Raw genomic sequence first — 72,089 nt, 5'->3', positions numbered from 1 at the left:
AGGCACATACTTAATAAGTGGTGAAGTCACAATTCAAATTAACAATCAAATAGGAAAATACATATTTTTAAGGGCATGAAATTTCTTTTAAACTATTAGGTGGTCACCAATTGCACATGAATCTCATCCCTTCAAGTATCCTCTTTCTATTAAACAGCCCTATACCCAAACTGGCGTAGGACTGGAATATGTAAAGGACTCACATTTTATTTAAGCATACTTTTAAAGAGGAAGGATGAAGATAAAATCATGAACATGAATAATGGGAGGAAATGACAGAACAGAGACACAGTGAAAGTGGTTTTGGTTTTCTGCATCTTCTTCTTCTTCTTTTTTTTTTTTTTTACTCTACTGCTTATTCAACACGCAGATTATTTGTCCACCATACTTTTGATAGTTATAATTTGAGCAAATATGTTAGTTCTCCAACACATTGGGTCCCTGCCTTTCTGCTATGAGCTGACTTTGAAATACACAGTGAGACACTGCCTATCCTGTGTGAGCAATAGCTCTATTTTAATATATTTTCTCACATTTTCTATTTGAGTGTCATTTATTTTAAAAGATAATTAAAGAATGATGAGACATTTCTTATTAACTCCCCCCTTTCACTAACCTTTTTGTGGAGCATTGTCTTGGAAAGCAATATCAGGCAGAAATCTGAGATTTCCACATGAGAGCACCGATTAAACTGACATTAATAGCAAACATGTGACTCGTGTTTTGACAGAGGACTCTAAATTAATTATTAATGATAGACCACTTCCGAACGTTTCTTGGTATAAGACAAGACTTTTGTCTTTCCTTTTTAAAACTACCTGTAGGTATTTAGAACCAGTGAATCAGTTCTTTTGGAAGATTCAATCAATTTAGATTCTTTTCATTGAAGTTTGACACCTTTAAAAATAAGACATTTTCTGTTAAGTAGAAACAAAATAAAAATCTCTATTTAGCACAAAAATATGCTATAATTTGAGTTTGCATTGTTCCTGCACTTTTTTATTTTCAATTCGTATTTTTCTCATATGCTGTGTATTTCCCAGAAGAATTGGTTGAGCTATAAACATCTATTAGATTCTAATAATCACCCATGAAATGTCATAAGAAATTACAGTTCTATTAAAAATTATTTTATTAGTCAATCTCTTATCAAATAAGTTATATAAGGTCATATCATAATTATTAAAATTTTTTTGACATTTATTCAAGAAGGTTAAAATGTAAAATAAGAAAATGAATATATGCCAAGACCGTTCCTAGTTGCCTGAGGACCTGGCGCTGTGATTTGTGATCCCTTTGAGGAAAGTGACTACCCAAGACAGTAAGCCTGATGCTTTGATGAAAGAGTTGCAAATCTCACTTTAGATTCTTTATCTATCATGAGAATACGCTTGTGTAAAATATTTATGTGCACCTTATGTGATTCAATAAAACAATCTTCCTATCTTTTCTTTCCCTTGGGTTATTCTTCAACACATCTTGTAATGATTTCCACGAAATCATTTTCATTCATGGTGACATCATCCAGATTTTGCTTTATTGAGCTGAAGATAAAGAGACGATATTTTTTCTCACTGCCTTCTGTGGAAAGGGACTAAAATCATAAGAGAGTGATGGCACTTTCCTAATCTCCCATCTATCTTACTGCATTATCTCACATTTTCTCTATGCTTTTAGGTACGGTGACAATTGTGCACGAGATCAAGACAGGCTTGTGGCATTTGTTCACTTTTCGCTTTCACCACCCTGTTTACAACATTGCTTTTCACGAAGCAGGTCGTCAAAGCTTGTGAATTTAATTACAAAACCTGCATGGACATGCAGGTTAAATAGTCATTTGAAACATTTTATTAAACATTTTATTAAATAGTCATTTGAAACATTTTCTTTACCCAATACAAAAGAGTGACTGTACAGATAGCTAATGGCCCCACTAAAGCATTACTAATGATTTTTTAAAAATCATAAAATTGAAATTGAAATAGATATCGTGAGCTTTAAATAATACTTTATTGATTGTCACAGGGTATTATTCATATTCAAAGGTGTAAGTTTATTTCAGAAATATATACACTAAAAAACAGCTTTTCCTGGTTCCCACTTCCCTCTGCGGAAATTGCTCTCACTCATCACTCTGCATTTAATCTCCAGAAAAAAGATGTGCAATACAGAGAATGAATCAGTTAATCTCAAGATTTTCTTTCACCAGTCAGTTTAATGATTTATGGTTATATAATTTTAGAACTATAGGAAAACAAATCCTGACTAGTGGAAATTATAAAGTCATAAGTTTTATATAGTGCTGTGTTAACCACAATCACCCACCACCGATTCAACATACCACTTTTCAATGCGGTGAGGATCTTAATATGTTGGATTGACCAATCATTCATTCATTCTTTGGGTAAATATTTGTTTTCCATCTAGCACAGGCCGGGGACTTAACTAGCCATGGGGGCATTGCAGTCACTGAAGTAAATAAAACGTGTTATGTCTCTGTCCTCAGTTTAGTTAATATTAACAAACAAATAAATATTAAATATGTCATTAATAATAATGTTATGAAGATAACCAAACTTAGGTGAGGGAATTGAAAATGACGAGGATCCAATTTTGTAGTTATGAAAGATCCTTTCCGGGGCTGACATTTGAGCTGAGACGTGAAGGAAGAGCCCATCCGGTGTTCAGAAAATTGCAAGAAAAGTGGTCCAGAAGAGGGAAGAGCAAACTGTGAGGTGGGAGGATGCTGGGCATGTTCCCAGAACATCAAGGTGTAGCTGGAACCCAGAAAGTGAGAGAGAGAGAGACAGACAGACAGACAGAAGTGATTAAGGGAGAAGGGTCCTGGGTTTATAGCAGTTAGGCACTCAGAGGTTGAGGTTTTATTTTAAGTGCAATGGAAGTCATTACAGGGCGTGGAACAGTGAGGTACCATTATCTGTTGTATTTTTTTCTTTTGAGATACGCTAGTTGTTTGTGAAGAGGGAACTGAAGAGCGCAGTGAAGATGCAGGGACTGTGTTTCAGGGATGCAGGTGTGAGATGCTCGCGGCTCGCGGCTAGTACCGAGTGTTGGCAGAGATGGATGAAACGCATGAATTTGCCGTATGCAGCATTGTGAATGCAGAGCAGACATGATCTTACCAATGCATTAAGTCGGTCTGAGACGTAAGAGGAAAGAGTCAGAGACACACATCATCTAAAGAACTACAGAGCTAAAGAAAAGTTGTGGGGTCCAGAAAAATCAGTAGTTTTATTTTAGACATAATACTTTTGAGATGGCCAGTGTACACTCAAGTGTAGATGTCAAGTAGCCAGGTAGATATTTACATCTAAATTTTCTGGGTAAGTTTGACTGTGATGAATTAAATTTTGCCATCATGCACTTGTAGCTGATATTTAAAATCATAAGCCTGAAAAGCCAGCTATGTTATTTCAAGGTCCTAAAAACAACTAAACACAGGAGCAGTGGGAACAATCCTAATTATACCAAACAGAGTTACAATGTATTTAAAAAATGACAGTAATTTTTTTAATGTAATTAAATGCTTTAAAAAGTTAATATTTTCTGTATGGTTCTACACATACTTTTCATCACACTGCTATTATTAAATTATTATTCAGTAATAGTAGAAAGTACTATTTGCATTGTGGCAGCCAGTTTCAGAAAATTAATATATATCTAATTTTTGTGCCTACACATATACATATATTTTGTCATACATACATATATTACATACATACATACATATACATACATATATTTTGTCTCTATACATCTATCCATATAGATACCACATATAAATATACATATACAAATTAATAATTCATATTACATATATACTTTTAAAATAGCAAGTACTAATTGTATTAAGTATTAACTAGGTATCAGGTCATTTTCTAACATATATATGTATTTAATATTTTGTATCTATTTATGTATAGCAAATGTCACTATTCAAGTATTTTCCATGCACCAGGCAATGTTGGAAGTTATACATACACAAGTATATATACTTGTATTTTGTGTTTTTTCTATATGTATATATTTTTGTGTCTAGATACACACAAAAATACATGTATATTTGTAACATTTTGCTGCCGTACATGTGTATGTACATAAAAATTTGTGCCTATAATTTTGTATCTATATTCAGATACATAAATATATATGTGCATGCAATATTACACATATAATGTATACACACATTCATATACTTTTAAAATCTTCACACAAATATAATTATTGTTATTACAGATTCTATTGTAGATAAGAAATATAAGCTTGGCAGAAGTAAATGAACTTGCTCAAATTAATACAGCAATTAAGTGACCAGATGGAATTTGAAGTCAAGGAGTTCAGCTGCAGAGATGATGTGCTGATTCACTAGTCTATACCGACATAATCCTCCTGAATGAGAAAAGGAGCCCTTGTGTTGAAGTCTACTTATGTGTTTAGTGGAATATGTAAAATCTTTAAAATATTATTCTAAAATTATTTATATGAATCTAAACTTATACATACTCAAAAATGAATTATGAAATAAATGTTTATGGGAATATAGTAGATCATTCATAAAAACAGCCAAGTAGATTTAGAATAGGCAGAAACAGAAAAATAATATTCATTTAACCTCATTAAACTTATATATTTATGTGATGAGCTAGCGTTATTATTTGGTACTGACCAGTGACTCCGTGTTAAGAAAATGAAGCCATTTTATCAATATTCCTACTGGCTACTAAAAATATGTTTGTCCCACATTTTCTTCCCCCTCACTGCCTTTGTCCCTGTTATGAATTCTCCCAGGCTCCTAGTACCTCCTCTCAGACGGAGGTTGGGGTACAACTTCCAGTTCATGTCAGGGCTACTCTCCAGGACAGACATGGCTTTTCCATGGACCACTTTTCAGAGACAGAGCAATAAGGAAATAAGAATTTTTCTTTATCTACTCTGAAGACAATTTCTGAAAGCATCCTTAAACCTACGACTAATGAAAGTTGTAGGTGTCTCAAACAAAAAGCCCCTGACTTTAGTAACAGGACATATTTTCTTATTCCATTGAGAGCAACTATTTCTCCTCAGGCACTGAAATATGCCCATTGAGGTCCGAGTCCACATTCCATGCCTGTTTATACTCTAGACACAATACTCAAAAGGACAAATATATATGAAGATACTCGACATACCTTCTAAATTTAATTCTACATAGAATTGGTTGTTCTATTCTCTTTCACTTATGTTTTTCTACTTTTAGTTATAATTGTAATAACAGATTATTACCAGCCCCTCTCTTTTGTCATGAAAATAACTAAATACTTGAATGATTTTATGATTTATAATTTACCTCATGAAGCCACCACTGTTAAAGGTAAAAGTCATCTCAACTATGACATCAAGTATAGTTGTCAACAACCCACATGATATTTCCCTGGTTGCCTTTGCAATGAGGTCCTCAGAATCATATAAAAACCAGTGCTGTTGTTGGTTTTTAATTGGTGCATTATAATTTTACATATTTATGGGGTAGAATTTGATGTTTTCATACGCATATATGCCGTATAATGATCAAGTCCGAATACTTAGCAAATCCATCACCTCACAAATTTATCATTTCTTTGTGGTCAGAACACTCAAATTCTTTCCTTCTTGCTATTTTGTAATATACCAGTACCTCACTGTTAACTGTGTCATTACCCTGTTGTAAAATGGAACACAGAACTTCTTTCTTCTATCTAATTGTAACCTTGTACCCATTGACCAACCTGTTTTCATCCTACTCTTCCCTCTCACCTCCCCAGTCTCTGCTAACCAATGCTCAACTCTCCGCTTCTATGAGATCAACTCTCTCTCTCTTTTTAAGATTTCTCATTTAAGTGAAATCATGCCATATTTGTTTCTGTGCCTGGCTTATTTCATTCAGCATTATACCTTCCAGGCCTACTCATATTTCTGCAAATAACAGAATTTCACTCTTTTATGGCTCCATAGTATTCCATCACGTAATATATACCATGTTTTCTTTTTCCATTCATCTGCTGTTGAATACTTAGGTTGCTTACATACCTTACCTATTGAAAATGATGCTGAAATAAATGTGATCATGAAGCTACCCCTTTGACATACTAATTATTTTTTGTTAGTATGTCACCCAGCCGTGAGATTACAGAATTATACTGAAGTTTCATTTTTAAATTTTTTTATTAAATCATAGCTGTGTACATTAATACAATCATGGGGTACAATGTGCTGGTTTTATATACCATTTGAAATATTTTCATCAAACTGGTTAACATAGCCTTCACCGCATCCATTTTTAAATTTTGGGGAGACCTTCATATTGTTGAAAATCACTGTTTTGAAAAAACACTGTTTCAAATTATCTGGAAAAAAAGCCTGGCAGATCTTTAAGAAGGTAATAAGTAAAGTAATTCTACACTTAAGTTAGAATAACTTATACAAAGGCACACAATAGATATGCCCATATATTATTTCTCATATGGAGCAACACATACGGATGTGTAATCCAAGCAATGATGCCAAGAATTTCGGCATCAAATTGGAATTTCTATCTTAATCAGAAACTCCTGATTTATTTTTCCAGAGATTAAGAAGGCAAAATAGAGGAACATGTTGTGAAGAAAGGGAAAACAGTGACATACAGGCAAGTAAAGGTGGATGGTGATGACCATAATTCAATTTTGTTTAGCAAATGATTTGGGGGCACCAACTGTGTATAGCAACGTATGAAATGTCAGAAATAGATAGGAAAATTCATACAAATAACTCCTGGACTCAAAAAGTCTATGGCCTTACAAGTAGCATAGACATTCAACAGTGACTAACTTATAAATAATTCATAAGAAAACACTGATTCATCATGTAGGTAATATATTTAAGCAAGAAATATTTAATGGAGGAAAAAGTCAAATAATTCCTGCTTACCATCCTAACTCCCTATGATTGTTAGAAACAGAGAAAAACATGAGACTAATCCTGCCTGGGAGAATCAGGAGGGCTTTGAGATATAGACTTTATGCCCTTTTCTCCTGGGATATGCATTGATTAAATAAGCATTTATTGAGCACCACCTCTCAATAAGATTCAAAGGACTTAGGTTTCAGAATTTATTGAGCACCACCTGAATTAAAATTCAAAGGACTTAGGTTTCAGCTCAGTTTCACCATATGTGCTGTTCCAGTAGCTTCAAAAAGGTGGTATGGACCCTTACACTCATGAAGTTTACATGAATAAAGCAAGGAAGACAATAAACACATAAATAATTTTGAAATATAGGTAGTGACAAGTGCTGTAAGAAAAATAAGAGAGTTGGGCGGCACCTGTAGCTCAAGGAGTAGGGCGCCGGTCCCGTATGCCGGAGGTGGCAGGTTCAAACCCAGCCTCGGCCAAAAACCACAAAAAAAAAAAAAAAAGAAAGAAAAATAAGAGAGCTCTGTTAGGTAGTATTTATGTATTTTAACCATACTTTTTAATAGTTTCATTAGAAAGTAAATGTAAAAATTTCAATCCCTTGCACCTTAAATACAGGAAATGTTTTCTTTTTAATCTAGTGAAATAAAGCAGGCATTCTTCGTGCAGCCTTACTGAGGCCTAGCTCATGGTTTGATAGACAATCAGGTTCTACAAGATCACAACCTCTTTTGTTGTTGCAAAAAATCAGCATAGGTCTGGCAGCTGGCACTCAGAATATGGTTAAAAAGGGAAATCAAGGAAAAGTGCTGTACTAATGAGGTGAAGTGTTGAAGTTGACTGCCTGAGCAAAACTCTTTCTTTCCTTTTGATTATTTCAGCATTCCTGCAGAATGAGAAATTTACCACTAAAAAATGGCTTCTGGTCACTTACTCAGAGTATAGGTTACCATTGTCTCTTTAATCATTAGTGACCAAAGCTCTTGGATGGGCATCAGGCCAAAGAAAAAATCTAAATTGCTTCCCTCACTGAAACACGGGTCATCATGTTTTGATGGGAGGGGGGCAGGAATTGGCGATGCCAAGCAATCATGTTTATATAACGAAGTAGTTGTTAAGCCGTAAGGAGTACACTGCAGTCAGTCTTGCCAGCGTTTGATTTCTGATGCTGAAATTCATTACTGAATTTCATGAAGTAGTTATATGTCTTATGTCAAATTTGCTAAGAAATAGAATCTCAGAGAGATTTGCATGCCAAGGCTTATAGTGTGTGCCCTCAAGAACAATGTCTATAAGGCAGCTGGAGAGGCTGAGCTGCCATACTACCCAAGAGAGGACTTTGCAGCTGACCCCAGGGAGCTCTGGAGCTGGAAGTTGCCTTCAGCACATCTAAGAGCCTCTCAATTGTCTGTTAGGGTGGGACAATTGAAAACTTACACTGAGTGTGGGCAATTGCTTAGAACTTTGTCTAAAAAAAGATATTGTGGGGAATGAGTATTCTATCATGGACATTGATTAGAATAGATTAGAATTGCTAGTACATAGAGATAAAAACAGAAAATTGAAGTTTAGGAAGTTTCATTATTAACTCTCTCAATATACAATGTATTCCTTTTGCCTATAACTGGGGTGGGCTATTTCCACCACCCTTCCCTTGGCATACCCTGGCAAAGCTTTGGCATACCCTGGCAAAGCTCTTAGATTCATTGGAAGTAAATCAACTCTGTGTCTTATCACTACTCTAGTGATGATAGGCATAGAAACTATGCCTAAGGCATAGACGAGTTAAAGAACTTGCTTATATTCCACTGCTCATAGTGGTAGTACTGGGGTCTGAATGCAGGTGACTTGTCTGTGGCTCCTGCTATAATGTCTCAACATTTACAGAGGTGTCACAGAGGTTAAGAGCAATAGCTGCGTATAAAATATCTGATAGTGCATAATAATAGTTCTTACATACTTCGGTATCAGGACCTCTGTACACTCATAAAAATTGAGAGCATCATTGAGCTTTTGCTTCTAACATGCATTGTATTTGAAATCAAAACTTAAAAACTAAAAATATTTATCAGTCAAAATGACATTAGTAAAGTGACTACATTTTCATCATGTCAGTGTATCCTTTCAAATTTAGGAAATCTAGTGAAAATAATGGCATTGCTTTACATTACCACAAATCTCCTAATATTTATATTGACAGAAGACAAGTGAATTCTCATTTTTACTCCTACACTCAATCTGTTATGATATATTATTTTGGTTGAAGGGAATGTAGGAATGTCCATATAGTTCTATGTGTATGTGCGTATATCCTTAGACATGCATATGTATGCATTGATATAAAATATATATATACTTCCTCACCCATTTAGATATAAAAATAAGACTTTGGATATTCTTTGATATATTTCTTATATATCCATTACTATTAACAAAAGAGTTTGTAGTTTTTCTCCTTGCCTGTTTGTTTGCAGGGCCTCCTAATAAAGTGGGAAGATACCTGAATTAAGATTCAAAGGAATTACGTTTCAGCTCAGTTTCACTATATCTTGCATTTAGCTGTACGCCCTCAAATAAGTAATTTTATTTCTCTCACTCTTTCTTGACTCATCTAAAAAACTGGGATAATAAATATTCCCCCAACAAACTCACAGTTATTGTAAGAATTAAATGGAAACATGAGTACAAAAAATGTTTGTAAATTATTATGTAAATACAAGGTATTGTTGGGACACTGTTATCATTTTAGTTGTTATTAGAACTTGCAACTTCTGGATACATAGGCACTGTTGATAATATCATCCTGTGGGAATTCCTAAAAACAGGGAATGTCGAGCAGGCCTCTCTCCTGAGCAGTGTGCTGCTGGCGCCTCAGACACCACACAGAACTAAGTACTTTCCCTAGTACCTTCCCTGTGTTTCCCTAACACAGAACTCAGTACTTTCCCTTGCATGCTTTGGTCTCCTTCAGTATTTATGGATTTATTCTGTCTCTTCTTATACTTCTGGTAACCTAGGGTAGATGTCTTAATCCCATTGTAAATGCATCCTTCCATTTTTACCACCCATCCAATCTCTAGCCTTATTGTTTATAGATTGACCTTTAGTTGATTATTTTGACTGCAGAACCTTACATGAAGCCCTTGAAAACTCTGGTATAAAACATTTTATAGTGTCCCAGATGATCAATCACTGTACTGCCCAAAATTGTGTTTCCGAATAGAAGCCGCATCAGGTTGCTCTTCTATGTTAGGAAACTTTAATGTTTTCCCACTGCCTGGAGAATAATATACAAAGTCTTTACAGAAAAATAACAATCCTGTGTGGACTAGCTTCCACCAATCATTAAATCCTCCTCTCTCAGCATGTATTGATCTCTAGTCCCAGTGGACTATTCGGCATTCTTGAAATGTACCATTCATTTCTCAACAACTTATCATTTTGCTCATGCCTAAAATGTCCTTCAAAAATTTTTCACATACAACCCTCAAGTCATACTCATCCAAATTCAGCTCAAATATCAGTAATCATTGATCCTTCAGGTGAAATTAATTGCTCCCTACTCTGCTTTTCAGAGCAATTTGTTTCCACCTTTATTATTTTATCTACAAATAGTTGTGGACCATCTACTAAATGTAAACCATAGATCATGTCTAATTTAAAATAATTGTATATGAAACTTGTTTTCAAAACCTCACCAAATAGCATTAATTTACTTTGTCTCTTAGTTTTAGTTTTGATCGTAAGCAATATTTCCTCTATTGTATCTAGCATAAGGCTCTGTACAGATGTCAGTGAATCCAAGCAAATGGTGATTTTATTAGAATTTAGAAAGAGGCAGGGTAGGCCGGGAGGGGCGGCTCATGCCTGTAATTCTAGCACTCCAGGAGGCTGAAGTGGGTAGATCTCTCGAGCTAAGGAGTTCAAGACTACCCTGAGCAAAAGCGAGACCCTGTCTCTACTAAAAATAAACTAACCAGGCATTGTGGTGGGCACCTGTAGTCCCAGCTACTCAGGAAGCTGAGGCAAGAGGATCACTTAAGCCCAAGAGTTGGAGGGTGCTATGAGCTGTGACACATGGCACCCTACCATGGGCCACAGAATGAGACTAGGTCTCCCCCACCCCCAAAAAGAAAGAGGCAGAGATTGAGGAATTACAGAAATCAATTAGGCCTTTTAGTGTTTAATTTCACTAAAAAAAAAAAAAAATTTTTATGTGGTTCTATATACCAACAGGTTTTTTTTTTATAACATCCTATTACAATTTTATTTGCTTATTTAAAAGAGGATCCGATATAAAATATTCTTTCCTATATTTTTCTTCTATTTGAGAAAAAATTTCCCTGAAATGTGATGATACAAATAAGATGCTTTTTCTTAAATCCTATTCTTTCTGTTTTCACATCATTGACAACTAAAATTTCAAACTTGAGAAACATGTGTACAGTTAAACAGTCAACAACCTATAAATGATAAGATGAAACGTGTGAATATGCCTGAAATGTGTGGGGCATGTATTTAACAATTAGGTATGCAATTTGAAGAAGCAATTTTGTATGAATCTGTCTAAAGAAAGTGTTAAATTGGTGAGGAACTATGTTTGAGATGTCTTGTTTTTCTTACATGATAAAAACTCCAGAGGTAGTCAGGAGCAGGTGTGATGGTTTTGTGATGCTATTTGACATCAGGCACGCTCTCCTCAACCATTTAGCGTATTCTTATCTATTTCTGTCACAAGATGACCATTCCACCTCCAGGTATCATGTGTGTGTTTAAATCAGGAAGGAAACTCAAAAATGCCTTGCCCAGAAAGGAAGTAGAGAAATACAATTTTTGGTGGAAATGGTGGTGGTTTTTACCCTAAAAATCTTTATGGTAGAGGCAGCAAGCTGGAAAATAGTTAGCATGGGCATTGTATTGCGAGAACAACCAAAGCATTACCCAAAGCAGTTAGAGCAATAATCTTTCAAAAACTCTAACTGTTCTAAACACAAACACCATATGATTCCACTTATATGTGGTACCTAAGACAGTCAAATTCACGGAACCAGAAAATAGAATGATAGTTGCCCAGGGCTGGAAGGAGAGATGAATAGGGAGTTGTTTAATGAGTATAGAGTTTCTATTTTGCAAAATGAAGAGAATTCTGGAGACTGGTTGCACATCATTATAAATACACTAAACACTATTGAACTGTACACTTAAAAAATGGTTAAGATATTAAATTTTATGTTTATGTATAATTTAGCCACAATTTTTTAAAGCCAGTGTTCTTATATTTCTCAATGAAAGTGATGACCAAGATCGGTTCATTGACAAGCTTAGTTCTTCTTTTACATAGTATTCTTTGGGTTTCCTGAAAGGAAAATGCTATTTTTTAAAAATTTAGTAGCTAGATATTTATATTATATAATTAATATGAATTGGCCACATACCTGCAAATTCTTGAGATAACAAACATGGTAATTATATTTTGGATGTGTAACTGTATTTGTTTATGTTTTTCCTAAATACTTTTGGTTGAGAAAATTTTATGCTTGATTTGGGAGATAGACGACTCTAGGCCACGTGTTTTCATAAGTGATTATGACCAGCTGCTTTGGTTTATGTTCTGATCCTGATGCCATTAGCAATCTACTAAAAGCAGTTTAATGTTATTAAAATTATTAATCATTTAACATTTTATGGAAGCAATCTTCATAGCAGATTTTGTCATTATAAACCTCAGGAAAATAGGCAAAATTTACTCTCAGCCTCTAAGCACAGAGAGTATTTTCTTAAAAGCTAGAAATGTGGTTTTTGTTTGTTTTTCTTTTTTAACAAGCATTGAAAATTACAAGTGAAAAGCGGGATAGTGCAGTGTGGAATTCAGGCTTCTATGACAAAGGAAGATCAATGGATTGATAAATTAGTAGCATTTATTGACTACCTGTTACATTCAGCTCATTAGGTGGGGAAAAAAAGTGGGCAGGATGCAGTAATTACCAGTGAAGAATTTATAATCTTGTCTGAGAGACTAGACAGAATACAAAGCAAAAGGGAACATGGCCACATTTATAATCGAATGTTAAATTTGGATCACAACATTTTCTAATTAGAAAAAACTTTATAGGCAAACTAATCTATCCTCAAAAATTAGCCAGTATATTTAACAATATCACTTATTAAAAAAAACTGAAACTGCTGTTTCTGATAAAATATATTTTATACTACATATTTCAGTAACCAACACAGTTCAAAGAATTTGCCCTATGAAGTTATACACGTACAAGGTTCTAGACGCTCAATTACCCCTGAGTGCCATAGAATATCTTATTGGAGACTTTGCTCCCAGCTGGTCAAACACTAAGAGTAGAGGGTTGGGTCTGCCTGGATGTGCAGCAAGTACTGGGCACTCATTGCATTGACTGTACATCAGGAACCATCTGTTTCCTCTGCCTAAAATTCTCTTCTATCCCTTTAGCCTAATTAACTTCATCTCATCTTTAAGATGTCAGGTCAAGCTGTGCTTACTCATGAAATCTTTCACTGAAATCCTAACCAGGACAAATACCTGTGTTTTAGTCACTCCTAACAAAAAATACGTCTCCTTTGTGTCAACTGTCCCAGACTGTTCCGAAGTTCCCGGGGTGAGTACACGCATCAGTTGAATGCCTGTATCTCTTAATCTAGTTAATCTGTGTTGGTTACCCTTTACCTTATTCTAAGATATTGTGGATAGAGATAACATCAACTTGCATTTAACATGTTATCTCTAGAGCCTACCACTGTACCTGGGTCCAGAGAAAATGTTTATTAAGTACCTGTTGAGTGAATGAATGGGAGAATGTGTGAACACACATGTAAGTAAACTGTCTCTGGGTCCGTGTTTATCGAAGGGTGAGGTCAAAGCCCAAGGATATTCAGTTTTAGTTCAGTTCTATTTCTGTTAGTTCCATATACTTCTATTGGGTTCTTTTTATATATTGAAACCTAGGGCTGTCATATGTTTCCCAGAAATAGATAACACAGCTGATACTTATTTTTCTACAGTTCTGATAGCTGGACTCTAATTTAGAGCTCCCGGGGTCAGCAGGGCTTGCTCTCTGCAGAACCTTTAGGAAATAATTCTCCCCTCCCTCTTTATTGCTTCTGGTGGTTGCCTGCAATGCTTGGCTTCTTTGCATTTCATTTCATTGAAAAAAGAAAACAAACAAAAAAAAAAAAAAAAACACCATTTTTTCGTTTTTTAGACACATCAATCTTTGCCTTTATCTTCCCCTTCTGTCTGCCTTCTATGTCTACATGTCTCTGTTTCTAAATGTTTATTTTTATATAGAATTTGTATTATTTTTTTCCTCAACTGTTGGATATAATTTACTAGTGAAGACATTTGGGTCTGAAATATTCTCTATGAGAAGGTTTTCAACCATAAATTCAATATCTTTATGAGGCCTAGAAGGGTTATTCAAACTATCTGTTTCTCATTAAGTAAGCTCTAGTGATGTACGTCTTTTGAGGAATTTTTTTTACCTACGCTGTTGAATATGCTACCTTACAGTTGTCTCGATTTCATCATTTTCATTTCTATATCCATAGAATAGATAGTGATATAGTGATATTACTTCTCTGACTCCCAATACTAGTAATTTTTTTTTTTTTTTTTTTTTTTTTTTGTGGTTTTTGGCCAGGGCTAGGTTTGAACCTGCCACCTCCGGCATATGGGACCGGCGCTCTACTCCTTGAGCCACAGGCGCCGCCCAGTAATTTTTATCTTCCTTTTCCTTTTTCAGTTTGTCTACAATGTAATAAATTTTATGAACTTTTTTTAATAATAGCTATGTTTCCATTGATTTTCTTTATTGTTTTCTGTTTTCTATGCATTAATTTCCACTCTGAGTTTTATAATTTCTTTTCTTTTGGATGTAATGTGTTCCTCTTTTTCCTAGTGTTATTGTGGAAGCCAAGGGGATTAACTTGAGACCTTTATTCTTTCACAACAGAACTTTTTTCTGAAAACATTGTTTCATTAGTATCTAATAAAGTTTTATAAGCTGCGGTTTCACTTTTATTCACTCAAAATACATCTTTACTTTCATTTTAATTTTTTATTTATGCTGTTTATCTAGAAAAATGTGCTTTTTATATAGTTTCCAAATATTTAAAGTTTTTTTCCAGAGCGTTTTCTTTTACTGATTTATAATATAATCGCATCATACTCAGAGAACATATTTTGTATAATCTGAGTCCTTGCAGCCTTTTAATTTAAATTTCACATGTTTTATGGTCCATCTATATTTTATGAAATCAAGGCTCTTTGGGTTAATGTCCTTAGAAATGAATGTGTATTATTCTATTTCTAGGTGGCAGAATTTATACCTCTCAATTGGGTCAAGATGGTTGATAGGGTTATTCACATTTTACTGTTTTCTTGCATATATTCTTCCTACTTGTTTTATTATTGAGAGAGGAATATTGGAATCTCCAACTATAATTGTGGATTTGTCTATCTTTGCAATTATATCAGTTTCATTTCAAATATTTTTATTTTACTTTTTTTTTTGAAACAGGATCTCACTCTGTTGCCTCAGGCTAAAGTGCTATGGTGTCAGCCCAGCTCACGGAACCTCAAACTCCTGGGTTCAAGCAATCCTCCTTCCTCAGCCTCCTGAGGTGCCTACCACAATGCCTGGCTTTTTTTTTTTGTTGGTCCGTTTTTAGTAAAGACAGGGTCTCACTTTTGCTCAGGCTGGTCTGGAACTCCTGAGCTCAAGCCATCCTCCTGCTATGGCCTCCCAGAGTGGTAGGATTATATGCATCAGCCACCTCCCCTGGGCATCATTTCAAACATTTTGAAACTAATATTTTTATGCATAAACATTTAGAATCATTATATCTACCTGATGAATTTCTCCTGTTATCATTATCAAATAATATTTTTCTTTCATATAACTGTCTTTGCTCTGAAATCTACTTTTTCTGTATTACTATACCCACTCAAACATTTTTTACATTAGTATTAGCATTATACTTTAATTATTTCTTTTAACCCATTTGTGTGTATATATTTAAAATGTGTTTCTTACAGGCAGCACATAGCTGGATGATGTTGTTCTTTTATCCTATCTGGTAATACCTGCCTTTTAATAGGATATTTAGACCACTTATATATTAATGTGATTATTAATATGGTTATGTTTAAATGTACCATCTCTTTGTTTTCTATTAGTTCTACCTTGGTTTTGTTCTCTTGTTCATCTTTTTGCCTTATTTTCCTAAGTTCATTTTTTTCTTTTCTTTTTGTTTTGTTTTTTTTTTTTTTTTGACCACTCTTGTGTTCTCGCTATATCCACATGTTTTGTTATCTAATGACTGCTGTAAGCTTTACAGTATAGATCTTAACTTATAACTGTCAACTTTCAAGTACTGTTATAACACTTCATGTATATTATAAGAATTTAGGAACAGTATATTTCCATTTCTTCCCTCCTAAATTTTATGCTACTGTTCTCATGCATTTTACTACTAATACACTGTTAATATTTTGGAAAAAAAAGCAGTTATCTTTAAAATATATCTGAATAATTATAAAAAATGCATAATTACTATTTTTGGTGTTATTCATGTTTTTTTAATGAGTCACATTTGCATCTTTGATTATTCTTCTTCTCCCTGAAGATTATCCTTTAACATTTCTGATAGAGTGAGTCGGCTAGTGATAAATTTATATATCTGAAAGTCTTAGCTTTTATTTTTAAAAGATATTTTGCTGGGTATGTAGCAGTTGCTTCTTCTTTCAGTATTTTAACACTGTTGCTCATCTGTCTACTCAATCACATTTTTTTCCGAAAAGAATCTCATTGTTCTGACCTTGATCCTCTCTGTATGACATGCCTTTTTTTCTGGACCACTTTTAATATTTTCCCTCTATCACTGGTTCTGAGAAAATTTGATTATGGTGAATCTTGATGTAGTTTTCTTCAACTATCTTGGAGCTTATTAAGCGTAACAAATAACTTTGTTTTGTTCATGACCTTTGGGGACTTTTTGTCCATCATTTCTTCAACTATTTCCTCTCCCCCTTCCCTTCCAGAACACCACTTTCATCTTTATTAAGCCACTTGAATTAATTCTATAGCTCATCTAAAAGTGAGGATCAAAGAAGTATTCTATGCCCAGATTAGAACAGGAATAAAAACATAAGCCCAGCATTTTGGAGCTACAGGGAGTAATAGCCAAGAGACGCACAGTAGTAGGCATCTCGTCACAGGTGAGGTGCTGGTGTGGGTCCAAGGACTGGAAAGAGAGAGAGGAACCTGCAAGGAGGCTACAGGTCTACACTTACCTATTGGAAAGAGCTATTGAACTACTAAAATCCACATTTAAACATTGAATTGAGTTAGTTATTACCCCCAAAATGGCAATGCCTGTGACATAATATTCTTCAATAATAGAACAGAGAGTTACTACCACGAAGAGTACCAAGTATCCTTTCCTTATTAGATATAATATTTAATGGTGTTAAATTCATCCAGTAACATATTCTCATCTACTTCCCAGTATTTGCTACATTATTTAATATTGTGTAATACTGTAAATTCTTTACTAGTAGGGACTAAGACTTGAATTTCTATTCCAACTTATTAAAGGGTACGTGTGTTCCTATAGGAATCTATACATATGAGTAGATGCTTAATTATAGTGCTTTGGGCGCTTGACTGAATGTAAATGTGCAAAACTGAACTTATACAAAGAGTTATACTACTAAGACATAACTCAGGAATAAGGCAGAATTCAAAATTATATAAAAAGTTTGAATTTAATGGCAAAAGAAAAAAATATCCAAAGGCCAATAAACAGAATAAAAGTAATAAAAACCATTCAGATTTATGGAGAGTTTTATAGAGGAGGCAATTTCCCCTTTACCGACGTATCTCTCAACCTACTGGCTATGACTACAATTAGCCAATTATTGGCCTGGTATTTGAATCACATATGTAACAATAATGAGATCAGAAAAACCTTTAAAATTTGAGATTTTAGAAAACTCAAAATATTGCATGACTGGTAGCTCTTCTGCAGAGACTGGTACATGATTTTTAAGAAATCAAACTCTCAGTCTGAAAGCATACAATTAGGATTGATAATATTTGTGACGAAACTGTTGCTTTTCCAAGAATACCATAATGGCATGCCTTTTGAGATTGGAACATCTGGAAGGCTTTTCCTCCACTTTGTTACTATTTCTAGTTTAATGCTTTCTTTCCACCAGCCCTAGAAAAGATTTCCTCCACAAAGATGCTATCTAAATAACAAAACATTCACACTACTTGCAACTAAACATCCCAACTTTTTGAGTCAGTAACACATTAATAAGGTAAAATTAATTCTCTAATCAGCAGTAGAAAGGTAGAAAAAGCAAAAGCACTATTCCCTAAATCTCAAAGCAAAATGAAGATTCACAAAGTGCATTTTAATAATGAAGTATCTAGGGGGAATGAAATTATACAGCCAACCCCTGATTTTCTACCTAATGTAATAACTCAGGGAGTTGGACATTAACAAAAATGTTCTGTGAACAACAAATTATGTTGAACTGATCTGATTTCTTTTAATGGAAGAAGGATGATCTTTGTATGAAAGCAAAATCGAGTGATGCCACGTATCCTAATTGACATGAGACTTCTGCCTTTTCCTCACGTGACATGATTGTCTACAGTCAGCCTGCAATAGGCACCATCTTGAGATGAGTGAACAACTGATGAATTAAATACCAACATTAATCACCAGAGGCTGTGTACATACAAGCTGAAGTGGACAGAAGTTGAGCTGGGCTCTGGATGGAGAGAGTTAATGCAGCTTCACTTTAACCCTCTCAGCCTGTCTTACGTACAGTCACCCCCTCCACACAGACGTGGACAGCTCTGTGCCGCTCGGACCCCCACAGCGCATCAGCTCATCACCTCCTCCCACACTTCTCTCTTCCTTCTTTGGGGTTTCCCAGCACTGCACTCTGAGATTTTCATGTCAGTAAATAACTTGCTGGAACATCCTCAAGGGCAACCTCAGAGTGCCGAGGAGTTAATGTCTGCAGAGCCCTCGCCCCTTGGCCAATGGGGGGTCAAAAGCCAACGGGAAAAATGTTGCTCCTTTTGTTCCTAAATTGGACAGTTTTGAACTCTATCTCTTAGCACTTCTAAGATAATCTCAGGCTGTGAATACCAGTCATTATAGTGCTGAACAACCTGATGGAGCTTGGTTTTTCTACCTTTCCTATTCATTTCCCTAACCCTTGACCTCCCCCTTATGTTGATAATGGCAAATAAACTACAGCTGACTTCTAATCAACACAGGTTTGAACCGTGTGTATTGGCTGACGTGGATTTTTTTCAATATGTTGGGAATTTCTTTAGAAATTTGCAACAATTTGAGAAAAGTTGCAGATGAACCACCATGTTTATTTCCTCTTCCTTAAGATTTTCTTGAGCACACTTTTTCCCTCTAGCTTACTTTATTGTAAGACTACACTATAGGTAGTATAACCCATAAATCATTCAGAACGTGTGTTAATCAGTGGGTGTCATCAGCGAGGCTTCTAGTCGGCAGTAGGCCATTCGTGGTTAGGTTTTAGGGAAGTCAAAAGTTATATGCAGATGTTCAACTGCACAGGGTGGAGTGCCCCTAACCACTGTGCTGTTCAAGGGGTCATTGTGTCTACATGCCAGTCTTTTATTTAATCTCCCCTTTCAGCCAAAGCAATGGAAAGATAGTGGATGATGTTAAAATGGGAACATTGGTCAGAAATTTACAAAAATGTGATTCAGAACAACCTAGTCCTTTTGTTTTTTATTTATCCGGCAAATTATTTACTGAGCATATTCTACCTACTGTGTACCATGCAGTACACTGAGCAAATCCAATAAGGCCCCTCCATAGACTTCAGAGGGGGAGAGCGATAGATATTAACTTGACAGTCACTAAGACGTATAGCAATTATAAACTGTGAATGATCCATCGAGGAAAAATAGAGGGTCCCAAAAGAACACAAAAAAGAGACACCTAGCCTGGAAGTACAGGCAAACTTCCTTGGCTAAGCGGCTATGAATGAAAAGCAAAAGCAGCTAAGGCAGAGCAGTGTAGGGAGGGAGTGGAGGGCTGAGGAATAAGAGGATGTGACATATTTAAGGAACGTATTTTACACAAATAAAAAAGAGGCAGATTAGTGATTGAAGAAAAAAAAAAGATAGGTAAAATAAATTAGCCATACCCTCACCGAGATAATGAATAAAACCAGCTTGGGAGGAAATAAATTTAGAAAAGGAAGTTCTAAGCAGCCAATGGAACAGTAGTAAACTTAATAAGGAAAAATGGTTTATAAACTATTTTGTTCCACCCCAAGAAGACCTTTCTAAAAGATCTATTTTGAAGCATTTATCATTATTCTCCCGATTATTTTATTTATAATTCTCATTTTATGGAATGCTTAGTATAAAACTTTAGTCCAGACTTTCAAGGTAGTTCTTACTATTTCAACTTTCCAGATGTGGAAAAGCGGGACCTAGAGCACTTACACAAAATATTTTAAGTAAATTTCCTAACTTAACTGAGCTCATAAATTAATAGTAAATTCGAACCCTAGTCTGACTGGCATGATGTATTTTCTTCATAGATAAATCAGCGTCACAGGCTATTATAATACAGAAGGGTACATCATGAATGTAAGGAGTGTGCAAATTTGGAGCCATAAGAAGTGGTGGCAAAGAGAGGGGCTCCCAGGAGAACAGCTGAACCAGCTGTGACAGTAGAAAATCCTATCCTTGGAACCTCAGCTTCCTCTTGAGATAGGAGAAGAAACCCAAGCACTTTTTCTCTGTGTTTTTTTTGCTGACAATGAGTGCTACAGACTCTTCCGAAGATGCACATCCAATCCTGCCTGGTAGCGCCCACGGAATCTCTGGATTGCTCTTGTCTGTCTCTGCTCTTGGCTACTCCAAGCCCTCAGACTGAGAATATGTCACCGAATAGCAGGGAATTTCAATTTGATGAGTAATGGGCACGAACACTGTCCATCACCAACGAAAGCTTATTTATCTGCTCTCTGTGGCCACATAGGTGGTAAAATAGTGCTCTGTGTTCTGCTCCTGAGAGTCACTGGTGAATGGCCAAGGTTTTCTTTTTCTGAGCTGTTGGTCAGGCCCTACTGCACAGCAACTTGGCATTGAAAGGAGAAGGCAGTGTCTGTGGAAAAAAGTCCTGGGCCCATCATCACGTGTCTCATCTTTCTAGCCAGTGCCCATAGTCCATGACATGGCTGCTGAAAATGGATCAGGTCCAAGAGTGCCTGTGTTCACAGTTCCAGCAGAAACGCCTTGTGTTCCACTCCAAACCTTGAAGTCAGTTACCTAGCCAGGAATATCAGCAGGGAGCCCATGGCTACAGAGTTCTGTCTACATCTCAACTTCGCCTACTCATCACTGTTTTACCTTCACCAAGGACTTGGACCTCTCCTTCACAGCCTTCCTCACCACATTCAGCCCTACCTCTTCATGGCAGAATCAGGCAGATATCCACCCGACAGCCTATGGATCAAGGCTCTCCAAGGTCCAGGGAGTTCAGAATTCTTCTCATCTTATATGAATGAGAATGAATGTGGCATTTCCACAGGAAGAAATGTCTGTAATTTTTATAAGATTATGAGGGTTGCAAGATTTCTACCTTGCCTAAAGATAAACCATTCATGCCCTAGGCACTCGGTCCCTAGCCTCCTCTCTTTGTTAAGTGACTCTCACCTCCACTTGACTTTCATCATGGTCTTTTGGGTCATTATCCACAGCTGCCCCACCCCTGAAATGGTTGCCTCTAATTTCCCTGACCACAAACTTTGGTCCAAATGACTTTCTTTCTTTTAAAAATATTTTATAATATTGTAGTAATTTAACCTGATATACACTGTTTTAAAAAACTTTAAGTACACAATAGACTTTTGTTAACTGTAGGTACAATGTTGTATAGCAGATCTCTAGAACGTAGTTATCTTGCATAATTGAAATTTTTTTGTTCACTGATGAACAACTTCCCATTTTTCTCTCTCCCACTGCCATTCATCAACAACCACTGCTCTACTAGCTGATTCCCTGAGCTTGACTACTTTAGATACATCATATAAATGGAATCATGAAATACTTACTATTCTGTGACTGGCTGATTTTGCTTGACATAAGGTCTTCAAGGTTCACCCATATTGTTGCAAATTGCAGAATTTCCCTTTTTTTTTAAAAGGCTGAATAATATTCTATTATATTATACACTGTGTTTTCTTTACGTATTCATACATCAGTGGACATTTAAGTTGTTTTTACATCTTGGTTATTTTCAGTAGTGTGGTTCAGTGAACATTAGAATGATCATATCTCTTCAAGATCCTGTACAAGTTCTTTTGGATAAATACCCAGAAGTAGGATAGCAGGGTCTGTGGTAGAGGTTAAATTGACTTTAAATTCATACTCTTTTCTCTACAGCATAAAGAAATACTGAAAAGGAGCCAGAGTAAATTGCATAAGAAATATATAGTCTTTTCTCCAGAATGGGTTCTGTACTCCCAAGACTCTATGGGTAAGGCTAAGTTGAAAAGGTGGTTAATTTACAAAATTACAATCCAGTCTCATCCATATTTTTGTTTAGTACAAATTTATGTATCTTATTTAATCTTAGATACTGTGCAGGCACCAGGTATGTGCTACATTCCTCATACAAATATTTATTGAATGTTTAATATGGTGGGTATATATGAAGCCTACAGGTTCAGCAGTGTGCTAAATGGACAAGAGCTTTGGTGTCACATAGTTCTCATTGATGTGTATGGGGTGACAGTAAGTAAATAAACTAATAGGAAATTAGGTAGTCATAAGTCCTGCAAAGAAATTAAAACAAAGAGGTATGTAGAAGGTACAGGGGTATTTTAATTTAGGTAGTAAGGGAAGGTCTGTATTAAAAGGTAACATTTAAGCTGAAACACAAATGGCAAAAAGAAACTACATTTTATATAAATATAATAATAAGGGTAGTAACAACAATCACAGCAATAGTGATAGCTTCCATTTTATCTAACACATAGTAATCCATTTACTGACCTTGGTAATCCTATGATGTAGGAATTATTTGTAGAAAAAATTGAGGCTCAGAGAAGTTTGATCACCCTCCAAGGTGTAAAAAAAAAAGAGTAGCAGAGCAGAGTATGAACTGAAGGGGTCTTGCCTTCAGAACCAATGTTCTTATTCATCTGCTCTTTTCCCACTCAAAGTCAAAGGGAAGAGAAAACCAGTGCAGAGGTCCTAAAGAAGAAATGAGCTTAGTGTGATTGAGGGGAAAAGGACTATCTTAGATGAATCATCATGAACAAGTTAGAAGAATGGTAACAAGATGAGGTAAGAGAAGGAAGTGTGGATCCACTGGTCACTGGGAACCTTGTCAGCCAGGGTAATGAATACCTTTATTCACAAAGGGAAACACATGGTTTACAAGGAGCACTAGATAAGAATCTGGACTATAGGGCTTCTGGACAAATCATTAGCTCTCTGGGTTTCAACTTTTACTCATCTGTAGTATAAAAAGTACAACAGATGCATGTTCAACAAACATTTTAATTGAAGAGTTAGATGCTACCTTGAAGATTGCTTTTAGATCAGAAATTAGTAGTAACATCCTGGCATAACCAAAAGCTGAGATACTTGACTTCTTGAATCGTTCTACTTGGCTGAAAATAGGGTGAGATGAATTTGATCTGTGTTTGGCTTAATAAAACTCCATTTCACTTAGAATATCTTTAAAAGTAATACTTCAGATCCCCTTGGATACTTTAGAACTGCAGTTAATTGGAGAGAAAGGGATGATGTTAGAAACTTCCTGCACTCCCTCCTGACCTTTAAGATTTGATGAGCATTAAGAGAGAAACATCCAGATTTCTTCGTATTAACATATAATCTGTGCACTGCAGTTTTCAGACAATAGGCTAATTGTACATTCAACTGAACACTTCTAGATGCAATTGCCTCTGAGGGCTCAGCCAGTTGAAGCTGAAGCAAGCTGATGCAAACAATCACAGGTGTAAAAATTAATAATTATAATAATAGTGAAATCAGCACGGGGAGCTGCTTATTACAATGGGTAATAGCAGAGTTCTTCTGGGCTATTAAAACCAAATATGATTCCAAAAGGAATGATTAATCAATGCTTACAATTTCATTAATGTCTACTATTTATTTTTTTTAATGTCAGTGCAGATGTGCTAATGGAGAATTGCTTTCTAGATTTCATTACGGAAGGGTCCATAAAATGTTGGATTATCCTGTGCAATTCTCACAACTGAGTTCCTCCTACCCAAGGAGGTGACAAAGACTTTCACTGCCACAAGATTTAGTAGACTTAGATAGATATTAGCTGTTCCAAATGACCCTTCTGTTAAATAGATGCCTCCTAGATCTCAGAAGAGAGCAGTCTAAAATATTTAGCAGACATTATAATGAAGAGTTTGTACTTTATAGCACCTTAACCAATTGTACCAAGTATATAGGTTAAAAGTACACCTTGGAAACATAGAAATTACAAGCCAAAAACTCTAGCAAAGCTTTTTTTTTTTTTTCATGGTATTTAACTCTAGCACAATATGGGCTAATAAATCACAACCACCTTAAAACAATTTTTAAAAATAGTTAATTATTATGTGATTTAAGTGCCCATGGTACAATTTATCAGCACAGAAAAGGTTAGTCTACAATATGCCTTCCCGAGCACACAAATGTCTATACTAATCAGAACACGGTGAGCCCATATAAAATGATAGGCATAATTCACCAAAGAAGAAAGTTTACATGGTAGGCAATACACTTGTGACCACGTATATTCTACTTATCTTATTAAAACTGAGTTGTGTCTTTTAGCACACAAATACTCAGATATGGTGTAAATTAAAAAAAGCATTCAGCGTCTTTCCTAAAAATTCAAAGTCCTAGTTCTAACTTCTTAAAACTCTGCTATGTGGGCTTTGGGTTAGAACTCAAGAAAATACTTTAAAGATCAAACCCAGCCCCGGCTGAACTGCAACCAAAAAATAGCCGGGCGTTTCGGCGGGTGCCTGTAGTCCCAGTTGCTCAGGAGGCTGAGGCAGGAGAATCACAGAAGCCCAAGAGCTGGAGGTTGCTGTGAGTCCTGTGACATCATAGCACTCTACCGAAGGCGGTAAAGTGAGACTCTGTCTCTACAAAAAAAAAAAAAAAAGATCACTAACCAATTATGGTTCAGGTAGCCTAGGAATTCACACTTAATAAGTGTGCATTAAGATTCCAGTATAAATAATAGCTACTAGATATGAAGCCTATATTCTAGGCATTGTTTAAAGGTTTCATATATTGTAATTAATGCTTATATCTACCTTGCATTATTTTCTCCATTTTACAAACAAGAAAACTAATGCTCAAATCTAGTAAAGGACCAACACTGCATGAATTAACTTCTACTTTCTTGCACCTCCTTAAAGAAAAGTGGCCTTCAGGGTGGTGCCTGTGGCTCAAAGGAGTAGGGCGCCAGCCCCATATGCCAGAGGTGGTGGGTTCAAACCCAGCCCCGGCCAAAAACTGCAAAAAAAAAAGAGAGAGAGAGAGAGAAAAGTGGCCTTCACTAATATTTATTATAATAGCCCAATACATTATTAGTGTGGCACTTAATTGCACTTTATCAAGTTTTACAGAATTATTTGGCACTGGTAGCAAAGTCAAGTTTTATTACATTTGATAAGTCCTTATGAGTGCCAAGAAAAACCTGCATCTTTAAATTGACTCTTGATAATCTACAGTAAAATCAGAAGTAGAGAATACTGTTTAGTTATTTATGATTATATTTATAATTATTATTATACTCATAATTATTTTTAAATAATCATTTTCCCCACTTGTGTAGAAACTCAAATTGCCATTTAGTTTTTCTAAAGTAAAACTCGTTTAGTTTAACTTCTTTTTCAATTCAATTAGTAAGCAGCAGTTAGAGAACCGGTAAAAATGACCAAAAAAAAAAAAACCATGAGGGTAAAAGAAAAATATGTGAACAACTACTACCAAGGCCCAATTTAGTGAATGGTGACCACATTAAGAAAGAAGCTTTACTACCAAATACAGCAGTTCAGATATGAATATTGAAGAAGAATTGGCAAGTAGTCAGTACCTTTTTTCCTGGGGCAATTTAATAAAAGCCAGCCTCCAGGGAGAAGCACAGATTCAGCTCTGCCTGCCGATGTTTCCCAGGTCATGTAATTAGACTGTTATATCCTCACAGCACTGAGCCAAGATGTCCTATTGGAATGTAAGCGTGAAAACCACCTTGGGAGTTCAAGCAGTTGGCTGTATGGACTTGAACTTTAAGTTCTGCCCGAACTGCATGACTGCTAAACTTCCTCCAAATCAAAACTCTAGAATTTTAAGTATAAGCTATTGGGAAATAATATACACCATTGATAATTAATTGAGAAGTAATAGGGCAGCTTGCCCTTTTCATTTTTTCAATTGGTCTAAATTAGCCTCATCAAGGTAGTGTTATTAATTGTAGGTATAATGTCATTTTTAGCACTGCATATTTTTGAGAAAATTAGTATTAAACAAGTATGGAGTTCACAGGTCAGATAAAAAGATGAGTTAAGTGCTGTATAGTTTAATTTCAACTTAATAATGTTCAAAGAATTTATGAAACAAAAGGCTCTAAAAAGATACCAACAGAACAAATACAAATGCGATTAACTTATTTAGAAATAACTAAATGGGAAATTTTGAAGGTAGAATTATCGTGAGTTATTTTATTGATTAGCATTTTAGAACTATGAATGGATGACTCCTTGATTTCCTGGCTCATATTTTTTTCACTTGGACCTAATAATGACTATTCTGTGTTTATTATATGCATTATTCTAGGCACTAGAGGATTGAAAAAAAAGTGTTCAATTACAGTACAAAGGGTGGTATTAGAGGTAAGCCCAAATTGCCAGGAGATTATATGGAGGAGCAAAACCTAACCTGTCCTTGTAAGATCAAATTCTGCTTTCTGAAAATGACAGTCTTGAGAATTAGGAAGGGAAAGCTGGATTTAAGCAAAAGATGAAGGGAGGGAAAGAAGGTATAAGTCAGAAATAGTATTTTGGAAGACCTGAAAGGAAAGAAAGGAAGGAAGGAAAGAACGAAAGGAAGGAAGGAAAGAACGAAAGGAAAGGAAAGGAAAGGAGAGGAGAGGAGAGGAGAGGAGAGAAAGGAAAAGGGGAGGGAGGGAGGGAGGGAGGGAGGGAGGGAGGGAGGGAGGGAGGGAGGGAGGAAGGAAGGAAGGAAGGAAGGAAGGAAGGAAGGAAGGAAGGAAGGAAGGAAGGAAGGAAGGAAGGAAGGAAGGAAGGAAGGAAGGAAGGAAGGAAGGAAGGAAGGTTGTTGTACTTAAGAACCTGGAAGTAATTAGATATGACAGGAGAATGACTGGTGAAGGGGCTGGTTAAGGACAGACCAGAGTAGACAGGGCCAGCAGGTAAGAACCTTGAAGACCACTCAGAAGTCTGGCCATTTTTAATGACAAGTAATTCAGAGAGCCTGACCTAAAGTATTTCAAACTGATGTGGTCCCCAGCACAAGAGACTACAGATTTAATGAAATCTTTTTAATGCTAATGATTTTTCTGAATTAGCAATACTAAGCAAGATTCACCAAGGCTTCCAAGAAAGCAAGCCACCTTCATTTAAGTTTTGCCCTGTCTTTTTTGTTCCATTTTTTTTTTTTTGCCCTAAGCTAACCGAAGTTTCCATGATTCTTCCATCCCTGCAGTGACTTTAAAAATTCACTTCATAAATAATTGAGGAAAGTGGATTAGAAAAATCCTAACAACTATTGTTTGGTGACACGATCGTTTACTACAAGAAATCTTTAATAAAGAAGATTACAGTACTAAATATAGACATCGAACTAGAAATATGCAGTTAATAAGCTGTTAGGAATATGGATAACAGTAATAATGGAAGAGATCCCTTAATTTAACACACAGCTAATCTTGAGGCTGAGTTAGTCATTCCCCACTGATGGAAATAGTCTGAGCTAGAATGAGCAAGATTTCCTGTTCCTTAAACTGATGCTCATCACTATACTTTTTAACAAAATATGATTGCTATAATATTTTTTAAATCTTCTTTTCTGCAAGTTATTGGTCAAATATTTTTTAAATGACTGTGGCCTTTGTATGAAGCCATTTTTTTTATAAGCAATGATGACTTTTGCTAGGCAATAAAATATAAAAAGTGGGCTTGGGTTTATGATTTTGTCTTAAAATTTTATATAATGCTGCTGGGTAATGTTTATGTTTCTTTCTAGATATATCTATTCCCATTAAATCACCACTAATGTCTGTTCCCTCGGGACCATTAGCATGGTCCTAAGCCCCTAGAATTTAAAGAGAAAAATCTTTATGTATTGAGAAGATATTTAAGTATTTTAAGCAGAAATACTCTTAATTTTTCCTTTTTCTTTTCTCATCTTTCTGTTTAATTTGAAAAAAATATTTTCTTTTTCTAAAATTTTGGATTTGTCATATCACCTAACCCCAGTGAGACTGGCCCACATCACAAAGTTTCAAAGCTGCAGATACTGTGGATGTGGCGAGAAGGGAACACTTTTACACTGCTGGTGGGACTACAAACTCATACAACTTCTTTGGTAGGAAATGTGGAGAATCCTCCAAGAACTGAAATTAGACGTCCCATTTAATCTAGCAATCCCATGATTAGTCATCTACTCAGAGGAACAAAAATCATTTGTAGTAAGGACATGTGCCCTGGATTGCTCATTGCAGCTCAATTTACAATCACCAAAATGTGGAAACAGCCTAAATGCCCACCACCCCAGGACTGGATTAACAAGCTGTGGTATACGTACACCATGGAATACTATTCAGCCATTAAAAAAAAAAATGGAGACTTCACATCCTTTGCATTGACCTAGATGGACTTGAAACACATTCTTCTTAGTGAAGTGTCCCAAGGATGGAGAAGCAAGAATCCAATGTGCTCAATACTAATATGAAGGCAGCAGATGATCTAATACATGCTGACATAAGAGGAAAATTCAAGTCAATGTAAGGTGCAGGCAAGAGAACGAGGGAGCAGGGAGGGGGGAGAAGGAAGGCAGATAGGTGTGCTCCCACCTAATGGACACGATGTTAGGCATATGGCACACCTCTTGGGGGCAGGACACAAATATAAGAGGGACTCTACTTAACAAATGCAAACATTGTAACCTAATTCTTTGTACCCTCAAAGTAACCTGAAACAATAATAAAAATTAAAATTAACAAATATTTTAATTCTTTTTATTTTGAGACAGAACCTCACTATGTCGCCCTGGGTAGAGTGCTGTAACGTCACAGCTCACAGCAACCTCTAACTCTTGGGCTTAAGCGAGTCTCTTGCCTCAGCCTCCCAAGTAGCTGGGACTACAGGCACCTGCACAACACCCAGCTATTTTTTGGTTGCAGTTGTCAATGTTGTTTATCAGGCCCTGGCCAGGCTCAAACCCTCAAGCACCAGCCACCTACTCACTGAGCTATGGGCACGGAGACTATTTGTTAAATTTTGTACAGTATTTTTGTAGGCTCAGCACATATAACTCAGTGAGTAGGGTTCCCAACCACATACACCAAGGCTGTTGGGTTTGAGCCTGGCCCAGGCCAGCTAAACAACAATGACAACTGCAACCAAAAAATAGCCAGGCATTATGGTGGGCGCCTGTATTCCCAGCTACTCAGGGAGGCTGAAGCAAGAGAATCAATTAAGCCCAAGAGTTTGAGGTTGCTGTGAGGTGTGACACCACAGCACTCTACTGAGGGTGACATAGTGAGACTCTGTCTCAATAAATAAATGAATAAATAAATAAATAAATAAATAAAATGTTGCATTTGTCAGTTTCTTTATGAGTGCTATGGATACTGGTCAAATATTTGTATTTGTATTTGTGAACTAAATTCAGGCAAAGTAATCCCCAATTTTCATAATGCTTGTTATTCTCTTACCCTAATGAAGGTTTGTGGGACATAGAATCTTTCTCTTCTTCTTCTTCTTTTTTTTTTTTGCTCTGATGGCCATAGTATATGCAGAGTAAAAGTTCATTCTACACTACAATTTTTCACTCATATTTTACTTCATTCATATTTATTTCATAGTGATGGGGTCACTTCACTTCCCCATAAGTTTGATAAAACTCGACCTCAAGTTAGTTTTGTGATACCTACAAAAAAGAAGTTTTTAATGTCTGTATCAGGAAAAGACATGGCCCACAGACTGTATCTGTGTGCTTTGATCTTTGCTAATCAGAGTCTATGGAAGAGTGTCTCAACCACCTGGCTCAGATACTCATAATATGCCAGCCTTCTGCCTGCCAGTAGGCCCTTTGGCTGGCTTTTACCATCTCTCCCCTTCCTTTCCAGTTAACACAGACTCATCCTTCATATTTCAGCTCAAATGCATTTGCTCAGTGTAGTTTTCTTTTTCCCCTTACATGAAACATCTCACTCTGTTTTATACTCTCCTGGATCATATATTTGCTGTAAAGCACACACTACAACTTATCATCATAAATTTATTTTTTTTATTAATAGGATGATTTTTATTAAATAATAACTATGTACATGACTGCATTTATGGGGTCCAATGTGCTAATTTTATATACAATTTGGAATACTTTCATCAAACGGGTTAACATATCCTTCACCTCACTTACTTAATTGTTGTGTTAAGACATTTATACTCTACTCTTAATAAATTTGACATGTACTCTTAATAGGATCCTTTTAATTGCAAGGGGAAGAATCTGATGAAAAGAGACTATGCAATGTCAATTTTGCACAATATCTGCACATATTCCAAATTCTAAAGAGACATTATCGAAATAGGTTCTTCTCCAGGGACTGTGGGTCCTGGAAGCAAGGATAAAACTAATAGAATTTCTTTCTTCTCTTTACTTACTTGTAGTTAATTTATGTCTGCCTCTGCTTGGCTTTACTCTCTCTTATTCATTTTCATCTGTGAGCCAGAAGTTTCTGGATTCTTTCTCACTCCAGATAGAAAAGTCCAGGGGATGGGTCCTCTGGGACACATGCCCAAACTCAGACCAATGTCTGAAGCTAAAGAAAACAAGTGCTGTACTGTGATTGACACAGTCAGAGAGACAGGGCCACTTCTCTAGGGGGTAGAGCCTATTACCTGAAAAAGGTATATGTGTGTGACAAGGATTCAGCCCAGAAGTGTGCTGGACAAAGTAATGGTTAGGCAATTATTTGTTTAGTATCCATGCTACTAGATAGTAAGTTTCATGATAGACAGGGAATGTGTCTCTTTTCCTCTTTATTTCTATTAACTATCACAGTGCCAGAGCATCACAGATATTTGATAAATGGCCAGATATGGGGCTCACACCTGTAATCCCAAAACTTTGGGAGGTCAAGGCAGGAGGATCACTTTGGACCAGGAGATCAAGACCACCTTGGGCCACATAGCAAACACTGGCTCTTGATAAAATAAAAAGTTAGCCAGACCTGGTGGCATGCACCTGTAACACTACCTCTTGAGAGACTGAGATGGAGGGTCATGTTTGCCCAAAGAAGTTTGAGGTTGTATTAAGCTATGATCATGCCACTAAACTCCAGCCTGGGTTAAAGAGCAAGGCCCTGACTCTAAAAAAGAAAGGAAAAGAAAAGGACAAGAAAAATCTTGATAACTGTCTACTGATTAAATGAATGGCTGTATACAAAGATAAAAAAAAAAGTTTTGAGAAAAAAGAGGTTAAAAGGGAATTCATTGAATCCTGTGAGATACCACATAATGAGAATTTGCTGGTACAGTGTGAAAATTAGGGACACAGTGCAAGCATTCTGTGTAGGGATGAGGGATGTGTATGCTCGTTTTTCTGTTCACTTGCTTGAAATTTTTAAGTCTTACTTCAAGCAATCAGGCGATGAGACTTACATGGGGAGAACAGCATTAGGTGAACAGATGTTATATTTCCAATGAGCTTGTCCTGCTGAGATCAAATGAGTTATATATCCCTGTTTTAAACCCTGTAAGCCTACTTGAAGAGATGTTAGATAATGCTAACTTTAATATTCCCCTTCTCTTCAGGGATAGCAACTTCATACACCCCATTTAGAATAGCTGGAGGTACTGCCCCTACGTAGAAAATGACCCCCACTCTAGGATTGCACCACAGTGTTAGTGACACTGACCCACCCACACAAGTCCGGGAAATAGGATGATCCCAAGGATTAGCTACCTGCCTGCCAGTGAATCATTTCCTTCTGAATTGGTTTTAATGCATTCCTGGGAGTCTAACACATTTGCGAACATTTTAATTCTTATCTTACCACATGAGGTTATTCTTGAGTCTTAATCACATTTTAAATTCAACCCTCAGGTCATGGTTGAATTTAACAAGGGTGTTCAAGATGCAACTGGGTGAAAAAGGGCAGAGAGACAGCCAGAAAAGGAAAGAAAGACTCTGCCAAAATCAAGAGGAATAATTTGACACTTTGCATCTACAGTGGGAAAAAAAGGAAAGGAGTAGAGGTGGAGGGCAGAGGGATGGAGGGGCGAGAAGTTAGGATTTACTGATCACGTACTATGGGCCAGGCTCTGCTACATGTTTTACATACGGTGACTTCTCTATTCACCTTTCTTGCCAGTGAGGCAACTCTCGTCTCAGGATGGCAGATAAGAAATTGGAATCTCACAGAGGCCAAATAATTTGCCCTAGATCACACTAAGTCCCAATTTCCTGTGTTGGTTGCTTTTTAGGGAACACGATAAAGAAAAAGTAGATATAAAGGGATAAAAGAATATACACAAGAGTTGGTTAAGAAGGCACCAAAGAGCTGTATCATAGCAATGTTAAATTCATTTAATTTGGATTTTCTAGTTGTATCACGAAACCTCCAAAATTGCATATTTAATGGGAATAATTTAGCTCAAAAGAGGTAATTTATTAGAAAGGATTTGGTTAGTTGAAACCGCTATTATATATAAAAGAGCTTAACTCAACCATTAATGCTGGAGACTCCTTTCTCCCTGGAAAAATCTGAGGGATTGAATTATTTAAGTAAAATAGAAGATTCTAAATTCACTCCCTTTGGGTGCTCAGCAGCTCTTAGATCTCTAATAAAGACAATATGCATGCACTTCTTAAAGGGATTACTAATCCCAAGTATGGCATGAAAATCCTTGCATGGAACAGACCCACTGTGCAAAATACACAGATCTTCCTATTGATATAATTAGATGTTGTTATCTAATTCATGTGAGTCTAGTCTTTGTGGGTTCTGTTGTAATAAAATAGTCTAATATTATACATAATAATTACCAGACCAACATATAATCTCCTTACCCATTCACACCTAGGTAGGTCTTCCACTAGTCTGAAAATTAAGTGCTATTATTCTTGTATTCTAACCACTGATTCTTCAAGCCTTTTTATTTTATGGTACCTTTCAATCATCTCATTTAAACAGAGGATTATATTTTTGTCCTCTTTCCCCTGTCTTCATTCTTTATTACTATTTACAAATAAATGTTTTAAAACTGAAGCACGCTGCTTAAATGACAGATCAGTACTTACTTTTAACTGGTTGGAAAATATATACAGAGAAGGGTTGGCTCACACTCAGCCTTCGAACCTTGTTTCCTGCCAGAAAATTGGAGCTGCAGTTTTAGATCAAAATGTAACCCCGAGGGTGTCAGGCACTATTTCTTACCTACCTAACTTCTCCTCTCCTTCTTCATCCCTTAATAAGGCACTCCAAATTTGTTCAAGAAGAGCATTTTCTCAGCTCCACTAGTCAGAGATTATTAGTATCCCTTGATAATTCAAGCAAAAGGATATTTAAAAGCCAACTGGGACAAGTAGCAACAAACATAGGTCAGTGGTGTCCCCTTCATTGTGAAATGCAGATTTCACACCCCTGTATGCAACAGTTTTGTAGCCAGGACTACTGTTCTATGATTCTTGGAGTAAGAGGCTTCAATTTGGCCATCTTGGCATTTACACTTGTGTTCTTTCCCCATAATTCTGTTGGATGATAGTCATTAGTCATCTGCTAGTGATGTCCTTCTTTCTATTACACAATACATTATTTAGAAAAAAGAGGCTTCATTTCCTTTAACTTAAGATGAAAAGTAAAGAAGTAAATGCATCGCGTTTCTCTGAATGGTCCTCCATGATATTTCCCCTGACTGTTTTCTAACTTCAGTCAAGTGGGCAGCACCACTGAGCTCTCTCCTCTTACTCCTTCAGCATGATTCTTCCAGGAGAAGAAGTATTAGCTATTTGCACCTGAATAGCACTGTAACTCAGTCCTGCAGACAGTAACAGGGAATCCAGTGTATGCTGGGCATGAGGAATGAGCAGTGTACAAAGTGTACAAGTAAAAATGACTCCTTTTTCCATAGAGCTGATATTTTATGGAGGAAGGAAGATACTAAGGAAATACTTTCAAATTAGCACTTAAATCATTGTAATACCTGATGCTGTGTGATCAGAGAAGTGAGAAATTTAACTACAGGGAATGTAAAATGCTTTCTTGAGGAAGTGATATGGAAACTAAAACATGAAGCATTAATGTTGTTTCCAAGGAAATAATAGTTTGCTTCCAAGCAAAGAGAATTGCAGGTGGAAGACCTAGGAAAAGTAGAAAGCACGGACAGAGTGAGGGCCAGAGAGCCTTCCAGTTCCAAGGACCAGCATGAAACTGGAGACGTAAGTAGGAGCCAAAGCCCACAGTGCCATCTGCCAGGACCATATGTACTTTAAATTACGTTTCGAATTGTCAAATAAAGGAGTTTTACTCATGTAAAGGTCTTTCAGATAGCAAAGAGTAAATTAAAAGAGCGTTATTGGAAACTGAGAGTTTTTTAATGTCAGGAGGACCCTCTCTGGGAAAAGATCAAGTTTTCTAGCTCACATTAGAAACTCAGGTTGAGTTTCCCTTAGCCCAAAGCCTGGCATTTTGAGACATTTATTTCCCCCCCCAAGCCATTAATTATGATTTAGAATACTGGTTCTCAGAGACCCTTATTCCTTTTAAGAAGAACACATGATCCCATTGCTGGAGAATTGAATACAGAGACTAGTAAATATCGTCCACATTCATTGAGGTTCACTTTCCTCCTCTATGTAGCCCAAGGCTAATGCTACTGATCTACAAGGTTGTAGAGTGATTATAAGTAAAACAGGTTCACAGAAAATTTTGAAACTACAAATTATCCAGAAAGTGCTATGTGTCATTCTGACATAAATTCCACATGTGTGAAAGAAAGTTGCTAACAGTCTGTAGGACCTAGATAGTTATGATCATAATCTCTTAAATTTGTTGAAGATTCACTCTGTATTCAATCCCTTTTATTACTCTGTTACTTTCCCATTTCAGAGGGGAAAGTTAAGCCTTAGAGAATTGAAAAAAAAATTATTTATTTTTTTATTAAATCATAGCTGTGTACATTCATGCAAAAAGAAAAAATTGCTTAAGATTTTATAGCTAGGAAATAATGGAGCTGGAGCATAAGCTTGGTAGTTTGTTCAGAAACTATGTGATGTGAGCCCCTGCTCAGAAGAGTAAAGTTACCCCAGGTGTACCTCAGATACCAGGTGTTCATGTACTCTCTTGGTGTGCTGTTCATCAAAACCCTGCCTCTGGAAAGGATTAAAGTACCTTCACATTGGGCAACTTGTGGTAGTGTTTTGTTATGGAGCCCAATGAGACAGAGTCTCAAGCTGTCACCCTGTGTAGAGTGCCGTGGCCTCACACAGCTCACAGCAACCTCCAACTCCTGGGCTTAAGCGATTCTCTTACCTCAGCCTCCCGAGTAGCTGGGACTACAGGTGCCCGCCACAACGCCCAGCTATTAAAGCACAAAACATTCTTATAGGAATATAATCAACCATGAAACTACAAGTATGGTCCAGAAGTGGGAGAGGCACGATGATGATCACGCACAAGTGATTACTACTTATTTACAATGGAGGTCTCCTATATAAACTGTTAGATGCTTTGACTTTCTTCTTTTACTGAGTTTGGAGAAAATGTTTCTTTTAAAATTAATGTATTCTAGGAAACAAAATGAGAGATTGGAGAATTAACAATTGTTTAATTTTCTTTATCTGAGAAATATATTTTATTAGATGAGGTTTTTCTTTTCTTAAATCTCTATAGTATATTGTGGATTTCCCTATCCCTTCATCTGTTAAAGTCGAATATAAGAAAGTGTTAATTTTCAGTTAAAATGGTAAAAAAAAAAAACAAAAAAAAATATGGTAAACATGTGCTAAGTCCCTTTCCAGAGATTAAGACATGCCCTAAATCAGTAGTTGGCAAACTTGAATCCATGGGCCAAACCCTGCCCAACACCCGACTTTATGAAAGGAGTTTCATTGTCACACAATCACACACATTTGTTTTCATATTTTCTGTGGCTGCTTGCCTATGACAACTTCAGAGCTGACTATTTGCAGCAGAGTTGTTCTGGCCCACACATCTGAAAAGATTTACTATCTGTTTACCACTGTTTTAGATAAAATAAGAATTGTATCGATTTTGTAGATGCTACAAAAAGGGAAAAAAGAAGGCAGTGTGAAGGTCCGTTTGGGAGTCAAGTTAGCCAAGAGGGCAAATAATGTGAGCCTCGGTGGGGGAAACTAGCAAGGCAGTGGGGCTGCTGTTGACACTGTGGTCAGGAAGCAGAGGGCACTACACAGAGTGTGGGGAGGAGCAGGGTGTGTTCCTGGAGCAAGAACCAAGGGAGTGTAACAGAGCAGATTGGACTGAAGGAGCAGAGTGTGGTCAGGGAATAGGGCTCAGTCGGGCAGCTGAAGACTGCAGTCAGGGAGAAGGGAAACAGTCAAGGATGGGGGATCCGCGGGGAGCAGGAGCTAGCTGTCATCAGACAGAGTGAAGTCAGGAAACTGAGTGTCATCAGGGGAAAGCATTGAGCTGGGGCTGGGTGAAGTCATCAGGGAGCGTATAGTTGGGGAGCCACCTGCACTCAGAACACTTCTTCTCAGGCAGTGGGGAGCCCATCACAGAGCCTCGGAGGGTCAGCTAGCTGGCACTGGTTAAGAGTGTGACAGCAACTCTGAGTTTTAATTCTAGGTCAGAGTCTGCTTACCCTCTGGATCCCCCACCTTAGACAGATAACGCATGCCTTTGTTAGCCAGAAGAACACTGCTAAAGTGTTTTTCTGCCTGCTGGCTATGCAATTGCCTGGTCCAAGGACAGGTATTATTATGGCCCAGAGGAAAGCAGAATGCTGCAAACGTGGAAACTGCTTTCTAAATGACGCTAAGGTAGAAGGATCATGGGAAGTCCTGACTCCATGTGGCTGGGTTCTGTGTTTATGCAAATAATAATGAGAATAATTTTACACTATACACAGGACGTGCACTATACACACGTCCCTGTCAGGCTTAGTCATCGTGTTCAATGTTAGCCGAAACTCATTGTGTATCAAGAAGAGAAGAGAGTTTTATGTAATGAAATATAATGCTGTATTCAAATGATTTGTCAGCTTCAGAGAATAGCAATAATACTGTACAGTAAATTAAACCTTGAGTATTAGAGGATTTCTCCCCCTTACTGCCAGCTGTTAATACAGTTTGACAATATACCTAATCAAAATCACGTAGCTTAATTGCCTTTGATGCATTCTTAATTATAATTACCAGGACTTTAAATACACAACCCAGAACCCACACATGCACCTTGATACACAACACCCAGAATCCTCCCACGTATGAAGAACTGGAAAATAATTTAAAGAGGTTCTTATTAGAAGGCAAATGCTGAGGGGAGTTTTTTAAATATCATTTCCATGTTCCATCTTAGAATAAATGTGTGTTTTTAAAATTTCTCCCATATAAGATATATTTTATAATAAATAGTTCATGAATGTGCTGAGTAAATCTACCACGCAGGAAACATTTATTGCCTCATAAAATGAAATTGAGTGAAGATGTCAAGTGAAAGAATAATTAAATTATTTGACTAGGTTGTTAGAGACAATAGCATTTTCTTGGAGACTATGGATTTGCAGGAGACTGCAATTTTGCGGTAAGTATTCATAAATGCACAAACATCCTACATGTTGTCAGTCTACAAAAGGTTTTGGAAGAGACCAAGGGAAAGAAGGAAGTTCAGTCTTCTCTGTTCAGGGATAGGGCTCTGACTCTGATTTTGGAGCAGCTTTATTTAGATTATCAAGATCTGTAAGACTGAAGCACACGCAGTAAGCGAAGTGGGCAACAGAGTCAAACTCATCCTCAGGATGAAATTTTAAAACCTAGAGGTCAGTAGTGAGGAAATCTTTTGGAAAATACTTTGTGTATTTTCCTAGTCTGTTGTTTAGTCACCTGTATAATAAGTATAGTGATTTCCTTTAGCAGGGGCCACTTCTCCTCTCTCTAGGTTCGTTTATTAAGTTATACTTAGATCTCCATACTTTGAATGCTATTTTAAGTCTTTGAATGCCTTGTTCTCTTCACAAATCCTCCTGACTCTACCTACCTGGTGTAGGCGCTGACCCAGGCACACCCGCATGACCTCACTTCTGTGCAGTTTCTCTTTGCTAGAAAAATGTCCCCTCTTCACTCATGATAGTCACACTCCCTCTTGAGGGTCTAGCTGAAAATCGACTTGTTCTGTAAAACCTTCCTGAACACCCCATCCTAAAATGATCTTTCCTATGAGTGTTTGCAACTTTGATGAAAATGGCAACCCTCAGAGAGCCACCTTTACAAAAGCCTGTTTCAATTCTGCATGATTTAGGCGTGTTTATTAACAAATTTGCTCACTGTGTCCACACATTTAAAAGCTATGATCTTTATGAACTTGAAATGGTGTTAAGCAAATGTAGTCTCCAGGAATTTTCCTGCTTGAGAAATGTGTAGCTTGATTCCGTATGTGAAGGGTTGGGCAGAAAAATAGAGTAAAGCCAATTGTAACAGTTATAGCCTGAAACTGGCTAAGCCCTTCTCCAGGGTCCCACCAGTGTGGATGGGAACCTGCTTACCGACTCACGCCTCCTCATTGCTATGACACAGCTGAATATTTCTTTCTCTCATTGTCTTCTTTCTTCATTAGACTCTTTATGAATAAAATTAATTTTTATTAGCTTGATTTCTTTATCTTATTCAGGGAAACTAAATTTCATCAAACTTGAAAATCAAAATATTCTGTCTATATTGTACTTTCCAGAACAAAATCATCTCAGATTTTCTATATTTCAAATAACGATCTGTTCTCGGCTCAGCACCCATAGCAAAGTGGTTATGGCGCCAGCCACATACACCAAGGCTGGTGGGTTTGAACCCAGCCCGGGCTGGCTAAACAATAATGACAACTGCAACAAAAAATAGCCGGGCATTGTGGCGGGCGCCTGTTGTCCCAGCTACTTGGGAGGCTGAGGCAAGAGAATCACTTAAGCCTAAGAATTTGAGGTTGTTGTGAGCTGTGACGCCATAGTACTCTATCCAGGGCAACAAAGTGAGATTCTTGTCTCAAAAAAAAAATCTGTTCTCAAGTCCTGACATAGTCTGTATGACTTCTCTTTTAAAGGACTAATAGAAAATAATACTAGCACATCACTCTCCCTTCTCTTTGTCCTTATGAAGTAAAAGGTCACAATAGAGCTTTAACAAATGCTCAATGAAGTCATTCATTTGCCACTAATCCTCGCTGCACTGTAGCGCCAGTTTGCACCTTCAGAGACTTTATACTTTTTAGACATAAGGACCCAAATGTTTCCTTTGCCTTTGTCTCTGATTTTCCCCACCCATCCCTAGCATCAAGCATACCACTTTATTCATGCACGTCCTTTTTTATCTAGCCACCACTTATCAGGACTTACTATACACCTGGACCTCTTTAAGATGGTGAAGACACAGATGAATAATATCAGATATCTGCTGTGAAGGAACTAGTGCGGAATTCAGTGGGGGAAATTCTAGAATAGATGTATGTTTCAGGTGCTCTGTGAATACTAAGAAAGTAGTGACTAACTTCCCTATTCATAGAAGATGAGTCATTTATTACACAGAAACCAGATGAGACCAGATGAGTGAGAAAGTGGACCACAAAAAATCCTATACTGCACAATCAGAAATTAATCCTTTTGAAAATAGAGTGGAGAGCTAGTGGGAGAAATTTTAGATCAGTGGTAGAAAGGTAAAGGTACCCATACCAAGCACTCAGAGGATGTTTTCTGATAATGATTAAATAAGTTGAGTTCAACACATAGAAGGCACACAGGAGAGCTTTTAGGGTGAAGGAATTATTCCGTCTGGGGCTGCAATGATATAGATACCTAACTCCAAACTGTGAGTCAAAAAGAATAGGCTTTAATGTCTACAAACAAAAGTGACATAAGTAATCTGGAAAAATGTGTTGGGCCTGAAAATCACAAGGCAACATACAGAAAGAATTATCCACAAACACTGTATTCTCACTGGCAAAGTTGGTGCTCATGGATTATAGGTCAGCAATTCTGAAACCACGATCTGTATACTGAGGATAAAGAAATAAGAAAATAGATCAATGGAGTCCAGAGAGCTAAGAGGTAAACAAGAAAGCCTAGAGTAAACTCTGTGCTATTGAATTAGAGTGAGAGATATGGATTTGATCCTACTTGTAGCTTAATACACAGAGATAGGTACAGAAATAATTACGGGTAGTGGTAGATACTTGAGTGAGTCTCCATAACTATATTGCCTATTCTGTCTTCTCAGAGTGCTTCAAAGCAATGAAACCACAGGATCCATTGTTTGCTGGATGAACTATGACTAGAGTTGTCCTCAAAGTGCTGACAGTGAAGCTCCCACAAATGATTACCCCAAACTACCTTGAGATGAGGCCAGTAAACAATCACAAAGGAGTGTTAAATGTCAGGGGAGCAGAACTTACATAGAAAGACCTGTCACGTCTTTGAGATGGACAGGGAGAAAGGAGATGTCCCACCCAGATGTGTCCTTCATGAGACAGTCCAGTTACAGAGTTTTAGGAGCGTGCAGGAAATCTGACGCAGCTCCAAGACAGTTTCATGTTGTATCTTTCAGTGTTTTGGGCAGCAACCTAAACTACTTAATCAGTGCCTTACAACGTTCCTGGCACCTTTCAGGAGTAAACTTACTGGAAAAACCATACAGTTGGCCTGGCTCCAGAGCCAGAGCCCAGAGCTCCAGAGCCCGCAAGGCACTCTGTGTTTCTATCATAGGTTAGAACAGAAAAAGAAACTGGGATAACGGAGGGACCCTGCAATCCAGCTTTCTGGCCGCTGTTATCATCTTTACTCCTACATTACTATGTTGTTTTTTGAGTCAATGGGAAACTGTGGAATTATCTGCAAGGTTGTTTTATTTTATTTTTTTTTCAACTTTATGAAACACTGCAAACAAAATTCACATCAGCGGTAAATATAGGTGTATAAGACCTATGATCACACCTTTTAACAGGCTTACTAGTAGAGCTTTGAAAGGTTTCTTATTCGAAAACCTTGATTTTATTGTAGACCACCAGGAGTCAGACTCCATGTGGTCAATTAACGGTAATTGTTTTCATAAATGAAGGAGGGATTGATTAGCTTTTTTGTCTGCAATATATATGCAACACTGAGCTTATAAAAGAAAACAGGCTTCCCTCACACAGCTATCAGCATGTCTAAAGCCAATGGGTTCTGCAGGACCATTTTCCTGATTGCAACCAAGCTTGGTGTCATTCAAAGCTGTAGAAACAAATCAATGAAGGATTTCCACCTTCTGCATGATATTAAAAGAGCCTTCTCGGGCGGTGCCTGCGGAGCTCACTGGGTAGGGTGCCGGCCCCATAAACCGAGGGTGACAGGTTCAACCCAGCCCTGACTAAACAGCAACAAAAAATAGCCGGGCATTGTGGTGGGCGCCTGTGGTCCCAGCTACTCAGGAAGCTGAGGCAGGAGAATCAACTAGGCTCGGGAGTTGGAGGTTGCTGTGAGCTGTGATGCCACAGCACTCTACCGAGGGCGACAAGATAAAACTGTCTCAAATAAAATAAAATAAAAGACCTAATTAAAAAAGAGAGCGAGAGAGAGCCTTCTCAAATATAACCAATGTGTAATTGTGTATTATATTTGAGGCACAAATATAATCAGCGTGAAATTTCACAAAGAAAAGATGGGTTTACTCCACTGTCCCCTCAGATGGAATCATTGAGGGGGATAAGAAGGAGTCAGAGATTCTGGGTGCACCCATGGGAAGCCGAGAGTGTACTCTGTGACTTCAGGCTCCCCACTTGTTGAAAATGGGCCCCAAACTCCTGTCAATAGTTCTGCTCCCACGATAACCTTCCATTTATGAACCATCGATCCCTATTAAGTTATTGACAGTGTCAATCTTTTTATGACTACCCAGGATTTGGGGTACAAAGTTACTTGGTGTGGTTCCTTTATAATCACTAACCAGGTAGCTCACAGGTCAGCCTGTTCCTTCTTTAGTCACATTCTGCTGGTTTCTGGCCCATTAGAGAATGGGTGCTCTAGTACTTTCTGAGTAGCCTTCTGCAAAAGACTTAAATCTCTAACCTTTGCCAAAATATCATCCAAGTAATTTCTCCAGTGAATGCTGGGTATATCACATAAAACAGCCAGGTTGCTGTCCCCTAAATCTATGGCAAATAATGGGGCTAGGTAAGTATCTGTGGGGGAGCACCTGAAAGATCTATTATTAGCCCCCTGCCCCCAGGTAAGGGCAATTACATTCTGGGATTTTGAATCTAAGTATATACGAAGTAAGGTGTTTGCTAAATTCAGGGCACTATGCCATATGCCTAAACAAGCAGTCTGTCCAGTGTTTGAGCCATATTTGGGACAGCAGCATGTGCGGCTGGGAGTCACCTTACTCTCCAGATGCCGTCAGGCTTTCACATCAACCTACTCAGTTGTGGAGTGACCTCTGGTCAGGAGCCACAATTTCCAACCTCTTTCATTCCTGAATAGTAGCTATTATCTCTGTGCTCTCTTGGGACTTGATATTGTGGAGGCTCCTGCCAAAGACCTGAGGTGTGTTGTGGTGTCCCCTTGTAACCGAGTGGAGCAGCCTGTTGGATCTTACTGTGAATACAAGCCATGAAAAGGCATTATGAAGTGCCTGGGAAGTTGAGGCATAAATGGCCTCCCTCATTGCCAACTCACACAACAGAGCCTGAACCTCTTATATTATCTTCTAAGATTCAGAGTCCCCAAGCACATCTCCCTTGGATGACCACAATTCCCAATAGGCTGGTATGGTGCAGCTATCAAAGAATGATCCCCTGAAATAGCATTTCAAGGAGCCATGTGGGCATTACCTGAGGGAGGGATGTGCTATAACACTGCTAATAACATTTTGTTGTTGTTGTTGTTGTTGTTTTTGCCCCACTTCCAGACAGAACCACCCCATCAGCTGGAATAGTCTAGATCAGGTGTCCTCAAACTGCGGCCCGCAGGCCACATGAAGCAGGGTGAATTGTATTTGTTCCTGTTTTGTTTTTTAATTCAAAATAAGATATGTGCAGTGTGCATAGGAATTTGTTCATAGTTGTTTTTTTTTTTTTTTTTTTTTTTTAAACTATAGTCCGGCCCTCCAGCGGTCTGAGGGACAGTGAATTGGCCCCCTGTTTAAAAAGTTTGAGGATGCCTAGTCTAGATGGACAGCCCACAACACAGCCTAGCCTGTTCCTGCCCCTAAGCACGAGGCTTCCTTGTCAGCCATTTATAATTTCAAACACTGTGTTAGGCTGGTTGAACCTATTGGGGATTTTGGAGCATTTTCTTATTCTCGGGGCAGCCAGTAGGCAGATAGCAAGGACTCCTCATACATCCCATGTGGCCACCCCAGGATTTTCCTGGTTGATTCCTTCTTCCCCCAAACCCATTTTGGAGTTCTGAACACAATGCCAATTGTTCTGTCCATCAACCTGTGGCTGGAATCATTCCAAAAGTGGTGGCAAGAGAGCTCCTCCAAGGCATTTCCTCAAACCATTCCAAGACGAGGCCAGTTGGAATTGCAAAGAAGCACTAAACACAGGGGTGAGCATCCCATGTCCCTTGTTACATGTAGAGGCTATAATGTCCTTGAGATGAACACCAAAAAATGAGACATTCTATGCAGTTATGTCAGTAAAGACAGGGTTGGGTGATAGAGTTTTTATGCAGGAGTTTAAGGAACGTGACCAGGAGCCTAGTCCAGTTTCAGTGCCGAGTAATGTGTTTTTGCTTTCAGTGTTTCAGATAACAATCTAAACAACTCTCATCAGTGCCTTGACATGTCCCTCAGTGTGTTCCAGTTCCCAACTTGTGACCGTGACTGCCAGGAAAAAAATGCAGCATCCAGGTCACAGAGAGGTCAAGGCTGGCTGTGCGTCTCAGCCAGGAGGAAGGCAGGCATTGTGGGTTACTGGTGGGGGCAGGGCTGTAACTGAGGGAGCCTCTACATCCCCAGGTCTTGGGTTCTGAACACCATTCTTGGATAAATTTACCCAGGTCTCTTGAAGAAATGGCTAAATCTAGGACCAGGGCAGGGAAAATACCAGCTTGGAATAAATTATACTTTCAGAGAGTAACAAAGTATTCAAAAAGCAAAAAGATGGGCCTATGTCACAATGACACAGGACCCAACTTGAAAAAGCTAAAAATAGTCAAAGCTGGAATGATTTGAGCAATAACATTAATAACATAGTATTATATTATAACCTAAAGTATAAAATAGATGCACAGGAGTTCATACTGACATAAATTATTGAATAAGTTTTTAAAAAGATGAAAAATAAATCTTTCTTACAGAATTATTAAACGAAAGAGACCTGACAATGTTCATTGCTTAAAAGAACTTATTTTGTGTTTATCTTCTCTTTGTCCTAATGATTTCTTTAGAGTACTTAAAAAAATATATTTTTTTGTTTGTTTTTTAATCATTGGGAAAGAGTGAATATCTCAACACCGTATCACTAAACTCAGTCATTTTTTGTTCATCCTGGACCCTTTACCTGTAATGCTGTTTGCTTATCCCCTATTCATTCATACCTGATCCAGTCTTTACAGTTGATTCAAATGTCATCTTTGTCCTCAGATTTGATGAATGTTAGGTCAGTGTGATACAAAAAGAAAGCAGTTAATAAATTTTGCCAATTTGTGTTTTTAAACTCAGAGTAATTTTTTCTTTCTTTTTATACTAATAGAACTATACAGTTTAGTACATACATAATTGTGTTAATTTTCTCTCTCCAGCTAAATTCTGAAGTCTTTGAAAGTAGGGGATTTATTATATTTTGTACACTTAATCACACCTGGAGCAATGTTTGTCAACCATTTTTATCTCACAGCACACTTGAACATATAGTTAACTTCCACTGCATACTTCAATTATGTTGATCACAAAAATGAGTAAAAAAAAAAAGAATAGACTTACTGGGCTTTGAACTTCTTTCAAAAATAATTTAATTAAAGATCTTTAAAATTTTTCACACCATACTGAAGATCCTCTCAGGGCTGCCGCAGCACCACACCTATTATTGAAAATCTCTGACCTAGAACAATCAGAGCCTAGATATCTTTGACTATAGGATTAAGAATTATGAACTAATTTTAGAAAACAATGAACAAAATCCATTCAAAATTTTGTCCTTTATCGTTCAGAATGCACCAGCGTGGAAACTGCTAAGTGTAGTTAGTGAAGAAGGAAGGAGTGAAGCCGAGGCCATACGTTTCCCCCTTTCTGTTGGGGAAACAGAACCTCTGCATTAAAATTTTTCTATGACAGAAATTATGAGAGCAAGTGGATTGTGGTTTCTGTGGTCACATGCTGAAGATCATAATTCTAATTGTAATTAAGCCGTGCCAACCGTATAGAAACCTTCCTACAGGTGTGTTTCTCCCGGCACACGGGTAGATGGCAGCACCAGGGGCCTCTTGGTCACTTCACTGCTTTTGAAAGGAGAAGCATCCACTCTTTGCTGCCTTTTAGTTGGCAGGCAGTTAGAAACTCTCCTTTATGTTCCACTGGATGACAATCCCAGCATAATGCAAGGAGATATAAAGCGTGTCCTCTGGGGTATATTTTTTATGGAAGCAATTGCCCCGAAAAGTTATATTTCTTGTGGGTTCTTTTTTAGCCATCAAAAAACATACTGTGTTAAACAAATAGGAATGACATAACTCTCATGGACTTATCTTTTATCAATATTCTTAGAACATATGGTTGTTGGTAAAAACACTGAATGTAAGCAGTAGTGGGAAGGAGGTCATGTGATTGTAAACACACATTATGTGCTACAAAATAATGAAGCTTTGTTGATGATGCTACATAAACAACTCAACAAACGAGAAAATACAACACATCAGGAATGATAATAGAACCACATCTGCCTGGCGCAAGACTTACTGAGGACTTACAGAGGACTGTGGATCTACACTGTCTTCCACCATTCTGAGCCCTATAAGAAAAATAAAATCTCTAGAGGTATTTTAAACAAAAGGAAATAGGGAAGGCATTTAATTACCCACATGATAGAGGAGCGGGGGAAGCTGCGTAGGGTAAGCCAACCCAGGGGTGAGCAAAAGGAGATACGACTATATACGGGGAGGAAGAGAGATTCACAAACAGATCTCAGACTCCAGGGTGATCTGGAGGAAAATATCAGCCTAGAGAGGGCCATCAAATCACCAGGCTCTCCGCCTCTTCCTTTCTTCAATCTCCTGCCAGTGTGTCCTACTACCAAATTTAGCCCAGAGCCAGTGGTCAGGGAGAAGCCTGGGAAATGTAGTTGCAAGATCTGTCCTTGAAGGGCAGAACAGAGCAGGGAAGGTAGGCAGAATGATCTGAAAGGAAAGCAACCTTACAGAAACCTTCTTTTAATTATACTTACTGTAAGATTTGGGCAGGAATCCATGTTTCCCTGTCAATAGAGAAGTTCCTGCTAAGAATAGATGATCCATTTTCAGGGATAATATAGAAGGATTTTATACTTGCCACAATGACGCTGAAAAATCTTGAGTTGATATATCTTTACTGAAAACTATGAAACAGAATGTATCCGATAAAGTGATGAAGAGCATTTCAAGTATATTAATTTTTTATCAAATAATTGGTCGTTTCTTGAGAACCTGCTCTTTATATGTTTTCATATTACTATTCAGGGGCTTTGCGAAGAAGTATAAGCAGAGGGGATGGCACCTGCTCTCCAGGAGCCTGGAGACTGTTAGTGAAGGCTAACATGTAAGGCAATTAGGAAATGAGCAACACAGGCCAGGCACAGCACTCTGTGAGGCCAAAAGAGGAGGAACACTTCAGCTCAGGACTAGGAGACTAGCCTGAGCAAGAGCGAGACCCCATCTCTGCTACAACTAGAAACATTAGACAGGCATTTTGGTGAGTGCCGGTAGTCCCAGCTACTCGGGGAGGCTGAGGTAGGAGAATCTCTTGAGTCCAGGAATTTTAGGTTGCTGTGAACTAAACTGATGCCATGGCACTCTAACTTGGGGCAAAAGAGGGAGACTGTCTCAAAAAAAAAAAATTAATTTAAAAAATTAAAACAAAGCAAGAAATAAACCATGCAATATCACAGAAAATGAGGTGTTAAATTCCTTGGTATAAGAATAAAGTACATAGATTTTCTTAACTTAGCAATTTGCTCTGAAATATTTCATCTTTCAAGTGTGCTTCCAACCAGGATGCTACATAAAATGATGTCTTAACAGAAAGGGCTTGATATATACCATCTAGATTCCAATCCTGGCTCCACAAATTATTTGCCTTGCAAAATCTTGAAAAAATATTATGCAAACTTTCTTTGCCTCATTTTTCCGATTTACAAATTGGGAATAAAATCAAAGTTCCTACCTTATAATATGGTCACAAAGATGAAATTATTTAATGTATAAAGAAAACTTAGGTCAGCTTCTGGCATGGACCAAGTGCTCAATTATATTAATTATTATTTCTCACGAGCCATTTACAGCATTTCAGCACAGAAGCAATACTGTTTTGATTTTAGTAAGGAGCAAGTAGAAGGACAAAACTGATTACTGTTTGAGTTGTTGAATTTTGTTATTTAACTCAGCTTTCAACAGACATGGATAAAGATTTGCATATTTACATGCACAAATAAACACACATAAAATCTGTTACACACACACACACACTTATACCCACGCATGTAATCTACGCACCTATAGATAAAGGATAATACACGTGGCTGCCCGGTATGGCTGCCTGGTATTACTGCTGTTAGAATCCTTTACTGCCCTTGATATCTTTCTGCTCTTATTGAAAGAGAGGGGAGAAAATGTTAATAAATTATTCATTACAGCAATCTGATGATAGCTCAGCACATAAGAAGGGCAATGGGACACTCTGTGAGAGAAATTATTAAAACAATAAAATCCATCACATAAAACCTACTTTACACTTTATTTTCCCAAGTAGTTTTCTCACAAATTTATCTCTCTTGCCTAACTTTGTGTTTATGAAATTAATCTACAAAAAGGGTGTTTTGTGCAATATTTTTGCCTAAGTATCATCTTGATTTTTATAGTGAAAGTAAAATGTTCCCAGATGTTAGCTGCTGCAAACGTTGACATTTCAGATGTTTGAGCACATTGACCCCAAAGTGTTTTAACATATATGAACAGATCACTGAACTATCATTCTAGTTTCTGCAGGGAGCAGGGAAGCATTGGTTAATTTTTTTAAATATATTGCTCTAAAAAGAGTCTTTGACAGTAACTTGGATACTGAAAGCTTTATCAACTAAAAATATTAGTAAGTTTTTCATCTACTGAAAATATTACTCATTTTCCGTATGATATAAATGGTCAAGGTCAGCAGACATATGGAGTTAAGGAACTGTTAATTCCTGGGGTTATGAACCCTATGCATAATCATGTAATTATAATTCTTTGTGGTCATTATAAAGGAGTGAGACTATAACCTTTGTCTCAAGCACCCTAAATCCATAGTAAACACAACTGTTAATAGCATTGCAACATGCCGTATAATTACAAATAGAGACTGCCTTCTAAAAGCATCCTATTAAAGAAAGTGTTGTGTGGTACCGCAATGAGAATCACTAAGTACAGGCCTTAAATGAGTCTTTTGACTATTTGCTGTCTGAGGAATTTCACTAATATCCTACTGTTTTTTAAGCAATTAAAATGCAAATAAACATTTAAGGGTACTAGTTTGGAAGCCTAGATTTGACAAGGATATTACTCTATATTCACTGAAGCTGCTTAGTTTCTTTTAATTGAATGCTTCTTTCTAGATACACCTTCTGATTAATACCATTCACTTCTTTTTATTGGCAATAGACCTTTTGTTTCTGTGCCTTTCATGCTAAAATCTGATTCTTCCCCCTACTGTGGTTGACAAGAAGTGCTCATCAAAAAAGAAAGAAAGAAATTGTGCTGTATATCATCTCAAGGTTGCAAATTTAAGATCCTAATATTGGGTAGGTTTAAGAAATCTCTCTAGAATGCATTGAAGAAAGAAGCATTGATGTTTGCTTGCAGATAAGAAAAGCAGCAAGTTACTGTTTCATAGTTTTCATCAACTAACTCTTCACCCATGAATAAATGTATGATGAAGTACATTAATCTGTGAAAAAGGACTTCTTAACAAAGAGATATCCAGATGGTGCTATGTCACTCTAAATGCTCCTAATGGAATTATGTGATGCTTCTGCAACTGATGTCAAGGTATTTCATCTCATCTTGTCTGCAAATAGGCTGGTATTATCTCCTACTATAATTATAAAAGCTACCATAATTGTTCAAAGAGTTGATAAAGATAAAATTCCTTTCATAACTCTCAAAATTGGTAACAGAGAAACTTGGATTTCATGATATTTGTCAGAAAATGATGTTGCAGTTCAAGTGCAATCCTCAAATATAGTTTATCTTTATTTCCCCATACAGTGATATAGGAGACACAGAAAGACATGCTATCAGAGGGATGTTCTATGTTAAAATGTCCCATTTGTTTTTCTCATTCTCATCTCAATACAAATCTGTCCCCACTATCTCTAATATTCACCACTGGAAGATGTACAGATGTGATTATAAGATTTATCAATGGAGGGTGGTGTCTGTGGCTCAGTTCAAACCCAGCCCCGGTCAGTTAAGACAGCAATGACAACTGGAACAAAAAAAAAGTCAGGCGTTGTGTCAGGCGCCTATAGTCCTAGCTACTTGGGAGGCCGAGACAAGAGAATCACTTAAGCTGGGGAGTTGGAGTTTGCTGTGAACTGTGATGTCACAGCATTCTACCAAGGGCAACAGAGCATGACTCTGTCTTGGGAGGTCAAAAGTGGTACCCTGAGACTGGGGCTGTCAAGTAAATTTTCATGAAACTCAAGAAGAACCTTTAGACCTAAGATTAGCTCCTCTATATTTGTATCAGCAAAGCAGAACAGTTTGACAGAAGTTAGCTGTTACAGATATACGAGAAAGGGGGAAAGTTTGGGAAACAGCTCAATCCTCTTCAAATTATTGAATGGTTTTATATACACCTACGTTGTGGTCAAAATGCCACCCCAAATATGTCCTTTCAGCATAAAGATTATTTTGAGTTAAGTACAACTGATAATCACAGGTGGAAGAATTCTCTCCCCTTCCTTAACACATTGCCATGTGAGTTGTATTTAACTCATGCCAGTTTTGAGTCCAGCACCTCCTGAATCTGTGAAACCTCTGTTCATTGTTTTCACTGTCAATTGGCATGTTTCCCCCACCTCCTGTCACCCTGCTCCAGCCAGTCTACCCAGGAGTACCATACATGAGGGAGTATGTTACCAAAATTCTGATGGCACATTTCACCTTGTGTCACTGGAGGCTCTTTGAAGGAAATCAATATGATAGTATGAGTGAAGTGACATTGTTGCACATACTTAGGGGGTATGATTCAGAGGTCATCATCCAGAATCACCCAAGGTCCAGTCTAAACACAACTAAATACTCATGGAATAACAAAAAACTCAGATCTCAGGCCGGGCACCAGTGGCTCATGCCTATAATTCTAACACTCTGGGAGGCTAAGGCAAGGGGATTGCATGAGCTCATGAGTTGGAGACCAGCCTGAACAAGAGTGAAATCCCAGTCTCTACTAAAAATAGAAAAATTAACCCGGTGTTATGGTGGGCGCCTGCCGTCCCAACTACTCAGGAGGCTGAGGCAAGAGGATTTACTTCAAAAGAGGAGTTTAAGGTTGATGTGAGCTAGGCACTCTAGTCTGAGCAACAGAATGAGATTATGTCCCAAAGACTCAATTCTCAGAAACAAATTCAGTAAGTGTGTCGTGGATGCATATAATTCACAAGGCGTTCAGTGTAAAATTCGATTCTGGCACCATGTGAGTTGCATATAACTCGCACATATAAGGAATAACAAATTTTTCATTAAATTAGAAAAGATCATTTTGTTTTTAAAGTTTTTACTATTCTACTTTCATAATGAAACACCAAGGCCCAAGGGAAAAAAAATTTTCTAGAGTGGCAGTCAACATGTTAATTGCCTAAAAGCAGGGTTTCACTTTCCTGTTGTTAAGGTGAGCCCTGTACAAGGAAGATAAGAGCACTCTTATCACCTAAAATGGAGTCCACGTGGAGATTAATTTACATAAAATGACATTACATCATCCTTTTCTTCCATTAGTTCCCCCACATATTTCCTAGTCGCTCTCCATGGTTTGTCATCCCTTTAAGTCCACTTTTCTTTCTTTGAATGGTAGATAAGCCCCCAAGTCTTACCACTTCTGAGTTCATGTCTTTTCTATAAACTTTTGTGCACATAATATAGTAATAAAAATTGTGTGCTTTTTTCTCTTATTAATGTTGTTAATCTTGTCATTTGAACTCACAGGTCCCAATGTAGTCAACCAAGAAGGTAGAAGAAAAGTTTTTCCACCCCCAACAGCCATTTACTATCTAATAAAGATATCCACAGTGTCTTTGAATTTGCCATACATAATTCACTTTCTCCAATCTTCTGCTCTTTTCAGTGCAGCCCACTTAATCTTTGGTGCCCCGCCATTTGTTGCCTTCAGCCTGGATAATGTGTAAATTCTAACTCCTCTAGTTTACCCATGTTTCTTGCTTTGCATACCCTCCATCTGAATCTTTCAAATTATAATTTAAGTACAACTCCTTCATCAGGCTTTTTCTGCCTCCTCCATACAGAGTGACTCAGTTTTCAGAATACCAACAGGAGACTTGGTCATTTTCATTCATTTACACATGGCATGTGTTGCCTCATAGTATTGTTTTTTCACATAGTCTTTTTCATTTTATATTCCTCTAAATCTGCAATCATGCTTTAAAGTTCTATATGCCCAGTGTTTGTATAGAATCCAAAACTCAGTTGGTATCTAGTAAACATTCACTATGAATGAATACCAGCTGATTTGCCACATTAGCCCCATTAGATAAAAACTGAATGCTCTTGATATATGTATGTGTATATATGTTTATTTATTTTATTTTATTTTTTTGGATGAGGTGTCGCTTGCTCTTGCTCAGGCTGGTCTTGACTCAGCAATCTACTCACCTTGGCCTCCCAGAGTTCTAGGATTATAGGAGTGATACACCTCGCCCAGCCCTTGCCCTTGATTTTCAAATTCATTCCTCAGAGACTGTTTGCAAAGTAAGACATTTCAGCATTACGCTAAGTCCAGAAGATTGTACTGATGGAGCAGAATATTCACACTAAGTAAGCTGATGATTGGTGTGGAATGTGCTTGTAGGATAAAATGGGTGCCTGACTCAATTGATAAAATTGTGATGTGTAAGTTGTTTATTACATGGGAATCAATACCATGAAATGCTCTTAGGGATACTTTTCATTCATATTTTCACTTATCTATTTATGCAATAAGCATTTATTGAGCAATATTTCTGGGGGTTGGAACGTAAGGTTGTCATAGACCCTCCCTTTGAGGAACTCAATCTGAGTCAGTCTGAAGCCATGTTAAACTTTTATTTTTGGTGCATTAGTAAAAATATATCTAGAATCATGTGGAGCTGGAGCTTCGAGCATACTAAGTGTTTAAGCAAAAAGATAAGAGAAACCCCTCATGATTGGTACAAGAAGGACTACCAAGATGTATTTATCAAATCCCAGAGAAAATTCTTCCCAAGAATATATAAATAGAAGCACTGAACACATTGGTATCAAAGGAAATTCATTCATTAATTCATGCTTATTGAATGCTCATAAAGAGCAAAGCACTGTGTCAGCTACTAGGTGGGAATGAAGTAGGGTTCTGTCTGGTAAGCAATAATAATTTATGAATTTATGAAATGTACTATGAAATAGATGTATTGGTTGTTATGAATTCACACAAAATTGAGGGGGGGGGTTGGTTGGCTAGGAAGTTGCAATTAAGTTGAGATCTCAAAACGAGAGTGGCTAGATATGTGAAAGTGGTAAAAGCATTTCAAACCAAAGAGGGTATGCCCAGGGGAGGAAGGAAACTGGCCTGTTCTATGTTAACTGGATTTCTGCCACTGGTGCCAGTTCCATTTTCATTCCAGAGATCACCAGATGGGTAAGAAGTTTACTAAAGCAAAGCGCTATGAGGTGTCTGTCTCATGAGGCCATTCCGGGGAATAACGTTTTTGAAATGAGTAAAAATAAAAGTTGAATGTAGACATTTGCTTTATTGACTTAATTCACAACCTGGCTGAGTCACACTTGCTTTGGGAACCATAATTTTGAATTTCTGGACTTGAATGCATTTTAAAAATTCTCTTCACAAATGGAAGGTGGGAAAAAGAAAGTGTTAGATGGAAAAGCCAGACACACAAATAGCTGCTTGAGGAGTATGACTTAGTGTCACTCAGGGAATTAAACTCAATTCTCAGAATCCTGTTTAAAATATCAGCTGTGACACAACGTGAGGCTAACCCAGAAGAAAAAGTACTGGGTTCTTTCACTGCCTGGGCCATACATTGGCCCGGGAGTGTCTCTTTTTGCCACAATTCTTTTTAAGACTTCCTTCTGAGACATAGAGAAAAAACTAACTAGGAATAGAAAACTGGAATACATTTTGAAAATATAATCTAAAGTAATTATGCTTTTTAAATATAAACTATAAATTTAGACTATATGAAAAGTCAATTCTTAGAAACCTTTTATAATGACATTTGATTCCATATGAATTTAATTCAAGTAATAAATCAACTTAGATCCATTGGAACAAAATTTTAGCTCATAATATTAACATAATATTCATAATATTTACAGCTTGTAATAAATTATCTACAGAATCTTTTTGGTACAACACCTAAGAAATATAGTCATTACTAATGCTATTAAAATGTTTTAAGTTTTTTCTACACCTAATTAAAATAGTTCATAATAAAATCATTAATAGAATATAGGCTCATCAAATCATTGAGGCTTTGTAGGGCACAGTGGCTCACACCTGTAATCCTAGATCTCAGAGGCCACAGCAAGCAGATTGCTTGAGCTCAGGAGTTCGAGACCTGTCTGGGCAAGAGCAAGACTCCATCTTTACTAAAAACAGAAAACATTAGCCAGGCACGGTGGTGCGTGGCTATCCTCTCAGCTACTAGGGGGGCTGTGGCAGAAGGACTGCCTGGGCCCAGGAGTTTGAGATTCCAGTTAGCTATGATGATGCCACTGCACTCTAGCCTGAGTAACAGAGAGAGACTCTGTCTCACAAAAAAAAAAAATTATAAAAGTCTACATTTCTCATTAGTAATATAAATAGTATATTTATTTAATTTTTCTAATTCCACTTAAATATAGTTACTTTAAAAATATTTTTCTCAAATTCTGTTAATACATGAGATAGCTTTATAATATTCGAAATATTCACACATAGTTAAAAATCCACAGCTCACATCAGGCTTTAGATGTAGAAAACCTTTTGGTGATTAATAAACCATGTATATATATTATAGTAAATCATTTAAACTTTCTAGAAAAAGTTAAAATATTAAATTCTAAATTAAAAATATTATTTTATAAATCAAAATGCTTCATCCACCTGTTAACAAATGCCTACAAAGTACCTACTGTGAGTGTTGGGAATACAGACATGTCAAGAAACTGTCTGGTTCTAGTGGGGAGACAGGTAAGTCTAATTGAAACTGCTAAGATAATCTCCAGGTGACCTAATATCAAGCTACTGGCAAAGTCTAGTGCATTCTACATTTCCCAGGAAGTAAGGGAAGGTTTTCCTAATGTGGGAAGAAGTGTTTTAATTTAATTATTATTATTTTTTTTTAAGACAGAGTCTCACTCTTTTGCAAGGGGTAGAGTGCCATGGCATCATCATCACTCACGGCAACCTCAAACTGACGGGCTCAAGAGATCCTTTGGTCTTAGCCTCCTGAGTAGCTGGGACTATAGGCACCCACCAAGCTAGTTTTTCTATTTTTAGTAGAGGTGGGGTCTCCCTTTTTTGCTCTTGCTCTTCTCTAACTCCTGAGCTTAGGTGATCGACCTGCCTCAGCCTCCCAGAGTTCTAGATTATAGGCATGAGCCACTTCACCTGGCCATAATTTAGTTTATTTTTTTGTTTTGTTTTTTGTTTATTATTTTTTATCAAAGCATAGCTGTGTACATTAGTGCAATCAAGGGGTACAATGTGGTTTCATATGCAATCTGAAATATTTTCATCAAACTGTTTAATATAGCCTTCATGGCATTTTCTTAGTTATTGCATGTAGACATTTGTATTCTGCATTTAGTAAGTTTCACCTGTACCCATTCTAAGACGCACCGTAGGTAAGACCCCACCAATTACCCTCCCTCCACCCCAACCTCCCCCCTCCCCTCCCCTCGGCCCTTTCCCCATATTCTGGTGCTATAGTTGGACTACAGCCCAATTTTTAATTTCAAATTAATAGGACGTGCACATTTTGTTTATATACTTTGTTTTAGGTACAGATTGAGTCACAGTTAAGTGCCCTTCACCCAGATAGTGTGCATTGTACTCAATATGTGAGAATTTGTCCATCCCTGTGTCCCCCTTCCCCAGCTTGCTTTTCACTGAGATTTACTTCCATAGATTTACTTCAGTGTTCATAAATTAGTTCCAACTTGGTATTAAGTACATGTGTTGTTTCTTCATTCTTGTGATGTTTCTCTTATAAGAATGGTTTCCAGTTCCATCCAGGTTGTCACAAAAGATACTGGAGTCACTATTTTTCTAATGGCTGAGCAGTACTCCATAGTGTGCATATACCACCTTTTATTAATCCATTCATTATCATTGGGCACTTGGGTTGTTCCCATGTCTTTGCAACTGTGAATTGTGCTGCTATAAACATTGGAGTGCTGGTGTCTTTTTAATAAAATCACCTTTTGGGAGTGGGGGTATATATACCTAGCAGTGGGATTGCTGGATCAAAAAGTAGGTTTGCTTTAAATTCCTTGCAGTATCTCCAAACAATTTTCCATAGAGTTTGTACTAGCTTGCAGTCCTACCAACAGTGTGTAAAAGTACTTTTCTGTCCTCATCGATGTCAGCATCTGTTGTTTTCAGACTTTTTAATATGAGCTCTTCTCATTGGAGTTAGATGATATCTCATTGTGGTTTTGATTTGCATATCTCTGCTGATTAGAGATGTTGAACAAGTTTTTATGAGTTTTTTGGCCACTAATATATCTTCATTTGAAAAGTATCTGTTCATGTCTTTTACCCACTTTTTACTAGGGTGCTTGATTTTTAAATGTAAGATGAGGATTAGCAAGTATTTCTTAGGCAGACTAAGAGAGAAAGGTCATTCCATGTGGAAGGGTTGAACTCTACATAATTATGGAGGAACGACAGAGGGCGTAAACTCAAAAGGCTAAATGTGTTGCTATGTGCCAGGGCTTTCGAGAGAGAAGGTGTGAGAGTTGGTATAGGAGTAAAAACAGGAATCCAGATGCTAAAGTTAATACTTTGTGCTTTGAGTTTCTCAGGAAGTAATACTTAAGCAAAAGATGGAAGTGCAGTTAATTTAGTTTCTAAATTACTCAGAAAATATTCTTAGGCGAGAAAAATACGTAGGAAGAAACATAGATAATTAAGCATTTACTGCCAAGCTTGTTAACTTTCGATCTCCTTAATCCTACTGGGAACTCCAAAGCCCATGTAAAATACAGGCCTCAGAGTCATCCCTCTCAAGCAGTCAAATGGAACCACAGTATTATTTATACACCACTGCCGTTGGTCACTGATTGAGAGTGAGTTTTAATTCACTGATACTTCCAGCCAATCACACAAGGCAGCAAACCAGGCTCCAGGGGCTACATAAAGCTGCCAGACAAAGAAATACAAGTACTGAGAGTTGCAAGTTCATCTCCGAGCACTGAAGCAGAAAGTTCAAGGCACAGGGCTCCAACAGCCTCATGCAATTAAATCTATGCTTTGTTTGTGGATCACAAGATGCTTATGAAAGGCATCACGTGGCAGAGGTTTGCAGCAGCTGGCTAAACTCAAACAGCCTCAGCTGAGTCATGACCCTGTCTGTCATTCTTCAATTTTGTGAACTTGATCAAGTTGTTAACTTCTGTATGGCTCAGTTTTCTCATCTGGAGAACAGAGATAACTACCTGATAGGGCGGGTGTTAGCAGAAATTGAATCAATCTGCCAGGACTGTTAGACTAGTGCTGCATATGGTAAATGCCCAGAATATGAAGATCATTATTAAAAAGACCAAGAGACTTTGAGCATGAGAAGCCATGATCAGAGTTTGTGTTCAACAAAGTAGCACTGACGGTGCTGTGTAGAGAATAGTGAGGACCGAGAATTGAATTTAGGTAATTCCATTGTGAGGGGAAGATAGTAAGAAACTAATAAGACATTTTGAGAATGACTTTTGCTTGGTTGGAGTGGGAGCTTTTGACATGTGCAAGTGATCAGTCAGCACTGATTTGAAGGAAGTTAATAGGTCCAGGTTTGAACAAAGTGGATTCTGCCCTCCCTTCCCCAAAATCAAAACGTCAATGTGGAACCCCAAGAAGACAGGTTAATAATTGACTTATGACATACAGATATTGTTTAAGACATTTTATGAGCAATGATAGTCAAAAAGAAAAATATACACACTCCATTTCTTCAATGAGGAGACAGAAGATAAGCTCTTATTACATGTTACGGCATAAAAAGGAACACTATTTCAGGCAGTGCCTGTGGCTCAATGGAGTAGGGCGCCAGCCCCATATGCCGGAGACGGCAGGTTCAAACCCAGCCCCGGCCAAAAAACCGCAAAAAAAAAAAAAAAAAAGAGCACTATTTCAAAAAAAAAAAACAAACAAGAGTTGAAATCCTATGGAACTATAAAATCATGTAATGGCAAAAGGTATTACATGCTTTATTATACAAATACTTCAAAAATTTTATTTCTGTAAAATTCTGACTTGCCTTTGGACAGTATAGTGTCAATCATTTCCAGTCTATATTATAAAAGAGCTCTCAAAATTCTCTATTTTCTGTTTTTTTAGAGACTTTGCTACATTACTCAATGTTCTTCTTTCACTTTCCTTTGCTTATCTAAATGAACTCAAGAGAATTTTATATACAGAAATTACAAAGTTCGAATGCATATGCATTTTTGAAAAGCCCTTTAAATTTGGTATAAAGTAGTGTTAGCCTTAGTTTATTCACTGTGTTTCTTAGTTACGTTTTGTTCCATGTGATGTATTTGGTGTAGGAGACACTGCAATAAAGAAAGACCATGATGGTGGGAAGTTAGTCCATCATTGTTTTGTTTTTTAAATTTTTTTATTATTAAATCATAGCTGTGTACATTAATGCGATCATGGGGCACCATACATTGGTTTTACAGACCGTTTGACACATTTTCATCCCACTGGTTAACATAGTCTTCCTGGCATTTTCTTAGTTATTGTGTTAAGACATTTATATTCTACATTTACTAAGTTTCACAAGTTCCCTTGTAAGATGCACCGAGGTGTAATCCCACCAATCACCCTCCCTCTGCCCACCTTCTCCTCTCCTCCCCTCCCCTTCTCCCTTCCCTCTATTCTTAGGTTATAACTGGGTTATAGCTTTCATGTGAAAGCCATAAATTAGTTTCGTACTAGGGCTGAGTACATTGTATACTTTTTCCTCCATTCTTGAGATACTTTACTAAGAAGAATATGTTCCAGCTCCATCCATGTAAAACATGAAAGAGGCAAAGTCTCCATCTTTCTTTAAGGCTGCATAATATTCCACGGTGTACATATACCACAATTTATTAATCCATTCATGGATTGATGGGCACTTGGGCTTTTTCCATGAATTAGCAATTATGAATTGGGCTTCAATAAACATTCTGGCACAAATATCTTTGTTATGTGATTTTTGGTCCTCTGGGTATATACCTAGTAGAGGAATTATAGGATTGAACGGCAGATCTATTTTTAAATCTCTAAGTGTTCTCCATATCTCTTTCCAAAAGGGATGTATTAATTTTCATTCCATCCACGCCAGCATCTCTGGTCTTGGGATTTTGTGATATGGGCTAATCTTAGTGGAGTTAGATGATATCTCAAAGTAGTTTTGATTTGCATTTCTCTGATGATTAAAGATGATGAGCATTTTTTCATGTCTGAAGGCCGTGTGCCTGTCTTCTTCAGAGAAGTTTCTCTTCAAGTCCCTTGCCCAGCCTGCGATGGGATCACTTGGCCTTTTCTTGCTTATACGTGAGTTCTCTGTGGATTCTGGTTATTAAACCTTTGTCGGAGACATAACCTGCAAATATCTTCTCCCATTCTGAGGGCTGTTTGCTTGCTTTACTTACTGTGTTCTTGGCTGTGCAGAAGCTTTTTAGTTTGATCAGGTCCCAGTAGTGTATTTTTGAAGCTGCTTCAATTGCCCCGGGGGGTCCTCCTCATAACATACTCACCCGGACTGATTTCTTCAAGGGTTTTCCCTGCACTCTCTTCTAGTATTTTTATAGTTTCATGTCTTTAGTTTAAATCTTTAATCCAGTGAGAGTCTATTCTGCTGCTTAACAGAGGAGCGAGCTATGCTGGAAGATCTCTTTCCTTTGGAAAAATGCTAAAGTTGAACTGATCTAATGAAAATGATAAGGCAAGCTGGAATTTAAATTTGGCTCCACCACAAACACTTACTCACTTTATTATTCTAAATAGTTTTTCTACTTGAAAGTTCAACAATACGTGTATACACCTTTGACATTAACCGTAATTTAAAATAAGGCAACTTGCTAAAATGATGAATCAAAGACATTTCTTATAATTGTGTCTTGTAACAAATCACAGGATGTAGTCAAGCTTTGTACCATAGTCAAAATAATTATGCTTATAGAATGAATGTTAAGAACCCATTGTTTTCTTAGGTGTTAATTTGTCAGTTGAAACCAAAACAGTACTTATCTGATAGAAAATACTGATATAGGGGAGAATGAACACCCATTTAGTATTTTTATGATGTCAATCCTCCTCATAGTCTTTGAAAGAAAAGTTTGGGGTTGGACAGATGGAAAATATGGAGAAGCTTAAGATTTAAAAACATGTATATAAGTTTTAGTTTTATTAGTTAAATTATTGGCATTGAACGTCTGATGAATTAGACAACATATACAGAAAGGATAGGTATAGAACATGTAATTTTCCTCTACGTTCATGCACTTCCTTCTCCTCTGTTATACATTTCACACATCTATGCTTTTCAACACCCTGAAATCCACCAAGTAAATACAAAACTTATACACCTAATGAGAGGCATTCCTTTCTTTGCTTACTTAGCATATCTCCATCTTTGAACACCTTTTCCAAGAGAATAATTCATAATAATCAATGTGTTATCAAGAAAACAAAACAAAATGTAGAAAGTCCTGGCGTGTCATTGCATGACCATACATACCTTTAGTCTAAAGCAATAGTTTTCAAATTACTTTTCAGTCTTGTGAATACCAGCATATACAAAACATAGCAACTAATATTTTATTATTAGAAATGTTATGAACTCAAATTATTCTCAAAACAGTCATAAATAATATCAAAGATATTGAATGAACAAAACTGCTTCTTTTTTATTGTTAAATCATAGCTGTGTACATTAGTGCAATCAAGGGGTACAATGCGCTGGTTTCATATACAATCTGAAATATTCTCATCAAACTGTTCAACATAGCCTACATGGCATTTTCTTAGTTATTGTATGTAGACATTTGTATTCTGCCTTTAGTAAGTTTCGCCTGCATCCATTCTAAGATGCACCGTAGGTGTGGCCCCACCCATTACCCTCCCTCCACCCTAACCTACACCCTCCCTTCCCCTTCCTTGGCCCTTTCCTCATAGTCTTGTGCTATAGTTGGGTTATAGCCTTCATGTGAAAGCTATAATTTAGCTTCATAGTATGGCTGAGTACATTGGATAGTTTTTCTTCCATTCCTGAGACACTTTGCTAAGAAGAATATGTTCCAGCTCCATCCTGCTTCTTGTGGTCTTAATAGTTCACAGTATTTCTTCAACCTCACTATTCTTTTCTTTCTTTCTTTCTTCCTTCTTTGGTTATTCAACACTGCAAAAATTTTAGTTCTTGTGCTAAGGTTGTTACAAAAAATGACTTTTTAAACAAATTTCTGACTTTACATTGTCATAACTCTCTTCTGATAACAGAGATGGCAGTTATTAACTTTGACTACATGAAAGATGTGGCCTCCGATGTGTTGTTCTTTGTTACACAATATGTGTGTGTGTAATGTGTGTTTTATATAATGTGTATCTTTTTTAACAGATTTTTATTACAGTATTTTAGTATGCATTTACATATTTAGAATTTAGAATAAAATATTTAGGAAATTTCTGAAACATTTGCAAGAATCCTTAGATGTCTCCTTATATTCTGTAATAAGAGTTTGGAAATGCATAGTCTGAACAGAATAACATTAATGAAAATTAAAAGCTGTATCCGCAAACCTCTCAGCTTCTCCACCTCAGCCTGAATCTACAACTATGGCACCACGTACATTTTTGTGGGCTCTAAATTGCATTTTAGAAGTAAAGGTCTTTCTCATTCCTAGGCTAATCCCTTTGCTTTTGCTCTACTCACCTCATTTTCTTCTAAGAACACCACAGTAATATTTTTCCTTCATTTGCTGACCCTCCAGCCTTCCACATTTACTTATCTGTTCTTGGTTAGGAAACAAGTTCACTGCTCACCGTTCTCATCCTAAAATGAAGACAGAATCCCTTCTTTAATTCTTCCCCCACATCTAGTTTTGGGCTAGAGTGTAGTTCTGCACTTGGATTTCCTGTTCATTCTTGTTTTCTCTGCTCAATCCACAGTGCATATCACTATGAAGATCATCAGTGACCATCTAAGTTAATTTTCTATATGAATCAGTTCAGCTGATTCCTTTGTAAAGACTCAGAGTTTTAATTGCTCATTAATTTCTTTCCACTTTGGCTATCTGTGGACCCAAATCTCTGAATCTCTTCCAACCTTTCTACCGGCTTTTTTTCATACTTCGAATTGTTGCTCTTTCTCTCTTTTCTGCAATAAGCCTTTTGGAGTTTTGTCCTCTGACTTCTCTGCTTATTCTTACATGTTTGCTGGGAGATGTCTTTTATGTCCACAGTTTCAATAGCTTCCTATAAATGAATGACACCTAAATCTTCATCTAAACTCTTAGGTTTTTTTTTTTTTTTTCTGAGCTCTTAGAAGTGTTATGGAACATATTCTTTGGCATTTGTTACTAGAACTTTACAATGTGCAGAATGTGCATTATTCATTTCCCCACAGGAAATTAACAATTGATTACTTGTGCTCATGACTATCTAGTTGCCCTGATCAGAAACTTGAGCATGATTTGCTCAACTTCTCCTCAGTTCCCACACCCAACCAGTCCCCAAATCCTATGGATTCTGTACCATAAAGCTTCATTAATTTTCTGGTTTCTTCTTCTTCCACTGCTATGGCTTTTGTTCTTGCCTAGATTATTGTGAGCGACTCAGGGACGGTTTCTCTATCTACAATTTCTTCACACTTTTCACTCTTCACATTAGTACTCTTCCTATTACATTCTTTCAAAAAAAAAATCATTGCTTTGTTCCTGCTATAGAAGAAAATATGAGCATTTTAATATGGAATTTAAGATGTATTGTAGTCCCAAGTTGCTTATCCTGTTGCCATGCTTAGCCACTTGCTAATAGCATCCTTAACAGTCACACGAAATCACCAGGTTTGAGGAGATTTTTAGTTACACAGAACAAATTGTGGGGACCTATGACATAGCACAGTGAATACAGTTAACAATCACGGATTATCTGTTTGACAATTGCTAAGACAGAGTACATCTTAAATATTCTCAGTACCAAAAATAAAAGAATGAAAAAGGATAACTATGTGAGCAATAGATATGTTAACTATCTTGTGATGAACGTTTCAACCCACCAAGTGTGCATCGTAAGTACACACAATTATTATTTGTCAATTATGCCTCTATAAGCTGGAGGGAAGGTTTATGCTACTGTCAAAGATATTCAATGTGAAAATTAAACTTAATTAAATTAAATTATTGTGCTTCCTCAGTTGAGCTAACTAATTTACCAATCTCATTCATTAACACATTTTTTTTTTTTTTAACCCTCTGCTTGGTGTATCTATTCTCTCTTAGCTGGTTTGAGAATACCATTCATTATCAAGACCCAGTTCAAGTGGCATTTTCACTATGAAGAGATATTTGTAAATATGGCAAACAATTTATATTCCTTTTGGTTTACAGGTTATGCCTTCTGATTATTAGTTACTATCTAATTTATTATGATCTTATAATTATAATATATCCTATTATATCTAATTACATAATTTTAGTTTAATTATTATTTATCATAGACTCTGCAGTCAAATGCTCTACCACTGAGCTATACCCCCAATATCATAGACTCTGTTACATGCTAACTCAATTAAATGCAAATAATTGATTCTCTTCTTTATTAAACAAATACTTGCTGAGTTCTGTGGTATGTTAGCTACTCTGCTAGGCGCATGAGTAGTAGTTAATCTAGCATTACTTGTTTGCCTCAATTTTGGCTAGCACACTTCTTGTTAGCACTAGAAATAAGATGATTATAATATTGATCATCCAAACCAGGACACTTTTAATATGACAAAAGACCTTATTTTTAACCAGATTGTTTACATGCACAATGAACCAGGATATGTGGTCACTGTCTTACCTGGTTTATGCAGAAATGAGTTTTAGACAAAGGTAATGTGTTTATACTTTATAAAACATCTCAGGGAGCAAGAGGGAGGAGAAGTGGTCCTGAGCAAGGAGGGGCAAGAGAGACAATAAAAATTTACATTATCCAGCTAGTCACTCAGAACTAAGTGTGACAGCTCACTCAGTTCTGTATTCTTCTGACAGATAGTAACCCCTCACTGTTCAGGACGTGCTATCTTACTGACGAAGGAAGAAGTACTTACCCTTCGTTTCCCAGTTACTCGTGTATGGCTGTGGCGTGAATTTTTGGTACCTTGAATTTCCAATTCAGTGGAGAAGCCTCTGGCCAGAAAGAAAAAAAGGATGATGCAAGACATGTGTGGAACTGCTTAGTCACCTTAGTGTTTGTTCCCATCTAATTGAAGCTGGAACAAACACCTAAAATCCCTAGGGATAAAGGGGGAAGTAGGATGTGGACGACAGAGAAGAGGCATTGTCTATAGTCAACCTAAAAGGGTTTACTCTTTAAAAGAGTAAAATGGGTAGAAATGTCTTTGAGTCTTAAATTTAATAAAATGTCTCCCACTATGGTATTAATCAAAATTCTGAAATATCAATGTATAATGAAAACCTATTAATATCTGCACACACATGTTCACATTTATGTGTTATGAGTATCCTTTATCTATGTCAAAACAATCCACATACTTGCACTCAAATACATCTCAGTGGAAAAATAATAGTCTGACACTCTATTTTTTATAATACCTATAACCTGGGAAAGATACAAAAAAGTCTCTATAAAACTATTAAGTGCTAATATTTAGTGGCAGTTTTATAATGGAGATAAAAAATAAATAAACATAGCAACCATATAGCAACCTCCAAATAGATGGGTGTCTTCTGAAAAACTTAACATGCAATGAGTTCTATTACTACCCACAACTTAACCAATCACTAGTAGAATGAGGCACCATCATACTTTGTCAGCCACAGTACAATATTAAAGCTGTAATATTTTAGCTTACGTTGAAAAGTTCAGTTGTTGGGGTAATAACAACCTCTGAAAAAGCTGTGTTGATGTTGCTTAATAATGTACAGATCAATAGCACTGATAATGCGTCAAAAAGCTTCACGTACCAAATTTTGTCAATTAAAAGGAAATAATATTCTACTTTTTCATTGTTATTGTTTTACAAATGCATATCTGCTGTAATGGTTCAGTTTATATTGCTAGAGGAACATATGCTTATCAGGTAATAAGTGACACACCTTCACAAACACATTAATAAGGCAAAATTTCTCCATATTGCTCTGACGCAGCTGGACAAACTTAAGGACGCCTTTTATCCTTTTTGAGCTGCCGGCTCCTAATTTATCAAAAAATACTTCGTATACCTTTTCTGAATGTATTTATGTTTGTTCCTTCTTTACAAGGTTTTTGTTTCTAGTCCTTATTTTAAACATTGTTATTAAAATTTAAGCCTTTTTAATTTTGTGACGACAAAAAAATGGAAACCTAATAAACACATGTAAAAATAAAAAAATTAACTTTTTTTTTTTTTTGTAGAGACAGAGTCTCACTTTACCGCCCTCGGTAGAGTGCCATGATGTCACACAGCTCACAGCAACCTCCAAGCTTTTGGGCTTACGCGATTCTCTTGCCTCAGCCTCCCGAGGAGCTGGGACTACAGGCGCCTGCCACAACGCCAGGCTAGTTTTTGGTTGCAGTTTGGCCGAGGCCGAGTTTGAACCCGCTACCTTCGGTATATGGGGCCAGCGCCCTACTCACTGAACCACAGGCGCCACCCAATTTAAATAAATAAAAAATACTTTGTAAACATTTTCATAAATACATATTTGATCTCCCCAATATAAGACATTCCAAATTATAAAAAAAAAACATTGCTGCAATTTGTATAAATAAAATAACCCAGTTGGATGACACCCAGTGTTTTTCTTGTTCCCTGCTAGGCATTTAATCAGAAAACGTTTGTAGTCCTGTGAAGCAGAAGCTCAGATGACCTCCCATTCCAGGGAACTCCCAGAGGAAGAACTCCAGGCTCACAATGCTCAATCACTGTTCCTATCAATAAAATTTGAGGGACTGTGTGCCTTACCACCTGTAATATATTTAATTCATTAGTGTAATTCTAGGATATACTGTGCAGTTTTTAACACATTATTGCTTTATGAACATGGAAAGTACTGATATTGTGAACTACTAAATCAAAGTTAACTTTGATCTCTAAGTCATAAATTTTGTCATATTCAAAATCAAGATGTGAATCATAATTGAAAATCTCTGACAATTGTTATTAACATTTTTTCTCAGTGTGAACATCTCTAATATCAGGATTTAGTTCATAATTAATGGTTCTTAACCTGAATGAAATATGGGTAGATATGATTTGAAATAGGGTTTTGAATCCTAAATGAGTTTTTGTTTAAAAAAGTTTGCCACCTTCCATACTTTAAAAGATTTGTCTACAAAACCTATTGTATTTATGAAATAATAATTAACTTATTTTCTTTCTTTAGTTAATCAAAAGAGGCAACAGCCAATCAAATATTTTTTATTATTATAAGATACCTGGCATTTCCATACTAGGTTGAACAATTTCTGCCATTTTGGTATTTTTGTTTGTTGTAGATAATATATGATTTATATTCAGCTTTTTAAAAACCAAAAATAGCTCAAAGGCTGTCATTACTATTTCATGGACCCCTAGGAGACCAAAGACAGCATGTTGGGAATCACTGTACTAGAAAAATACACATTTCTGAATTATAATAAGTTCTCATGCGGTTTCACAGGGTAATAAATTCTGTGCACACCCATAACATAGAACTTCTCTATTTTCATTAGGTTTGGATTGTTATACTAATAAGGAAATGTGAATACTCTGTACATCATGTATATTTAGAAGGCATTTTATACTGTTTAGAATGTGTAGAAGTCTAAAGGTCTAAGAATTCATAGGAATTCATTAGAATTAGTTAAACTGTATTTTAAAGATTAGATTGAAGCTACATAATTCATATTCTATCATATGCTTATTTTAAAACCTCATTTTTGAAGTTTATATTGTTCTTGAGATAATAGCAAGTAAAAAAAGTAACCATATAAAGTCTATATAATTTTTTGTTTTTAAAAAGGATATGTATGTACGTATAGATATGTGTGTGTATATGTTTATATGCACATATAAATATAGACGAATAATAGCTATAAGAAAATATAACAAAATAGCAACAGTAAATGGTATATTTGCATAGGAGTGTTCATTATTTTCTTTTTTATACTTATATTTGCATGATTATATACAAGAAGCCTATGCACTTTTATATTTAGGATATAATAAGCATTATTAACCGATTACACTATAGGAAAAAAGACTTCATCCTGACTACCCATTAGGAACTGCTCGCCACTTCCTCCTTGACAAATTATATGAATTATTTCCTTAAGTCAGAACATACTTTTCTTGCTAACTGGCAAGAAGTTCTTTCCCATGGGCAGACTGCCTTTACACTTTGGCTTGAAAGATTGACTCTCTGTTGACCCTCAAATTAATTTAAACATGCAGCATAGATGATTATGTATTATAAAATGTGATTTCACAGAATTGTAAGTTCCTTGAGCTAAGAAGATAAGGTTAATCCATCTCTGTATTTCCATGTTTGTTGAATATTAAATCTCTGGAAATACTTGATAAAAAATTTCAGTTGCTATGACATGCCATTTTAGATCTATGTACTTCATCTTACATTTTTAAATTTTTTTAATTTTATAAAATATTTTATACTTTTTGATGAGCATTCATAAATACTTTTACAACATTTTGAAAAATCAGGGAATTCAGGAATCTTGGTTAGATCTCTATGTCTTAATTCTTTTTTTTTTTTTTGTAGTTTTTGGCCGGGGCTGGGTTTGAACCCACCACCTCTGGCATATGGGGCTGGCGCCCTACTCCTTTGAGCCACAGGCACCACCCTCTAAGACTTAAACCTTTATGTACTGTAACCCATACACTCATCTCATTAATTACCTTATAAAATAAAATATAAAGTATCTCTAGACAATTTGAAATACCCTATGTTATAAATTATTATAAATGTTTGAATGTAGAATACCTGAAATTCAGTATGGAGTGGTGGGTGAGCCCCTGGGTCTTGGAGTTGGATCGGCTGTGTTTGAATATTGGCTTTGCCACTCATTAGCTAAGTGACATCCAGTTAACCTCTCTGTATTTCAGTTTCATCTTTTGTAAATGAGTGAATAGAATTCTTTTTATAAGTTTTATATTCAGCTTAAGTCATTTATAAGGTATTTAAAGTGAATAAGACATATTTATTAAATAATATTCACTTGATTTATAAATGGTCGATGAATTTCCATATAGAGAATATGGCCTTTGTATAAATGATGCTGCGGTAATTGGATATCCATGGGGGGAATATTTAATCCCTCATCTTATGCCATAACCAAAACTTGAGATTAGCTATATACTAAAATACAAAACTACATAGCTTTTAAGAGAGAAGGTGGTGATTACACAAGAATATGGATGTAAAAGTATACTAAATTAGTGTAAAAATGTGTACTAAATAAGTGTAAAATCTAATTGTAATAATTAATTGAACCAAATATTTAATATTACATCATTGTGTGTACGTATAGGTAAACAATAAGGTTTTTATCCTTCAACTAAAAATTTAAAAATTTAAATAGCAATATTTATTATGACGTATATGCATATAATTAGAAACCACTTTTCCTATTAAATCCCTGTTTCCTTAGGTTATTGCCAGTAAAATAATTTTGTTTTCTGAATTATTATTCATCTCTTAAAATTCTGCTTCTTAATGCTGTTCATTCAAATATACATAGAAAGGAAAAGAGTGAGTTGGTGAAATACGGGTAGAGAAATCCCCCTGAGAAAAAGGTTGTGTCAGAAGTTTCTCTGGAACCATTGTGCCAAGCAGGAAAACCCACGATTTCTTTTAGTAGGCAGATTTAGTAAAGATATTTTTGGCACAACCCTCATCTCTAGCTACAGGGAAATGTACCTCATTCAAGGGAGAAGCGTCTGCGTGACGTAAAATGACAATCATCGAAGAAGCAGTGAAAATGCCACTCTGTCTTCAACTGCTATCATTGGGTAGCTATATTTTTGGAAAAAAATGTGTATAACTTCCTTCCTTATGTCTGTCAATTTTTTTTTAAGAGATAGACATGTTTTTGTGCTTGAATTGATTCTAGATTTTTTTTTTTTTTTTTACTAGAAATATGGTTTGGGGTTGTTTCCTTTTCTTTCTTTTTCTTTTCTTTATTTTTTTGAGTGCTGCTTGCTGAAGGTTGAGTCTTAATTTTAAATAAAAATGTTATACAACATTTACAATGTTCCTATTAGTGTAGGTAATTTTTCTATTTAGTGGTGGTTAAATGTGTGGAAATGACAGTAAAAAATCATTTCTGTGAGGATACCTGCAGAGAATAGATCACTGTAGTTATTGAATAAACTTGCTATAAAGAGGTCTCTTTTTATTTGGATATTAAATTTAAAACCTCGCCAGATAATGAGTTCTTATGAATTGTGTATAATTTATTAGTTTTCTTTGGGAGCGGAGATTACAATGTAGAAATTCTGAATTTTTATCCTACCTCTGCTATAAGACTTTACCTCCTATGCACTTTTCAGTCGTAAAGAAAAGCAGAGATTGGGACTGCAGAAAGGCTTCAGACGATGATTCTCAAAATGTTCTCTGGACTTTCCTCTTAATCATGTGGTTATACTATTTTATAATTCAGGTAATTTTCTGGTCTCTCACCTCTTCCTCCCCCTCCACAACAAGAATAAATAAAACCCATGGACATAAAGCCTAGAAATCCACATTTTGAACTTTTTTTATAGGTGATTTTTAAAGTTTTTTGTGTGTTCTGTCTTAAGTGAAGATGAATGCGGTTACCATCATAAAACTAGTCTTCATTATGCTTTCTAAAATTACTCATTCTACCCTCACAACATGCAAGAGTTATTTGTTAATCATAACAAGTTTTAAATTAACTCTGATTATATTTTTACCAATGTACCACTTTGACAAGCAGTTACATTTTAAACTGCAACAAGAAATTTGTTTTACTTTTATCATTTATCTACGAAGGCTTCAGAGATACTGCAGATTTACAATTCCAGCATCAGTGTTTATTGTATCTTATAATGAAAAGCAAAGATTTTTAAAATTATATAAATGAATAAAGGGGTCACCATACTATTTCTTGTCCCTTTATTATTTACCTAAATATGTTACAGGTTGCAGAGGAGTAAAACAAAAAATGTCTTCTTTAACGACTTTTTTTCTGAAAAGGGCCAGAGAAAGGCAAGAATCTGAGACTTTTCACTTTTTTCCTACAGACATAATTCAGTTTCATGCCTAAAATCTTGAAATTTTGAGTAAACCTAAGACACATTTTAAAATCCAAAATAAATGTGAGAAGTGAAAGCAAAACATCGCATTGTAGAATGATATTTCCTTTAGAATTTGAAGTGGGTACAAGTGGAGCTGTTAAATTTTACCAAATTAAGATGTGAGAGACTTGTCTCTTATAAAAATGCCAGTTCACCTTTCACAGGCAATTGGAGAGACAGCGAGTTGGCTTCTACTTTCTGAATGAAGAGAATACAAGCCGGAGAAGGGAACACTTGCCCAGGGTTCAAAATTCAGTGCCCTTACCATTGTGGGGTACTGGTTTGATTATTTCATCTGGGTCATATTGTTTTCTGTACTTTGAGTAACTTAATGTTGAAACAGTAACAGTATAGCCAGCTTATCTACTAACATGTGGGGTAGAGCTGATAATGAACAAAAAATACAAGACAGGGTAGACAGACCTTTTTGTTAGAGGAGCAGCTCTAACATAATGAAGTCTTAGTAATTTATTATTATGATTATCATTATGAAAAGACACATTGAGGAAAAATGCTGTTTTGGGGGGGGTTTTTGTTTGTTTGTTTGTTTTTTGCCTCCCTTCTGTTCCTACTATCCATGCATGGTTTTCTGTCTTGGCTTCAGTGACAGAAAATATTATCTATTTTTCCCATACATTTTTTTTGGGGGGGATGCAATTTTATAGGAAAAGTTAATAAAACATGAAAATAACAGGTAATTTTTAAATGTCAAAAGGGTGTTTTGACATTATGAAGTGAAATAAAGAATATCCTTTTGAGGATTATAAAATCTTGCATGTTTTTTTTTCCCTTTTTTTTTTTATTGTTGGGTATTCATTGAGGGTACAATAAGCCAGGTACACTGATTGCAATTGTTAGGTAAAGTCCCTCTTGCAATCATGTCTTGCCATAAAGTGTGACACACACCAAGGCCCCACCTCCCTCCCTCCATCCCTCTTTCTGCTTTTCCTCCCCCCCATACCCTTAATTGTCATTAATTGTCCTCATATCAAAATTGAGTACATAGGATTCATGCTTCTCCATTCTTGTGATGCTTTACTAAGAATAATGTCTTCCACTTCCATCCAGGTTAATACGAAGGATGTAAAGTCTCCATTTTTTTTAATGGCTGAATAGTATTCCATGGTATACATATATCACAGCTTGTTAATCCATTCCTGGGTTGGTGGACATTTAGGCTGTTTCCACATTTTGGCGATTGTAAATTGAGCTGCAATAAACAGTCTAGTACAAGTGTCCTTATGATAAAAGGATTTTTTTCCTTCTGGGTAGATGCCCAGTAATGGGATTGCAGGATCAAATGGGAGGTCTAGCTTGAGTGCTTTGAGGTTTCTCCATACTTCCTTCCAGAAAGGTTGTACTAGTTTGCAGTCCCACCAGCAGTGTAAAAGTGTTCCCTTCTCTCCACATCCACGCCAGCATCTGCAGTTTTGAGATTTTGTGATGTGGGC

Source organism: Nycticebus coucang, chromosome 4 (genome assembly GCF_027406575.1).
Source record: "Nycticebus coucang isolate mNycCou1 chromosome 4, mNycCou1.pri, whole genome shotgun sequence".
Classification (NCBI taxonomy): domain Eukaryota; kingdom Metazoa; phylum Chordata; class Mammalia; order Primates; family Lorisidae; genus Nycticebus; species Nycticebus coucang.
The sequence above is the reverse complement of the archived record's forward strand: the minus strand, read 5'-3'. Positions refer to the sequence as shown.